This window comes from Saccopteryx leptura, chromosome 2 (genome assembly GCF_036850995.1).
Source record: "Saccopteryx leptura isolate mSacLep1 chromosome 2, mSacLep1_pri_phased_curated, whole genome shotgun sequence".
Lineage (NCBI taxonomy): Eukaryota > Metazoa > Chordata > Mammalia > Chiroptera > Emballonuridae > Saccopteryx > Saccopteryx leptura.
Window position 1 is genome coordinate 40,233,895 of NC_089504.1, and position 71,862 is coordinate 40,305,756.

Here is a 71,862-nt window from a genome sequence, read left to right on the forward strand (position 1 = left end):
CAGAATACATACAGGAGCAGATTGATGTTCTCTGTCTCGCTCCCTTTCTCTCTCTTAAAAAAAAAAAAAAAAAAAAAAAAAATCTTAGCAGGTTTCCCAGTCTCTAGCCCCTTTAGCCCTTTCTGCCACCTCACCATCCCCAAAATGAGGAAGCAGATTGTAGTTTTGAAAGGGGACGGGAAAACGCTTACAAGCAGGTACTGTCTAAGGCAGAAAACATGGCCTTGTGAGTTTCTCCTTTAGAAGGGAGTGTCAAGAGGCTACACGGCTTTCTAGAAACGGCCACAGAGGGGCTAGTTGCCGGAAGTCTCTCCCAACTCAGAGACCGAGCGGCGGTGACAGGGGAACGGCTCACGGCTCTCGGGTAGAGATGTTGAGATAAACTCCCAGGAACCACACTTGGACCTCGCCCCACCGAGGGACCAGTTGGGGCGGGCGCTAACGATCCAGGCATTGGGCAAGACTAGAAGCCAGTGTTCTGAGAGGCACTGATGACGTGTCGGGTTCCTTGCCAGGTTATTTGGCTACGTCATTCTATAGCGCCGGAAGTGGCTCGGCACGGAGGAGTAAAGTGAACTTGTGCGGCTCCGTTGTTTTTAGGTAAGGCAGTTTGGGCCAGCCTCCTGTGCTGGCGGTGTCGAAAGCCGTGGGAGCGGGCGTTAGGCCGGGAGAGATTAGAGAGTGGGCGACGCCTAACCCATGGAGGGGGCTCAGCTGGTCAGGAATGACATAGTCTCCTTCAGAAACGCTCCCTTAAAGGAACTTGAGGTCCTTTCCCAGCGTCCTCAACAGGCCTCATAGGAAGGCAGGAAGAAGGAATCCTGCCCTCCTGCAGACCAATGATAGTGTTCAACAAAGCAGGGAAAACATTTCCATTTGGAATTAATGTTACCCGGGTTTGGAGCCTTTTATGAATTTGACTTGTATTGGGGATCGGTAGGACACTTGGGGCAGGGTATTTCATATTGGGGAGACAATACAGATTTGTGCCTTTTCACTTTGCACAGTCTAAGGTTGTATGGTCTTTAGCTCCTGCTTTTCATCTTACCTTTACTGTTAACAAAAGTGATAATAGTTGTGAAGGTTTACTGCTTGCCAGACACTGATCTCATTTAGCCCTTGTAGTGTAGAGCAGTTGTTGTTACTGTTTTATAGCCGAAGAAGTAAAGGCTTAGGTTAAATATCTATAATTGGCCTCAGGTCACACAGTGACTAGGTGGTGGAGTCACTATTTGAACTTGAGCAGTTAGACTTCAGAGTCTTGGATGTTATCCGCTATTCTACATATATTGATTTTGTTCAACTGTTAATTGAGTTTCTGTAAACCTCACTTGAGTGTTGTTATCTACTGTTTTGTGGAGAAAAATTGAAGTTGTCAGATATGTTTGTCTTCAGATTTTTGCTTCTGCTTTCCCTTTCACAAAGTTGTCTAGATTTTCAGCTGTCTTTATCTTTCCTTAAGTCTCAGGATGAATTATGTCCTCCGATCAAAGAAAATCCCTTAATCTGTATTGCTGACCTTTCTTAACTCTCACTTATGAGACCTAGTTTTTTTTTTCCTGCCCCTGTCCCAGTCATGTTTTAACAAGGTCAGGTTTCTCAGGTCTCTGGCCATTCCTCACCCCAACTCGCACCCTGCCATGCAGAAAGGAAGAAAAAGTTCTTGGTGATCATCTTCCTTTAGCTGTTATCCAGTAATTATTTCCCCCTTGTTACCCAAACTTTTAAAGAGTATTCTAAATTCTGTCTCCATTTTCTCACCTCTTGTTCCCTTTTGCAGCCTAGCTTTCAGACCTTAAATTTTACTCTAAGGTTAGCAGTGATTGATTCTCAAACCAGACAGACGTTTTAAAATCATTATTGGATCCCTTTGCTGCTTTTGAAACTTAATACCTTTCACTCCCTTCTTTTTTGCTTTCTAGGATAATATAACTCAGCTGATTTATTCAGTGAACATTTTTGTGAACATTTATTGTAATACTGAGGTAAGACAAAGTGCCTTTTTGTGTGTGTGTGGCAGAGACAGCGAGACAAAGAGAGGAACAGATAGGGACAGACAGACAGAAAGGGAGAAAGATGAGAAGCATCAATTCTTCGCAGCACCTTAGTTGTTCATTGACTGCTTTCTCATATGTGCCTTGACTGGGGGGCTCCAGCCAAGTGACCTTGCTCAAGCCAGTGACCTTGGTCATCAAGCTAGCGACCTATGGGCTCAAGCCAGGACCATGGGGTCAAGTCTATGATCCCATACTCAAGCCAGCAACCCCATACTCAAGCTGGCCACCTCAGGGTTTCGTGTCCCAGTTTGACGCTCCACTGTGCCACCGCCTGGTCAGGCCAAAGTGCCTTTCATTTTTACAGAGACAGAGAGAGAGAGAGAGAGAGAGGGATAGACAGGGACAGACAGACAGGAACGGAGAGATGAGAAGCATCAATCATTACTTTTTCGTTGCGACACCTTAGTTGTTCATTGATTGCTTTCTCATATATGCCTTGACCGTGGGCCTTCAGCAGACCGAGTAACCCCTTGCTTGAGCCAGCGACCTTGGGTCCAAGCTGGTGAGCTTTTGCTTAAACCAGATGAGCCCATGCTCAAGCTGGCGACCTCAGGGTCTCGAACCTGGGTCCTTGGCATCCCAGTCCAATGCTCTATCCACTGCGCCACCGCCTGGTCAAGTTCAAAGTCCTTTTTTTAAAAGGAGCTTTATTCTAGGTGTTTCTCTGTGTTCCTCTCTCAATAGTCATTTCTCCTGTGGATAGTCTTTTTCCTCCTCTTCTAAAATGTTGGGTGTTTCCAATGCTTGTGACTTTGGCCCACTGTTCTTTTTATTCTGTACACACTGAGTGAGCATGCCAACTGGCTTGGTTTTAGCTCCCTACTCCCTACATCAGGGGTCAGGAACCTATAGCTTGCGAGCCAGATGTGGCTCTTTTTTATTTTTATTTATATTTATTTATTCATTTTAGAGGAGGGGGGGGAGAAGGAACAGGAAGCTTCAACTCCCATATGTGCCTTGACCAGGCAAGTCCAGGGTTTTGAACCGGTGACCTCAGCATTCCAGGTTGATGCTTTATCCACTGCGCCACCACAGGTCAGGCTAGATGTGGCTCTTTTGATGGCTGCATCTGGCTCACAGACAAATCTTTAATAAAAAATAACGTTAAAAATATAAAACATTCTCATGTATTACAATCCATTCATTTCCTACTGCTCATGTTCATGGTTACAGGTGGCTGGAGCCAATCACAGCTGTCCTCCAAGACAACACCAAATTTTTATTGGATAATGTGTAATGTACACGGGTCGTTGTATGGCTCTCATGGAATTATACAATACATTTTAAAATACATGGCGTTCATGGCTCTCTCAGCCAAAAAGTTTCCCGACCTCTGCCCTACATGCTCTCAAATAGAAGTTGTCATTTTAGACCTCTTTTCTGAGTTTCACCCTCATCTCTGACTACCCTGCTGGACAGCTCTGCCTGCAAGTCCCCCAGGCAGTTCAAATTCAGAGCCCCCAAAACTGAACTCATCTGCCTTAAACTTACTCCATCACATCCATCACTAAATTCTGATGACTTTAACCCCTAAATGTTTCTCAATTCTGTATTCTCTACTTTGTACCTACTATCGCTGTACTTTAGGCTTTATCATTTCTCACCTGAAATGTAATGGGCTTCTACTGGTTTCCCACCCCTAGTTCTGTTCCCCACATGTCTATTCTCCACATTACCTACCTCCTTCCCCAAATGATCTTTGAAAATAAATCTGTCAAAGTCCTGCTTAATATTCTTTAAAGAGCTCTCTCTTCTTTCATCTGATCTTTTTTCTCATTCTTTCAGCAAATATTTATTGTTTACTGAGTTGTAAAATCCATTGGAACTTCTAAAATTTGAGCTTCTCAGCAGTCAGCCAGGACTTTGCTTCATTTAGAGCTCTTGCGTCTCCAGCCTCTTTTCTGCCTCATACTTTTGGTTGCAGCAACACTGAACTACTACTTCTTATACACAGTGCTGTTTCTTTGTGCGCTTTCCCTTCCTGTTTCCTTTGACTGGACTCTTCTCCCTGATTTCTTTCTCCATTTTCAGCCCCTTATGTAATTAGGCTGCTCCCTTTCATTGAATTAACCTGGTTCATATCAATACATAGAACTTATTTTAGGCCCATGTCCTTAGGAAACTTTTCTTGACAACTCCTTTTTCCAACTCTGGGTACTCCACCTTTGTGCTCCCATAATGCCTTTTTGACAGCAGTTATGATGTATTAAACTTGCATCATTCAATGCAAGTGAAATGTATTATATCTTTTTTCCTAGCACTAGAATTGCATAAGGAACATAGTGAACATATGGTGTAGTGACTAAGAACTTGTTCTTTGGAATTAATTCAAATCCTAGCTCTGGCACACATTGGCTGTATGATTTGAGCACATTACTTATCTAAGCCTTAAATTTTCTCTTTCTTAGAATGAAAGTTGTAAAGATTAAATGAGATGATATAAGTAAGACATTTAGCAAGTGCCTAGTACATAGTATGCACTTGATAAAGTTGTGCTGAACACCAGGGGATATGGAAATGTAAGACTATGCCTAAGCCAGAGCACTTCTTCCAAACCCAGAGAGCCTTCTTCGGAGTTTCCTGAATGGATGGGCAGTGGTCTATCTGGGTACAAGGAGATTTTATTTTCATCTGGAAAGTAGAATTGCATTCACATTTAATTTTTAGAGAATTGTGAAGGTAAATCGACCACACCCAGTAACAAGATGTAGAGAAAACAACTCAGTGAAGGCCTCTGGGAAGAGGTCAGACTTGAAAGTTGTAAAGGATTTAGGTTTTTAGGAGGGAGGAAAGGGTATAACCAATACCAGGAGGTCATACTAAGAATTACTTATTTGGGAGACATGACTTAGTACATTGTATATGAGGGATGTATGTTTGTGCAAGGATGCTCTTATGTGACTCTGGGGGAAGGGAGTAGAGAGAGGATGAGTAAGTGGGACTAGTTCTATGAAAAGAAGTGGGAGGAGAAATAAGTAACCTCTGGGGTTAGAATATGAATGAAGGTCTTAACTTCAGGCCTGAAGAATTCGGGATTGATCAGGGCTGGGCAAGTTTCCAGATCTGTGCTGGACATTATGGTAGCCATCAGCCACATTTAGCTAGCTATTTAACTTTAAATGAGTTAAAAAAAATTAAGATACTCATTTTCTCTGTTGTACTAGCTATATTTCAGATGCTTGATTTTCACATGGTGAAAATTATTAGAGGAGGTTTAGAACACTTCCACCATTGCAGAAAATTCTACTGGGCAGTGCTGTTCCAGGTTAGTAGATTGCTGGCCCTGTGAGGTTTATCAGATCACTTGGGTTCCTAAAGAAATAATCAGGCACAGTGGATAAAGCATCGACCTGGAAATGCTGAGGTCGCCAGTTCGAAACCCTGGGCTTGCCTGGTCAAGGCACATATGGGAGTTGATGCTTCCAGCTCCTCCCCCCCCTTCTCTCTCTCTGTCTCTCCTCTCTCTGTCTCTCCCTCTCCTCTCTAAAATGAATAAATAAATAAAAAAGAAAACAGAATTAAAAAAAAAAAAAAAAAAAAAAGAAATAATCAGAATTTCCTTCTGACCAATCTCCACAACTCTGGAATGGAAAGTATGGAGCCAAAAAACAGAATTAGGATTTATTCACATTGATGGGAGGATGGGATTGCCCAAAGAGAAAAGCAAAGCACCCTGCATAAGTGGGGTGCCAGAGAAGGGGAAAGAGAAAGGAAGGAAGAGATAGGGTTATCATCTGGCCATTTGCCTGCAAATATTTATTGTATTCTTGCTGCACGCTAATACTGTATTAAGTGCTGAGATGTATTGGTAAGCAAAAATGGACTTGACTTCTGCTGTCATTGAGCTTGCAGTTTTACTGGATGGACTATATTGAAGATTCAGGAACGCCCATCCTTAAGCACTACCCATATTCTAAAATGCTCAGTCTTAGAAGTTGGAACTAGTTGCTGAAACAGGTCAAGATATTACTTAAGGATAGTCATGTAAGTATTGTGCAGTCAGTTTTAGCTTCTCAAGGAGTAGTAACTTGGAACGTTGTAACTTCAGAACTTTGGGGGAATGAAGCATGTGAATATGTGTTTTTGCAGGGCAAGAGGAATAGTTCCCATTATCCTGCAACAACCAGCCATGCTCTCAGCTGTCCACTGGATTCCTTCCTGTCCCTGCTGTCAAACTGCTCTCTCCAGGTGTCTTTTATTACTACAAGGAGTAGTCAGTCATCACATGACTTATTTTCCAATGCATAATGAAAACTACTTCTTAGTGCATCACCTGCTCATTCATCATTTACCAGCAAGATCAAACAGATGCCTCTCTGAACACATAGCAGTTAAAGTGGGACCCACCTGTAGCACTGTCATCAGATTTAGATTTTAGGTTTACGGCTGACTCTTCATGCTTTGACATTAGCACCTTTACAGAGACCTGCTGAACTGCCTTTTGGACCTCACTCTGGCCCACGTTATGTTAACAGCCTCCTGACTAGTTTTGGACTCTAGATTTCTCCACTACAGCCTGCCTACACACAACTGTTGTTTCCCCTTACAGTGTAACTCAGAACCTGGCAATTGCCTCCTATTGATGATCAGATTTCAACTTTTCAGCTTAGTGTTCTTTCAACACCTCTGTCCTTTTTTGTTACTCTTTGGGGCAGCTCCTCTGGGTTGGCCAACTAAGGTCTGCTTTCCACCCCTCACCAGTGGCTTGTCATTGCTGAAGTCTGTGCTGTCACTTTTGCTTTTAAAAAAATATTTTTATTCATTTTTAGAGAGGTGGGGGTCGGGGGGGGGGGAGAGAGAGAGAGAGAGAGAGAGAGAGAAGGGAAGGAGGAGCAAGAAGCATCAACTTCCACATGTGCCTTGACCAGGCAAACCCAGAGTTTTTTAACTGGCGACCTCAGCTTTCCAGGTTGACGCTCTATTTGTTGCACCACCACAGGTCAGGCTGTCACTTTCACTTTTTAAAATGGAATGTCCCCTCCCACTCCTTTTCTTTCTCATCAGTCCCATTGACTTCTGGCCTTTTCAACTGGGAGGTTTCAGAAGCCTTTCCTGCCTGGGTAATGCTGTATTTAGTTACTTCCTTCTTATAATGCTTATCACTATATATATAAGCATAAGCATATATATATGCTTTTATTTATATATATAAGCATTTATAAATATAAATATTTATATATATATATAGACAGAGACAGGAGGAACATTGATCTGTTCCTGTATGTGTCCTGACCAGGGATCAAACTGGCAACCTTTGTGCTTCGAGACAGTGCTCTAATCAACTGAGCTATCATGGCCAGGGCTTATCACATTATATATATATTTTTTTTTTTTGACAGAGAGAGAGAGTCAGAGAGAGGGATAGACAGAGACAGACAGGAACGGAGAGATGAGAAGCATCAATCACTAGTTCTTCGTTGCGCATTGCAACACCCCAGTTGTTCATTGATTGCTTTCTCATATGTGCCTTGACCGCGGGCCTTCAGCAGACCAAGTAACCCCTTGCTTGAATCAGCGAGCTTGAGTCCAAGCTGGTGAGCTTTTGCTCAAACTAGATGAGCCTGCGCTCAAGCTGGCAACCTTGGGATCTCGAACCTGGGTCCTCCACATCCCAGTCCGACACTCTATCCACTGCGCCACTGCCTGGTCAGGCATCACATTATATTTTAATAATCGGCATTGTACTCCAGGCCATAGGAGGATAGTGACAATGTTTAATCATTCTTTGATCCTCAGCATGTAGCCTAATGTCCATCACAAAGTATATCAATACACATAACAAATATTTGATTGCTTGGCATAGTTCAGGCACAGAGGTGAATACTTTACCCACATTATCTTATTTACTCCTCACACCAGCCTTATCAGCCCTATCATTACCACATATTATTGGTGAGGAGATTGAGACTAGGGAAGTGAAGAAATGTGCTTCAAGATGAACAGCTGGTAAATGGCATGTGTGGTGTGCTGGGATGTGGCCCCAGAGGACTTGAGCTAGTTCTTCCAGCCATTGCTTCTGTTTTGTCTCTCAGAGTAATGATGCGGGTGTGCTGGTTGGTGAGACAGGACAACCGTCGCCAGCGAATCAAACTTCCACATCTGGAAGCAGTCATGGTTGGGCGCAGCCCGGAGACCAAGATCACTGATAAAAGATGTTCTCGACAGCAAGGTAACTGGTTAAAAGAATGTGGAGAGCATCATGTTTGGTTCCTTAGGGTAGTGATAACCCATTTTCTGGGTCCTAATGGTGGAAAACCTTTTGTCTGCCATAAATGAAACTCAGGAACTGAGCTCTTTTAGCCAATACCAGGACCCCATTCACTCCTGATTTCCACTCTCTGAAAGTGATTACTAGTCAGTGTTGGGAACAGGTGGGTCCTTCTTGAATCCTGCACCTTGCTTCGCCTAGGGAGAGTCTTTGTTGGCATTGAGACAGTTGAATTCTGTGATCTCCAGGCTGAATCCGTGTCTGAGAAGTGATGGGATGGTTCCATCCTTTACATATTGCCTCATACAGAGGGTGGTATCTTTATAAGACTATAGTTCTAGCTCTTGAAATGTCATCCTTGGGATTTAATAAAAAGGAAATCCTTAAGAAAAAGCCTTACTATGTACCTCACTTTCTGCCTCTAAACTTCTGGACATGCTCGCTGCTACCCAGGCTTCCCACCTGCAGTGTGTTCCCATGGCCGGGCTTCCTAAAATTTAGTCTGCAGTACTGAAATTTGGTTTTGCCACATGAGTTCATCTAAATGGGGGTGAGGGTGTGGGAAGTCATGCGTGACCTATGTAGGCCCAAGATATGGAAGCAGATACTGCTTCTCGCTCTGTTCTCCTTGTCACAGTAGCAACTTGTATGTCAGCCTGTCTTCCCTGGAGAGCATCTAGGCTGTCTCTCTTCTCTGCTCTCTGTCTTACCCTAGAAACTTTGTTCACTTACCTGAACAAGAATGGTTAATATGATACTTCTTCCCACACATGCTCAGACTGTTCTGTCTAAATATTCCTCTTTCTAGAATATTCTCTGCATTTCTCCTACCCAAGGCCAGCTGAACTTCTGTTTTCTAGGAATGTATCATTTGCCCCTTTCTCTGTTAGAGGCAACTGACAGTTTTATATAATAGTGGAAGCCTGATTTAATCCTGAGCCAGGAGCTTATGAGAGAAATGGGTTCCCTTCCCTGACTGCAGCGTCTGTGATCCCAGTGGGCCAGGGGCTCTGGAATAGGGAGACTTGTGGGGATTCAGTGAAGCTGCCTCACGGTAATATTATCAGTAACTAAGAGAATATGTACACTGTTGGACATTTTCTGGAAAGATTTGGAGCCCCAGCCATCTGCATAATGGACAGTTTTGCTCATAGGCCTTCGAGGAAACCTTCTCAAATCGCCTCTTAGAACAAGGTTTCGCTGTCCTGTAGGATAGGAAAGAGTGCCTGGTTCTTCATGGTGTTTGAGTTTAACTTTTTTTCAATCTCTTTCAGTGCAGTTGAAAGCAGAGTGTAACAAAGAATATGTCAAGGTAAAGCAGGTATGTCTGTTTGTAACTTGGATTTCCATTTTATACTTGATGATTTTTTTTTTTTTTACAGTGACAGACAGAGAGTCAGAGAGAGGGATAGATAGGGACAGACAGACAGGAACAGAGAGAGATGAGAAGCATCAATCATTAGTTTTTCGTTGCAACACCTTAGTTTTTCATTGATTGCTTTCTCATATGTGCCTTGACCGTGGGCCTTCAGCAGACTGAGTAACCCCTTGCTTGAGCCAGCAACCTTGGGTCCACGCTGGTGAGCTTTGCTCAAACCAGATGAGCCCGCGCTCAAGCTGGCAACTTCGGGGTCTCAAACCTGGGTCCTCAGCATTCCCAGTCCGACGCTCTATCCACTGCACGACCGCCCAGTCAGGCTTGATGATTTTCTTATGCGGTTGAGTGTCTGTGCCAGCCAGCAGCTCTTCTCTGTCATGTGTGGAAGTGATGGGTGGAGCAGAATAAGTGACCATTAAGCACGGTGCCTGGCACATAGCAAGTTGTTAACATAGCAGTGGCTATATCAGTAATGGTGTTATTGTTCTTTTTATAATTATTTTCTGATTATTTCATAGGTAGGAGTCAATCCCACCAGCATTGACTCAGTCATAATTGGGAAGGACCAAGAGGTGAAACTGCAGCCTGGCCAGGTTCTCCACATGGTGAATGAACTTTATCCATATATTGTAGAGTTTGAGGAAGAGGCAACGAGCCCTGGCCTGGAAACACAGAGGAAGAGAAAGAGGTCAGGCAACAGTGATTCTGTAGAAAGGGATGCCGCCCAGGAAGCTGAGCCCAGTACGGGACTGGAACCAGGGAGTGACTCTAGCCAGTACTTTGTGCCCTCAAACAAGGGGGCAGATGCATCAACTAAAAAGGTGAGGGTAGTGTGCTTGAATAGATAATGTGGAGACTAAATGAGATGTAATGACTGCTTAATTGTTTTGTACACTGTAAAGTTCAGGCACATGCGAGGGGTCATTTATTAACTGGGATAAGGGTTATTAACTATGATGAAAGACTCACCTGTTTGTGTCATAGTCACTTGGATGAATGTCCCTTTATGTACTTTTCTCTTGAATTCCTGAGGTAAGTCACTTGAAGGGAGGATGAAAATGGCAGTGTACTTAACATTGAACTATTAAAATGGGTCATTTATATACCTAGAAGGTTAGCATTGGAACACTTTTCATAGATCGTATGATTCCCATCCTGATGTCAGAGTGGAAACCTAGTCAGGCTGAGATGGAGTGGGAGAGGACAGAGAAGATGCTGTCCACACTCTGGCATTTCCAGCTTCTGTCTAGACACGCAGCTCTGAAATATAGGAAGAAAATGGGGATGGCTTATGTTAAAAAGGCAAAAGATTGAGATAAAGATGATATAGTTTAATTTTTTTTTATTTATAGTTTGTCCTACTGACATTTTATTTTTTTAGATTTTATTTACTGATTTTTAGAGAGAGGAGAGAGAGAGAGAGAGAGAGAAAGAGAAAGTGGGGGAAAAGTGGGAAGCATCAACTTACTTGGTTCCTGTATGTGCCTTGACTGGGCAAGCCCAGGGCTTGGAACCCAAGATCTCACCATTCCAGGTTGGCGCCCCATCCACTGAGCCACCACAGGTCAGGCTGAGGATATAATTTAATTCATAAAAATTAACCTTATTTCCAAGTTTGCTTAGACTTTGCTGACATATAGTGTTAGCTATTGCCAAATTTAACTGTTAGTATTTGTGGATTTACATTGCCCTTTTTTGTTTAAGGAATCATTGGGCCATTGGAGTCAAGGCTTGAAGATCTCTATGCAGGACCCCAAAATGCAGGTCAGAATAAAATTTTGGCATTGAAATATATTTCATGTTTTAAATGACTGTTCCACAGAGGTCACAGCATAACTACAAATAAAACCAAAGGAGATCAGTCCTACTGAATGAGACTTGTTTAGCTTAGTTGGGCTATTTTGTGAGAACAAGTAACTTTTCTTCTTGTCAGTAAGCGATCACCTGGAATTCTTTGGAGAGTAGCTAAGTTCTTCAAGTGCATATCTGCTCTACCTTTTTCCTTTTAAACTTCTGGATACTGTTAAGGAAAATTAAGTTAACTTTACTGTGATTCCTTTCAAGGAAGTGTCAGGTAATGTATTGTGACTGTATTTAGTAGGCTGCTCTGGGATTAATAGCCAGGCATCACCCGGGAAGGAGTCTTTGAGGTCTTAAATTATATCCTGGGGTGACAAGGAGCCATATCTGATAGGGCTTCTTGGAACACACGTGCATATGTCACGTGGTCTGCTGTGGTAGAATGGAGGAGGGAGCATTTGACTTGATGCCTGCAGGAATTTTACGTCAGAGCCTCAGGAACTGTTTGTACTGTTTACCTTCTCTGTGTTCTGTGTAGTGTGGTGATTAAAATGCAGACTAGAGTAAATTAGATCTGGGTTGCTATCCTAGATTTCCTACTTAGTAACTGTGACTTTGCACAAGACACTCAGCTTATGTGAGTCTCTGTGCTTTTATCTGTCAAAATTGGGATACTAAAACCTTTTGTAGAAGATTGTGGGGGGATTAACTGAATTAATGAATGTGACAGCAGCCGGCACACAGAAGATGCACGGAAGATGTCTGTTTCCTTCCCTTGTGCCCCTCTACTAGGTTTACAAAGATGAGCAGGTGGTGGTGATTAAGGACAAATACCCCAAGGCACGTCACCACTGGCTGGTCTTACCATGGGCCTCCATTTCCAGTCTGAAGGCTGTGACCAGAGATCACCTTGAGCTCCTCAAACACATGCATGCTGTGGGGGAAAAGGTGATTGCAGATGTTGCTGCGTCCAGCAAAGTCCGATTCCGATTGGGCTACCATGCAATTCCTAGCATGAGGTAAGCTTGTGGGTAGTGCTGGTGCATCCTGATTATTTCTCGGTGGACAGATGGATTCACCCTGGGTCTGCTGAGTGTGCTGAGGCCCAGGGGAGTAGGGTGGGATGTTTCCAAGGCAGGCAGGCTGAAACTTACTGACTTGCCTATAAGCCTGAGCTCCTATTTTGCTTGTAATTTGACCACATTCCTTTTTGTTGTTGTTCCTCTCAAAGTATAAATCTCTGAGGACTTAACCTATGAACTGGACGAAGCAGCTTTATTACTCTCCAATGAAGAATTATGGACAGTAACTTTTCAGAAGCCTCTATAACCCTAAGTGATTAAGGACCGTTGCTCTGAAGGAGACAGATACCACTGACTTCTGTCATGACAGCTTAGTACATCTAAGATTTAAAATAAAATGAGAAAAAAATGCAGAGCCTGTTTTCTTTTGGCTCATACCCAGAAGGATTTAGAAAGGAATGATTGATTCTTTTCAAAGAATGCAAGCAAGGCAGCTCTCCACAGTGCTTTATAGCTAAGCAATATGATAAGCAGACTAATTGGATTTCAGAGTTTTTATCTTGGGCTTTCTTTTTGTGTGTGATAAAATACACATAATATAGGGAGATGAGAGATGGGGGATTGTGGATGCGCGGATTGCCTGCTCACCACTGTGAAGGGGCATTTTGCTGTTTGCATGCCTGAGAGGCGGTTTCCCCGCCTGTGTGCTTGTCTGACGTTGTGAGACTTTATTAAATGGAATGGCCCAATCTTTTCCAGCTCTGCAGTTTTTTTACCATCTGCCCGAATCTAATGTGGACCTGCCTGGCCTTGGCCACTGGCATTACCAATTTTAATTAAGTGAATTTAAATATTAAAAGTAAGCTGTTGTAACATTAGAATTTGGTTGTCTTTTTCTCTGTTACAAAACACAGAGTTTTCTTGGACTACTTGTCTGTTCCTCATAAGATACTGTAACAAGTTTTCTGCCTAGAAAATAAAGATTCTGTGTTCTATCAAAATAATTTTCTGTGTTTTATGTTGCCTTAGTTAGATCTTTGATCACTAAAGAAAGCTGAATCTTGATAACAAACACTAACCTGCATTTGGGATGCCCTGACATTCAGCAAAAGGCAGCAGCAACAGAGGCTATAAAGGTTGTGGCACCTGTGAGTGAAATTCATCCTGCTTTTGCAAAAATGACCCCCTCTTTGCCAGACTTGCTGTCCTGATGCAACAGTCTGCTCCTGATCAGGGACATTAAAATGGGTAAACAATGGCTGTCAATGAAATGAATAGTCAGGCTATGGCAAACCCAAGATTGCCGCTTGGTTCTTACAGGCTCACTGGCCAACCCCATTTCTCAGTATTTGCATTCCATCGCCCACCCTAGTGCATTTAAGCTGGATTTCATTCAGCTGCCACTCAGACTAGGTTATAAAAAATATTAATAAGTAAATACACATAACATAAAATATACCATTTTAACCATTTTCAAGTGTACAGTTCAATGACATTAAGCATATTTACATTATGCAACCATCACCACTATTTCTAGAACTTTTTTTTTTATCTTATAACACTACTTTCCTCCTAACTCCAGCCCCTCAAAACCACCATTCTACTTTTTGTCTCTGAATTTGACTACTGCTGTAGATATGGCATATAATTAGAATTATGTGGTATCTGTCTTTTTGTGATTGGCTTATTTCACTTAAGATAATTCTTCAAGGTTCATACGTGTTGTACCATGTATCAGAATATCTTTTGGTTATTTTTTCTAAGCACCTGATATCGTTCACATTTTATTTAGGGGAGTATTATGACTTCGATTACTGGCTATTTTAACCTAGTGAAATTTTGTGCCACTTTTTTCCACATCAATAATAAAATTGCTTTTAAATTGAGGCATAACGTACATAGAGTAAAATGCATAATAAAATTTATAGTTTGATCAGTTTTAACAGATGTAAATACCATGTAACTCACTCTGATCAGGACTCAGAACATTTCTATCATCTCATCTCAGAAAGCTCCTGTGCTTTCCAGTTAATCCTCTCCCAGCATTAAGATTTCTTTCAGCATAGATTGGTTTTGTCTGTTTTTGTATAAGAGGAATCATATAATGTGTGCTCTTTTTCATTCTGGATTTCTTTGGTCAGCATAATGATGTTGAGATTCATGCATACTGTTGTGTATGTCATGGGCATACTTTATTGTTTTGCTCATGGATAAATACCTAGAGTTGGAATTGCTACATTATAAAGTGAATGTATATTATACCTCATTAAAAAATATACTTTTTATTGTTAAAACCTTCTTTAAAAATTTAGGGCAGAAAGTCATCCTATGACTAACAGAGCCCTTGACTACATAATTCTTTCCACATAGTAACCAAGGTGCCTTTCTTGTATCTATGATAAATGCTGTTGTGCTAAGGAGGATGCTGAAAGCAAGAGGGTGGCAGGTGGGTGGAAAACAAAAAACAGTGGATAAAGTTGCCACTTACATAATTCTTTTATGATCACTCCTTATGATACAATTTTGAATAAATAAAAGTTATAGAAAGGAAAAGGTAACATAGTTTTTCTATTGTAAAATTATTTTCAATTTAGAAAATATAAAAAGGAAAGTGTGAAGCAGAAAAAAAATCCCCCATCACATCACCACTAATTAAACTTGAGACCTCATTTGAGTTTCACCTACTTTTCTTATTCATGTAATCTTTTTCTGCTCCAGGATCTAACCAAGGATCCTGCATTGCATTTATGTATTGTCTCTCCTTAGTCTTCCCTAATCTGGAACAGTTCCTCTTCCTTTCCTGGTTTTCATGACCTTGACACTTTTGATGTATACTGGCTAGTTATGTTACAGAATGTTGTCTGATGTTTTTTTCCTGATTAAATTGAGGCTATGCTTTTTTCTTTCTTTTGCCAAAATGCCACAGAAGTGATGTGTCCATCTTAGTGCATCGTATCAAAGAGTACAGGATTTGAGGTGATTTATTAATCATGATGTTAACCTTCATCACTTTGTTAAGGTGCTGTCTGCCAGGTTTCTCTACTCAAAGTTACTATTTTTTCCTTTGTAATTGATGAATATCTTGAATATTTGAGACTACTATCCTGTTTCTCCTCAAACTTTTGCCCAGTAATTTTGGCATCACTATTGGTGGATCTTACCCACAATGGTTTTTGCTGTGGTGTTTACTCGATAGTGACTTTATGTTTCCCTCATTCCTTCTAATTTATTAATTAGCATTCTTCTATGTGGAAGAACTCCCCCTGCCCCCTGATTATATATTTATTCAAGTATTTATCAGTATGAACTCACAGGTATTTATTTTATTTTTTAGGTTGTAATTCAGCCTATTGTTATTTATTTTGTTGATCCAACATTCCAGCTTTGGTCATTGGAAACTCCTTTAGGTCAGCTCCTGTAGCCCTTGACATGCTCCCAACATTTTTTGAGCACTTCCGTATTTTCTGGAATAAGATATTCCATGCTCATATTTTTTCTGTTCTAGCCCTGGAATAAACCACTTCTGCCAAGAGCCCTAGTTCCTTTTTTTTTTCTTCTGATTTTTTTAAAAAATTTATTTATTTATTTATTTATTTATTTATTTTTTATGGAGACAGAGAGTGAGTCAGAGAGAGGGATAGACAGGGACAGACAGACAGGAAGGGAGAGAGATGAGACGCATCAATCATCAGTTCTTCATTGCGCGTTGCATCACCTTAGTTGTTCATTGATTGCTTTCTCATATGTGCCTTGACCGCGGGCCTTCAGGAGACCGAGTAACCCCTTGCTAGAGTCAGCGACCTTGGGTTCAAGCTGGTGGGCTTTTGCTCAAACCAGATGAGCCCGTGCTCAAGCTGGAGACCTCGGGGTCTCGAACCTGAGTCCTCTGCATCCCAGTCCGATGCTCTATCCACTGCGCCCTCGCCTGGTCAGGCGAGCCCTAGTTCCTTTTATTGGTGAATAATATTTATAAACTAAGACTTGGGCTCTAGTTTTCTGTAATGTTTATTCTAGAGTGTCTTTACTCCTAGATCCTCTGAGCAGATAGAGCTAGGAAATAAATATTATACATGAATCCTAACCCACACTGATAACAAACATCTCTCTATTTAATTACCTGTATGTGTATATGGAAAACTATGAATTCATACTGATACCTCTGATTCCAGTCCAACTCCACAAAGTTCGTTCTTCCCCTTTCTTTAATTTTAACTTCTTTTTCCAACAGTGCAACATTTGACTCATTAGCTATGATAAATTTACTTATTGTTCAATCCTAGTACAGTTGACTCTTGAACAACATGGTTTGAACTGTGCGGTCCACTTATATGTGGATCTTTAGAAATATATACGTACTGTAAATGTATTTTCCTTCTTTCTTTTTTTTTTTTAAAGATTTGATTTACTGATTTTATGGGGTGGAGGAAGTGAGAAGTGTTGACTCATAGTTGCTTCACTTTAGTTGTTCATTGCTTGTTTGTCATATGTGCCTTGACCGTGCAATGCTAGGGTTTTGAACTCGTGAACTCAGCGTTCCAGGTGACGCTCTATCCACTGCACCATCACTGGCCAGGCTTCTTATGATTTTCTAAATAACATTTCTTTTCATTCATTTTTTTATTGTTGACTTTAATGTAAGAATACTATGTCTAATATACAAAATATGTGTTAATTGACTATGTTAATGGTAAGGCTTCTAGTTAGCAGTAGGCTATTAGTAAAGTTTTTGGAAAGTCAAAAGTTACATGCAGATTTTGACCACGTTGGGGATCAGCACTCCTACATCCCATATTGTTTGAGGGTCAGTTATGTACATATAAAATAGTTACAGAATTGCTGATCTGTGAGAAATACTTTTACTCACTAGAGCGCAGTATTTATAAGCAGTTCTTTTTATCTTTACAGTATCCAGTGAAAATACTGCTTTCCAATGTCAATTAGGTTAGTTATTTTCTTCCTGACCCCCTTCAGTATGGTTCTTTTATTCATGTAATACAGTTAGGTTTGTTATTGCTTATGTTCCACTTCAGATTCCCGCACATACTGGTTGGTTTTGGTTATTTATTGGGTGATTGTGAAGTATCATATTATTGATTCTAAGAGTCAAATCTATACAAAAAGGCATTCTACTTGGCTTTACAAGGTTAAAAGGGAACTCTTTTTTTTTTTTTTTTTTTTTTATATAATTTTATTTTTTTAATGGGGTGACATCAATAAATCAGGGTACATATATTCAAAGATAACAAGTCCAGGTTATCTTGTCGTTCAATTATGTTGCATACCCACCACCCAAAGTCAGATTGTCCTCTGTCACCTTCTATCTTGTTTTCTTTGTGCCCCTCCCCACCCCCTATCCCTCTCCCATTCCCCCCTCCCCCCCGTAACCACCACACTCTTATAAATGTCTCTTAGTTTCACTATTATGTCCCACCTACGTATGGAATAATACAGTTCCTATTTTTTTCTGATTTACTTATTTCGCTTCGTATCATGTTATCAAGATCCCACCATTTTGCTGTAAATGTTCCGATGTCATCATTTCTTATGGCTGAGTAGTATTCCATAGTGTATATGTGCCACATCTTCTTTATCCAGTCATCTATTGATGGGCTTTTTGGTTGTTTCCATGTCCTGGCCACTGTGAACAATGCTGCAATAAACATGGGGCTGCATGTGTCTTTACGTATCAATGTTTCTGAGTTTTTGGGATATATACCCAGTAGAGGGATTGCTGGGTCATAAGGTAGTTCTATTTTCAGTTTTTTGAGGAACCACCATACTTTCTTCCATAATGGTTGTACTACTTTACATTCCCACCAACAGTGTATGAGGGTTCCTTTTTCTCCACAGCCTCTCCAACATTTGCTGTTACCTGACTTGCTAATAACAGCTAATCGAACAGGTGTGAGGTGGTATCTCATTGCCGTTTTGATTTGCATTTCTCTAATAACTAAAGAAGATGAGCATCTTTTCATATATCTGTTGGCCATTTGTATTTCTTCCTGGGAGAAGTGTCTATTCATATCCTCTTCCCATTTTTTTATTGGATTGTTTGTTTGTTTGTTGTTGAGTTTTATGAGTTCTTTGTATATTTTGGATATTAGGCCCTTATCTGAGCTGTCGTTTGAAAAAATCATTTCCCATTTAGTTGGCTTTCTGTTTATTTTGTTATCAGTTTCTCTTGCTGAGCAAAAACTTCTTAGTCTGATGTAGTCCCATTCATTAATTTTTGCCTTCACTTCTCTTGTCATTGGAGTCAAATTCATAAAATGCTCTTTAAAACCCAGGTCCCTGAGTTGAGTACCTATGTCTTCTTCTATGTACTTAATTGTTTCAGGTCTTATGTTTAGATCTTTGATCCATTTTGAGTTAATTTTTGTACAGGGGGAGAGACTGTAGTCCAGTTTCATTCTTTTGCATGTGGCTTTCCAGTTTTCCCAGCACCATTTATTGAAGAGGCTTTCTTTTCTCCATTGTGTGTTGTTGGCCCCTTTATCAAAAATTATTTGACTATGTATATGTGGTTTTATTTCTGGACTTTCTATTCTGTTCCATTGGTCTGAGTGTCTATTTTTCTGCCAATACCATGCTGTTTTGATTGTCGTGGCCCTTCAAACTTCGTGAGTTTGAAGTCAGGTATTGAAATGCCCCCAGCTTCATTCTTTTTCTTTAGGATTGCTTTGGCTATTCGGGGTTTTTTATAGTTCCATATAAATCTGATGATTTTTTGCTCTATTTCTTTAAAAAATGTCATTGGAAGTTTGATGGGAATTGCATTAAATTTGTATATTGCTTTGGGTAATATAGCCATCTTGATTATATTTATTCTTCCTAGCCAAGAACAAGGTATATTCTTCCATCTAATTATATCTTTTTCGATTTCCCTTAACAATGGTTTATAGTTTTCATTATATAAGTCCTTTACATTCTTTGTTATGTTTATTCCTAAGTATTTTATTTTTTTTGTTGCAATCGTGAAGGGGATTATTCTTTTGAGTTCCTTCTCAGTTGTTTCATTGTTGGCATATAGAAAGGCTATTGACTTCTGTATGTTAATTTTGTATCCTGCGACCTTACTGTATTGGCTTATTGTTTCTAGTAGTCTTTTTGTGGATTCTTTGGGGTTTTCGATGTATAGTATCATATCATCTGCAAAAAGTGATACCTTTACTTCTTCTTTTCCGATATGGATGCCTTTTATTTCTTTGTCTTGTCTGATTGCTCTGGCTAGAACCTCTAGTACCACATTAAATAAGAGTGGAGAGAGTGGACAACCCTGTCTTGTTCCTGATTTAAGGGGGAAAGCCTTCAGTTTAGTGCCATTTAATATGATGTTAGCTGATGGTTTATCATATATGGCCTTTATCATGTTGAGATATTTTCCTTCTATACCCATTTTGTTGAGAGTCTTAAACATAAAATTGTGTTGTATTTTATCGAAAGCCTTTTCTGCGTCTATTGATAAGATCATGTGGTTTTTGTTCTTTGTTTTGTTGATATGGTGTATTACATTAACCGTTTTACGTATGTTGAACCATCCTTGAGATTCTGGGATGAATCCCACTTGATCATGATGTATTATTTTTTTAATATGTTGTTGTATTCGATTTGCTAGTATTTTGTTTAGTATTTTAGCATCTGTATTCATTAGAGATATTGGTCTGTAGTTTTCTTTTTTTGTGCCATCCTTGCCTGGTTTTGGTATGAGGGTTATGTTGGCTTCGTAAAATGTGTTTGGAAGTATTGCTTCTTCTTCAATTTTTTGGAAGACTTTGAGTAGAATAGGAACCAAGTCTTCTTTGAATGTTTGATAAAATTCGCTGGTATAGCCGTCAGGGCCTGGACTTTTATTTTTGGGGAGGTTTTTAATGTTTTTTTCTATTTCTTCTCTACTGATAGGTCTGTTTAGGCTTTCTGCTTCTTCATGACTCAGTCTAGGAAGGTTGTATTTTTCTAGGAATTTATCCATTTCTTCTAGGTTGTTGAATTTAGTAGCATAAAGTTTTTCATAGTATTCTACAATAATTCTTTGTATATCTACGGTGTCCGTGGTGATTTCTCCTCTTTCATTTTGGATTTTGTTTATATGAGTTCTTTCTCTTTTTTCCTTGGTAAGTCTTGCCAAGGGTTTGTCAATTTTGTTGATCTTTTCAAAGAACCAGCTCCTTGTTCTATTAATTTTTTCTATCGTTTTTCTGTTCTCTAATTCATTTATTTCTGCTCTGATTTTTATTATCTCCTTTCTTCGGCTGGTTTTGGGTTGTCTTTGTTCTTCTTTTTCTAGTTCCTTAAGGTGGGAAGTTAAGTGGTTCACTTGGGCTCTCTCTTGTTTGTTCATATATGCCTGAAGTGATATGAACTTCCCTCTTATCACTGCTTTTGCTGCATCCCATAGATTCTGATATGTCGTATTGTCATTTTCATTAGTCTGTATATATCTTTTGATCTCTGCACTTATTTCTTCTTTGACCCATTCATTTTTTAAAAGTATGTTGTTTAGTTTCCACATTTTTGTGGGATTTTTTTCCTCTTTTTTGCAGTTGAATTCTAGTTTCAAGGCTTTATGATCAGAAAATATGCTTGGTACAACTTCAATTTTTCTGAATTTGCTGATGTTGTTTTTGTGGCCCAACATATGGTCAATTCTTGAGAATGATCCATGTACACTGGAGAAAAATGTATACTCAGTCACTTTGGGATGAAATGTCCTGTAGATGTCTATCATATCCAGGTGCTCTAGTGTTTTGTTTAAGGCCACTATGTCTTTGTTGATTCTCTGTTTGGATGACCGATCTAGAGCCGTCAGCGGTGTATTGAGGTCTCCAAGTATGATTGTATTTTTGTCAGTTTTTGTTTTAAGATCAATAAGTAGCTGTCTTATATATTTTGGTGCTCCTTGGTTTGGTGCATATATATTAAGAATTGTTATGTCTTCTTGATTCAGTGTCCCCTTAGCCATTATGAAATGGCCATTTTTGTCTCTGAGTACTTTTCCTGTCTTGTAGTCAGCATTATCCGATATGAGTATTGCTACACCTGCTTTTTTTTGGATGTTATTTGCTTGGAGTATTGTTTTCCAGCCTTTCACTTTGAATTTGTTTTTATCCTTGTTACTTAGATGAGTTTCCTGTAGGCAGCATACAGTTGGATTTTCTTTTTTAATCCATTCTGCTACTCTGTGCCTTTTTATTGGTGAGTTTAATCCGTTTACATTTAGTGTAATTATTGATACTTGTGAGTTCCCTATTGCCATTTTATATCTTGCTTTCTGTTAGTTTTGTGTCTTGTTTGATCCTTCTCTTTTGTTTTTCTATCTTTTGTTTTTATTTGGTTGTATTCCATACATCTTTCCTCTGTTGCTATCTTTTTTATCTCATGTGCTTCTGTGGTGGTTTTTTCAATGGTGGTTACCTTTGAGTAATGAAAAGGGTCCCTACCCTGTTCATTGTAGCGAACTATTTTGTGAGTACTTTTGCACTCCATCGTCCTTTGCTATTGTTAATCTCCATCTTCTCCCCCTCTTTCTTTTTGTTGTTGTCACAGTTTAAATTTGGTTTTATTGTGTTCTTCTTGGAGCTTTTACTTGTGGCTCTGTTTTTTTTTGTTCTTTGTATCTGATTGGAGAACCCCCTTTAGTAATTCCTGGAGTGGGGGTTTTCTGATGATAAATTCCCTCATCTTTTCTGTATCTGTGAATGTTTTTATTTCTCCTTCATATTTGAAGGATAGCTTTGATGGGTATAGTATTCGTGGCTGAAAGTTCCTCTCTTTCAGGACTTTAAATATTGGGGTCCACTCTCTTTTAGCTTGTAGAGTTTCTGCTGAGAAATCTGATGATAATCTAATGGGCCTTCCTTTATATGTTGTATTCTTCTTTTCCCTGGCTGCCTTGAGAATTTTTTCTTTGCTGTTGGTTTGTGTCAATTTCATTATGATATGCCTTGGAGTAGGTTTGTTGGGGTTAAGAAAACTCGGAGTTCTGTTTGCTTCTTGAACTTGAGGCTTTAGTTCTTTCCACAGGCTTGGGAAGTTCTCATCTATTATTTGTTTGAGTATGTTCTCCATTCCATTTTCTCTCTCTTCTCCCTCTGATATACCTATTATTCTTATGTTATTCTTTTTGATGGAGTCAGATAATTCTTGTAGGGCTATCTCATTTTTTTTAATTTTTGAGTCTCTTTCTTCTTCTCTCTGTTGTGCCTCAAGTTGCTTGTCTTCTATTTCACTAATCCTCTCTTCTATCTGACCTGTTCTATTAGCTAAGCTTGTTACTTCGTTTTTCAGCTCGTGAATTGAGTTTTTCATCTCTGTTTGATTTGTTTTTATAGTTTCAATTTCCTTGGACATATATTCTTTGTGTTCATTGAGTTGTTTTCTGAGCTCCCTAAATTGCCTTTCTGTGTTTTCTTGTATATCTCGGAGGATTTTTAGGATTTCTATCTTGAATTCTCTGTCATTTAGCTCCAAGGTTTCCAATATATTAAATTTTTTCTCCATAGATTTTTCCTCATCTAGCTGTGTTACCTCTCTTTCTTTTGTATCCGTGATATTCGATTTTCTCTTCCTTAATGGCATCTGAGGGTGGTTTTGTTGATAGTATTAATGAGATTTAATAAAGAATAAAAAGTTTAAAAAAATAATAAAAAAAAATCGAAAAGAGTTGTTTTTTTTAAAAAAAATTAATAATGAAATAAAGAAAAATAAAATAAAATAAAAATTAAAAAAAAAAAAAAAAAAAAAAAAGGAAATTATTCCCCCCCTCCTTTTTTCCTCTCCTCTCCTCTCCCCTCTTTCTTGATAAAATCTTGTGGTGGACTGTGAATTATAACAAACAATGCCTGTGATGGAGGGCCTGAATTGGGGAAAAGTAATAAAAGGGCAAAAAAAAAAAATAAAAAAGAAAGAAAAAAGAAAAAAAAGAGCGTATGGACCCACAAAAAGCAAATTAGGAAAAAATTTGGGTCAAGAATAAAATGATTTGCTTTTAGGTGTTGGTTGTCTAAGAGTTATGATGAGAGGATTAAGAGGAAAACGGAAAAATGGGGGGACAAATTAAAAAATTACTATTGTATTTAGTGGAACAAGAACTAGATAATATGGAGAGCCAGGGATGGGAGCACTGCTAGTGAGTTAAAAAGGTGAAGTAAAAACCCCCCAAAATGCCACAAACATAAGTTTGAGTCCCAGATAAGATAATTTGTTTGTTATTGAGGTTTGAATGAGAGGAGATGTAAAGGAAAAAGGAAGAAACTAATATAGAGGGAGAAAAGAAAGAGAGAGAGAGAAAACAAAAAAAAGAGGGAACCACTAAAAGAAGAAAAAAGAAAGGAGAGAGAGAGAGAGAGAGTTAAGGGTTTTGGAGTGCAACCCTCATAGAGAGAAAGGAAGAGAAGAGAAAAGATAATGGGAGATATAACACTTATGGGTAGTGTTGTTCAAGGAGAGGAGAGAGTAAGACCGGTAGAGAGTTAATCGGCCAAATTGGAGGAGGAAAAAAAAAGTATCAAGAATGAAGATAAGAGAAACAAACGAACAAATATAATAAAATGGGATAGGTTATAAAGTCTGCAGATTATTCTTGATTTTGAGAGGTTATCTTCTTGCTTTTTCTTTTCTCTCCCTCTTCCTGGTCGGTGACTCTGTACCCCGGGTTTTGCCCCTTTGCCACGCTCAGGTGGAGGTTTGCAGTTGATAAGTCTCTATGGCAATGTCATGTATTGTGCTTTAGTCTCGTTGGCAGTCGAGGCTATTAGCATTTATAGGCTCCGACAGTGAGAGAGTCCGTGTTCCTGGAGCCTTTCTCCTAGTCTTTCCTTCCTCAATTAGTAGCCTGATAATCCAGCTATGGGGTTGCTGCTGCCTCTGCCTGGATAGTAAGAGGCTCAAAGAGCTGGCAACTCCCCACTCTATTTCCACTCAGCACAGGGCTCTGGGTAAGGCTCAGTCAGTCAGAGCTGCTAGCATAATCAGGCGGGCTTTCCACCCACTCACAGACCTCTGGCTCTGCCACTCTGTCCGGTAACACAAGCGGGTGCCCACTTCCGGGGCGCTTGGAGAAAACTCTCACTCACTGGCTGCGCGCGCAGACCAGGATATCCGGCCAGCAGTCTCACGCTCTGAGTGAAACCCCCGACCGCAGGGAAAAGTTGCAGCGTTGGAATTGAGTCTCGCTCCGTCCCCGTGCGCGGCTTTTGCAAGGCGCTGGGGCGGCCCGAGATTCCGCTTTGGCCCACACAAAGGCCCCTGACTCTGCTCCTCTGTGCGATGACACGGGCGCGCACTGCCGAGGCACTCGGAGGAATCGCTCACTCCTTATCTGCGCGCGCAAACCAGGATATGAGGCCGGCCGCTTTCCCTCTGAGTGAAACACCCTCGGCAAGGAAAATCTCCACCATTGGAATTAGTTCTCACTCCCTCCCATGCGTGGCTTTCCCAGGGCGCTGGGGCTGCCCAGAGACTCTGCCCTCGGCCCACAGAAAGGCCTCTGACCCTGCCTCTCCGTGGGGCAACACGGGCACTGACTCCCGGGGCCTAGGAAGAAATCTCTCGCCCACTAACTGCGCACCAACCAGGAGACCGGGTAAAATGGCCGCGCCGCTTGTCTTTCTTTGTTTGGGTTTGGCGCGAGTGTTAGCTTGTATTGCCCGGGTTGCCACAGGATCAGATTTTCCTCGGCTTGGATCTCCATGCCACAGCCTGGTTCGGCCGTTTGTATTCACCCCCTTTGCCCGCCTCAGTTTCTATATTCACAGTTACCAGAGAAAGCCGCCCTGTTTAGGTTAGTGAGGAAGGCGGAGCATTTCTTACTCCCTATTTCCTTCGGGGTTTGGTTATATATTTAGCCAATTTTTCACTCAATCATACCTTTGGGTGTATTGCGAAGCATCTGGAAGCTCCAAGTATAGGTTTTTCTGTTTCTGGTTGAAGATCTTGTTGAGTTTTGGGGGAGATTATCGGTATCGCTTCCTACCCCGCCATTACTCTGACGTCATCTCAGGGAACTCTTGATTTTCTTCCTTATACCTGCTTTTCCCATAAGCTTCCATCTCAGAAGGTGGCACCTCCCCAAACCATATCCTATCTATTGGTAAGTCCTGTTGGTTTTATCCCAAAATATAGTAAAAATTGAATTGTTTCTTGTCATCTCAACCACTATAGTCTAAGACATGATTATTTTTGGCTTGGACTGCTAGGTCTCTCTCTATCCATCCTGATCTACTCTATGGTCCTTTCTCCACATAGCAGCCAGGGTCATCTTTTAAAAGTATAACTCAGATAGTAGTACTCCCCTCACATAGTAGCACTCCCCTGCTTAAAGTCCTTCAGTGGCTCCATAGTGTAATCAGAATATAGTACAAACCTCTTGCTGACCCACAAGACCCTTATGATCTGTCTCCTACCTAATCTCTGCTCCATGGCTCCAGACATTCGGCCATATTACTTTTCTGTTCTTGGTTACACTTAACTCTTCTCATCTCAGGGCCTTTTGTGCTTGACCTCCCCACTCCGAGAAACACTCTCTCTCCAGATCTTTGTCTGACTGCTTTCTCCACTGAGATCACTGAGTGGGAGAGTCCTCCTTGAACACTCTAACTCAGGGGTCCCCAAACTATGGCCCGTGGGTCGCATGTGGCCCCCTGAGGCCATTTATCCGGCCCTTGCCGTACTTCTGGAAGAGGCACCTCTTTAATTGGTGGTCAGTGAGAGGAGCACATCGACCATCTCATTAGCCAAAAGCAGGCCCACAGTTCCCATTGAAATACTGGTCAGTTTGTTGATTTAAATTTACTTGTTCTTTATTTTAAATATTGTATTTGTTCCCGTTTTTTTTTTACTTTAAAATAAGATATGTGCAGTGTGCATAGGGATTTGTTCATAGTTTTTTTTTATAGTCTGGCCCTCCAATGGTCTGAGGGACAGTGAACTGGCCCCCTGTGTAAAAAGTTTGGGGATCCCTGCTCTAACTTAAGAGGCAACCTTTACCCCAGCATTCTCTATCACATTTCCCTGTTTTGTTCTTTTCTTTTTTAAATGTTTTATTTTATTGATTTTAGCAAGAGAGAAAGGGAGAGAGAGAGAGAGAGAGAGAGAGAGAGAGAGAGAGGAACATCGATCTGTTCCTGTATGTGCATTGACTGGGGATTGAACCAGCAACCTCTGTGCTTTGGGACAATGCTATAACCAACTGAACTATCTGGCCAGGGCTGTTTTATTATTATCTTAGCAATGTTAATAATTTGAATTTTCCTTGTTTATTGGTTTACTTATATTTCATTTGTCTCTTATGAGAATATAATTTTTATGAGGACAGAGACCTTTCCCATTTTGTTTATTACTAAATTTCCAGTGCCAGAACAGTGCTTGGCACTAGTGGGTATTTAATGAGCATTAAATTGTTTTTTTCAAGGAGATGAGGGGAGATAGACATACTCCTGCATGCTCCCCAGCTGGGATCCGTCTGGGGCTGATGCTTCAATCAACTGAGCTATCCTTAGTGCCTGAGAATGACATGCTCAGATCAACTGAGCCATCCCTAGAGCCCTGGGCTGATGCTCAGACAAATAGAGCCAATTGAGCCACTGGCTGCAGGAGGGAAAGAGAGAGAGAAGAGGAAGGGGCAGGGAGGGGGAGAGAAGTAGATGGTCATTTCTCTTATGTGCCCTGACCTGGAATTGAATCCAGGACGTCCATACGCCAGGTCGACGCTCTATCCACTGAGTCAACTGGCCAGGACCACATTAAATATTCTTAAGTGAATGAATGATTTGAATTAAATGGAAACACTGTCAATATTTTACACACCCATACTTGTACTGTTTGTCCTTTTAATTTAACCATAGTCTTTAATGAATTTAATTGTCAGGTTTTTTTCCTCTCAACTAGCCATGTACACCTTCATGTGATCAGCCAGGATTTTGATTCTCCTTGCCTTAAGAACAAAAAACATTGGAATTCTTTTAATACAGAATACTTCCTAGAATCTCAAGGTAAACAGTATTCATTGGTTTTTGTATTTGTTTTATTTTCTCAGTTGTTTTTATACTTGATTCAGTTGTTTCTCTAAATATTAACCTGGTCTCAAAAACACATGTATAACTTTGTGTTCCCTATAAAGAGAGCCCCAATAAAAGAAACTGGATTATTTGTATTGTAGTAGGATTGTCACTTTGCTGTGTGCAGCCTTCTTGGGGGACCTAGAAAGTTGTTATGTCAGGGTCCAAAAGGTATTTTATTATAATGCCCGGGGACTTAAAAAAGTAGTTATGAGAATTATTGGAGTTAACATGTGAAAGCTGTAAACAGTTCTATGTCTCTTCTGCCACCAGCAGGGCAGGAGCTTGGGGCTGCTTTGTGTCAGGAGTGGTTAACAGGGGAAGGCTGTGTATGCAGAAGGAAGCATTTCCCAGTGTATGTTCTTTGGAACTTCAGTATTCTGGGAATTTAAAAATGACAGCTGCCATTGACCGAGGCCCAGTCAAGGTAAAGCACTGTGATAAGCCTTTGACATAGTAACATGGATGGCTTAGAGTGCATCTCAAAGGAATGTAATCATCTCCAAAATAGGTTGCTCACATTTAGCAAGTCCATTTTCCCAGGAATGAATCTAACCTCAAATTTACTAGCTTTAGGATACCCGGCATATTATTATTTGTATTGGCTTTCCAGAGTAACAGGGCTCTGAACATTTTTTCCTTGCTTGCAGCTGTGATCGAGATGGTACAAGAGGCTGGCAGGGTGACTGTCCGAGGTGGGCTGCCGGAGCTCTTGAAGCTGCCCCTGCGTTGTCATGAGTGCCAGCAGCTGCTGCCTTCCATTCCTCAGCTGAAAGAGCATCTCAGGAAGCACTGGCCACAGTGACTCTGTGGAGCCTGAACTTTGCAGCAAGTATGACTGATTGTTAGAGCAAATTCCTGGCACCTGTTCTGGATTGCTTGTGAACTTTACTTATTTCTTGAATTAAAATTATGCAGATTTTTTTTTTGTGTGTGTGTGTGTATGTTTTTTTAAACAAAGCTTGTTCTATTGTTCTATTCCTGAGTGGCTACTATAATGTGAGGTGACTTGAAATAGTTCAGGAATTAGGAATTTGGATTAGTCATGGATGTGTTCTGTGGTTGATGAGGATGTCTGGGATAGGCCTGACCATCATCTCCAGGACCCACATCAGCTCTGACTAATGGGAGCAAAGCCATGTTCAGACTGAACTGAGCAGGCTATGGAAGCAGAGGGTGGACTGTATTTCTGTTCTTTACATTTATCCTCCCTCTGGGAGGCATGGGGTACCTTTTCTTCAGAGCAGCCCGAAGGGTGAAGACACTGTTTGGTCTTGTTCTCTGATCTTTTTTTCTATTTTTATTTCATTTTTTCATTGATTTGAGAGAGGAAAGGAGAGAGCATGAGAGAGAGAGAGAGAGAGAGAGAGAGAGAAAAGCCTGTTCTTCTACTTAGTTCCATTTAGTTGTGTATTCCCTGGTTGTTTCTCACGTGCCCTGACTGAGGATTGAACTGGTACCTCGGCTTGCTGGGACAATGTCTGTCCACTGAACTACCTAGTCAGGGCTTGATCTTTTATAATTGGGTACTGTTTACATTCAATATTATTTGTATTAGTTTCAGGTGTACAGCATAGTGATTAGACAATCATATATGTATTTTACAAATGTTCCTTCTGATGTTTCTAGTACCCAACTGGCACCATGCATAGTAATTGCATTATTATTGATTATCTTTCCTACGCTGTATTTGTTCTCTAAACTGAATCTGTTCTGTATATTCTTTCATTTTCCCTCCTTCATGGGGAGACTTAGTTTCTTCTGTCCCTTTCAGATTTTTCTGTCCAAAACTACTCAAATACTCCCTTCTCAGGAAGTCTGTCTCATAAGTTCTCCATTACTCTGAGCAAATAGGCTAGGTGAGGGCGTGGAGGGATAGGGCATCCTTCTAATATGTTATGAAACCTCTAACCATTCTTAGAGGTTTCTAGATGGTGAGGAAATACTCAATCACATGTTTATGACAGTTCAGCTGCCAAGTCTTCTTGCTGGCCTGCTTGGGCCTGTTGTCGAAAAATAACGTGCATTTGTTTGGGGCATCTCTTTTAGGTATTTGAAAACAATTGGGAGTTTACATGTCACAAAGTCATTTCTGATACATGAAAAGGTAGTTTTTGAATGAAAAAGTTGCACAGAAACCCATAGCTTCATTTTTTTCTCAGAATGAATTTAGATAGAACAGTTGGATCAAATCAGTTTTTGGATAACATCAGAACTAAAGGTAAAGGAAAGTCTAAAGTGTTGTTTTTGATCAAATTGTTGATCTATTTGGGGATGTAACTCTTTTTGTTCTTGAGTTAAAAAAAAAAGAAGCACATCCTAACAATAACTTCTTTCTGGAGAGAGACAATCTCAATGCATGGAGACCACATTTGACTTCACTGTCTTTCACAAATAAACAAGATGCTGTGGTGGTTTCTTTCCTTCTTTTTTTTATTTTTAATTTATTTATTTTAGTGAAGAGAGAGAGAGAGAGGGAGAGAGAGAGAGGTGGGGAGGAGCAGGAAGCATCAGCTCCCATATGTGCCTTGACCAGGCAGGCCCAGGTTTTGAACCGGCGACCTCAGCCATTCCAGGCCGACACTTTACCCAGTGAGCCACCACAGGTCAGGTGCTATGGTGGTTTCTTGGTGAGTGTGGATATAGTCATAATTAGTAGTAATGATTATAGCAGCTAACACTTGTTTAATCCTGTGTGTCTGACATATTAATTCCACTTCCATGAATTCAAATGCACTAATTCAAATAGCACTTTATTCAAATGATCTCATTTACTTTTCTCTGTATCCAACTTGATGGGGTAGGTACTATTTTTATGCCCATGTAGAGGATGAGGATTTAATAATCTATAAAGGCTCTTAGGCTTCAAAGTCGGTCTTGATTCTGGTACATCAAATCCATTTTCCTATTAGTTGAAGTGTATAAATGCAGTACTAATCAGTAGGGGCCACAGACCCCCCCCCCCCCCCCCCAGGCCTTGGGCCTCTGGCCAGTGCTGGCCAAAAGCTTTCCATGGCATTTCACTGATTTCTCTGAGGATAGTCCATTTCTTTCAAATCCCTTTTGTCCATCATTCAACACCCAACATTTTTTAAAATCTCTGTCCACTGTTTCCTTCTGCGCTCCAGGACCATAGTTCTTACCTTGTTAGCCCAGCTACCATAGTTTCTGCTGTCTGGCTGTACCCTGCCTGATCATTTGCACCCTCTCCTACAATGGTTGCCTGCTTACCCTATATAGCCTGTGGGGCTCTACCCCAACCCAGCTGCAGAGGGCATGTGGCTTCATAGCTTCTCCTTTCCTGTTACTGAAACTTCAAAATCCTGGGCTTATTGGTTAAGAACAGACTCTGGATTCAGATCTGGGTCCCAGTTCTGGCTCTGGTACTCAGCTGAGGGATCTTGTGCAAGTTAGTTATTTTCTATGAATGTCAGGGTTGTAAGGAATGAAGTGAAACTGTTCATCTAAAAGACTAAGCGTAGTATCTGGCACAGAGGACTAACTAAATGGTAACTGGAAGCCTCTGCTTTAATTTTAGTGGGGGTTGGTAAGGAGGAATTGGTCTATCTCCCACTCCATATCTGATGCCCTAGAAATTCTGTTTCTAAAGGTATACTCCATGGACTCCTGAGATCAGAATTACTAGTTTCCTTTTAAAAACATTAAACGCCTGGGCTCTACCACAAAACTATTGAATCACAATCCCTTGAGCCTAGGAATCTGTATTATAAACCATGTTCAGGATGGTTTTTATTCATACTTAAGTTTGAGAACAGATATAAATGAACTCTTGGTTTCAAAGCACCTTGTAGGCCCTGGCCGGTTGGCTCAGCGGTAGAGCGTCGGCCTGGCGTGCGGGGGACCCGGGTTCGATTCCCGGCCAGGGCACATAGGAGAAGTGCCCATTTGCTTCTCCACCCCCCCTCCTTCCTCTCTGTCTCTCTCTTCCCCTCCCGCAGCCAAGGCTCCATTGGAGCAAAGATGGCCCGGGCGCTGGGGATGGCTCCTTGGCCTCTGCCCCAGGCGCTAGAGTGGCTCTGGTCGTGGCAGAGCATCGCCCCCTGGTGGGCAGAGCATCGCCCCTGGTGGGCGTGCCGGATGGATCCCGGTCGGGCACATGCGGGAGTCTGTCTGACTGTCTCTCCCCGTTTCCAGCTTCAGAAAAATACAAAAAAAAAAAAAAAAAAAAAAAAAAGCACCTTGTATTTCTGAAGCTTCCAGATTAGGCCCTGCCCTGCCAGGTTGTATACACTGTATTCTGGTTGGCTTTCTGGGCCAGCTGTTGCCCTTCCTTTCCCTGCAGGGTCTATGTGTATTTCAGGATCCACGGAGATCTTGGGCATTAGACAAGGAAGAGTAACTGGCAGTAGGGACCAGCTCACCCTTTCTGCGGAGGTTGGAGAAGACCCTCTCTGGTCCTGGGTTCTTAGGGGTCAGGCCTGGAGCTGATGACTGCCTCTCATCAATGGCTCCCATTCCATCTTCATGCCTAGAGGCCAGTCCTAGAGGTTTGACTTGGGACCTATGGTAAGCACAGCTGGCCTTAGGCTCAGAGCATATGTATTTTTCCTCTTGGTTTGTCTGAGATATCCAGGTACAAATGGTCCTTTCAAGGACCAGACCTGAAAGGGATGGTTATTAAGAGCCTCTGCAGGTTCAGGAACATTTCCTGGAGCCTGGCATCTGGCAATGTTACAAATACTGGCTATCAGAGATTCAGGGCTCATCTGTGTCAGAATGGGCTTAGCTATTTCTCTCTGTTCCTGAAGTCCCAACTTGGAGACTTCTAGAGCTCTTAAGATTCTTCCATAGACTAGATTTATTTTTAATTTTTTCAAAATTTTGACAATATGATTTTTAAACATATGATGAAAGCTATGAAATCTCCCCAGAATAATATATATATACATGTTTTATATACATTAATAGGGAGTTTATGAAGCCCCTGAAGTGCTTCCATAAATTCCCTAGGGGTCTGTGGACCTCAACTTAAGAACTTCTGCTCTGGAGACAAGGGTCATCACTATGAGGCTGGGATTTCAGGAAGTGTCTGGGATTATTAAGGAGACTAGAGGACAGACTTGATCTTCAGGATGCTCCCTGGGATGCTCTCCTTCCATCTCAGAGCTCCTCCCTCTGCCCTTGGGCACATGCACATGGTGGGGGCCTCTGGCTGGAGATGCAGTTCAGCCACCACACTCAGGGAAATAGGGGAACCTCAGCAGGTCTGAGGGCTTTGGGAACCCTGGCTAACAGACTCATCATAAGCTATCTAACAGGCCTTGAATCTGTATTGCTAAAATGAATGCCTTGAGGAGAACAGTACCAATCCAATCATCTATCTGCACAAGTGGATGATCGGCATGGTGACTATATACCAGGACAGTGGGAGTGGAAGTATTTTTTGGGTATAGTATATTAACAGTATGAACTGTTCTGAAGACCTAGTACAGCTTTTAGAAGCTTGTACTATTAACAAAGACAGAGATTATAACTGAGGCCCCAGACAATGTAGCCGAGAATTACAGAACATTTAACTAAACTTCAGATAAAGTGTCCAGGGAATGTTTTCAAAATAGCTGTTGCAAAAGCATTCAGTTTAATTTTCTACCTAATCAATCATGCTATATTGTTTAGCATATCAATATTAAAACCAAAGTGAGAATATTTGATAAGAAACTGCAACCAGCCTGACCAGGCGGTGGCGCAGTGGATAGAGTGTTGGAATGGGATGCCAAAGACCCACGTTCGAGACCCCGAGGTCGCCAGCTTGAGCGTCGGTTCACCTGGTTTGAGCAAAAGCTTACCAGCTTGGACCCAAGGTCGCTGGCTCGAGCAAGGGGTTACTCGGTCTGCTGAAGGCCCGTGGTCAAGGCACATATGAGAAAGCAATCAATGAACAACTAAGGTGTCGCAACGAAGAACTAATGATTGATGTTTCTCATCTCTCTTCGTTCCTGCCTGTCTATCCCTCTCTCTGACTCAATCTGTCCCTGTAAAAAAAAAAAAAAAAAAAAAAAAAAAAAGAAACTGCAACCAAAGAGAGACTGTACTGTAGACAGTGCAATAATATGTGAGATGTAATGAAAGAAAATTTGGAAGAACGAGGTGACCACCCCATTCTTTGTTTAGCCAGGCTACTGAGTGACCTTGAATACTAGCACTTTTAGAGGAGCAAATGTAAATTATGACTTTGAAGGGCTCAAAAAAGGTTGTGAGATATTGAGGTATGTAGGCCCCATGCCACCCTCTCTCCCAGGGGGGCTATGATTGACATTCCTAGAATAAAATCAACTTCCTTTGCTTATTCAGATTTGTCATTGTGTTACAATTAGTTGGAGTCTTCTTAAATTACAAGGCATACTGGCATGAAAACACAACAAACATCTAAATCACATTTGTGATGCCAGCTTGTGGTATTTCCTCCATTAGGGTCCTATCCTCTTTTATCTTGGCCCTGTCGTAGCCAGGTAGGGCAGAACTTTTGTTAAAGTAAAGCAGTTGAATATGGATAGTTACTTCAACTCTAGCTAAGAAGGCAAATTTATTGAGTTCTGTTGCTGTAAAAGAAGGTAGATACAATGTGGCAGAGCTGAGCTGGAACCTGAATCTGAGCAAGGGAACGCTTTCTGTGAGGGCGTGGAGAATAGACCTTGACGAGCTCTAAGAGATCTTGTCCGAGCTGGAGAAAAGGGTTCTCAGAGTCCGTTAGACTTGCTGATTTGGAGTACTCTTAATATTTATATTTTAACCTGTTACACTACTATTTTTTTTAAGCAAACAAATAAACTATTACCAGGGAATGAGTTTTGGGGTAGGGTTCTCTTGCTTCTGGCTCAGGAAGATGCCAGTAGGTGAGCATCATATAGGCAATTGTCAAATGACTTATAAAATCGGTCAGCTAGCCACATGCCTGAGAGTTCCCCTGTCGCAGCTGCTCTCTACCCAAACCTCAGGGAAGAGAATGCTCAGGGCAGGGAAGTGGAAAAGGGGTTTAGATCTCCAAGATTCTGGGCCACTGACTACTCAACTCCTTTTGCCTGTTCTATTCTGCATATTTATTTTGAGACCATGTATTTTAACTTTCTCAATTTTTATTAGGCAGTTGGGCATAGAGGCTTAAGACTCTCATTCAACAATTAAAACTAGGCGTTGCCCTTTATTGAAGTCCTCTCCCTGACTCTTCTAGATGATCTCATGCACTGACACCTTATTTAAGAAGAAGAATTAATCACTGCTAAGTCTCACTTCTATTTTTTTTATGTAAACATAGAGTAGGGGGAGAAAAGGATTTAGGCTTGTATTTGAGGCTCAGCTTTGTTCCATGTTAGCTGTGTGACACTGGGGTCATTTAACCTCTCTGGTCTCAGTTTCATCGTAAATGGAGCTAAAATATGTACCTCCCAAATAGACGATTAAATAAGGATAAACTAAATAGGGTCAGGTACTGTGTGGTCCAGCACTCATCAGTTCTAGTCTCCTGCCAAACTTGAACTCCAGTGAGAATTCTCTCAAGCAAGCCTCTTTTCCCTTCCAGTCTTGGCACTTCATATTTAAAACTAGGGCCTTGGACTAGATTATACTTTAAGTCCCTTCCTCTAAGATCTGAGTCTTCAGATTTTATCTGGTTAGCTCCTATTGCTCTGTCCTCAAGGTCTCCTTTTTTCCCCTAAGATCAAAATTGCTTATCACTCATGTGGACTGCATACATCATTGCAACATGCTGGTAGCTCTCTTGGCCCCATGCTGTTGTCATGGGATCTAAGACTAAAAAGAACAGTCCTGAACTTCTGGCAGGTACAAGATGAAAAATTGATGTAACCCACTGCCCCCACCCCCAATCTGTATTGTCTGCCTTGATTGGAGGAAAAACTGTCACATATTCAAATTGAATAATTGGTTACTGGCCAAGGACATTTTTGCAGAAACTTCTCTAGAAAGTACAGGATATACTCTCATAACTCCGGTTGGAGTTGCCAGGGTTTGGGGGCACCTCCATGTCCTGGCTCACCAGCAGACCACCAGGCTTTGCTGTTATTTCTTTGGCTGCATCCTGGAGATAAGAGACCAGGGCCAGGGCCAGGGTAGAGGAAGGGGCTTCGAGGGATGTCTGAAAAGCCAGTTGAAGGTTGGATTCTTTTCTGCTACTGATAGCATTTCCACTATCATAAATATTCTTAGAGAATTGCCCAGTGACTAGGGAATGGAAACTGTTACTTTTGTTTCCAAGAATCTATAAAGGGGGAAACATCCATGACAGAGCAAGGGGGAGGAAATAGGTCAAATACTAAAATGTGGGCCCTCCAACTGGTCATGCATTAGGGAAGAGACCCAAGGTATCTGAATCCCCTGCCTGTGCACCTGATAGCCAGTATGTCCCCCGAATGAGAACGAGAAGAGTCCCCCCACCGCAGGTGGAAGCTTTTTAGGCTACTTTCACCCTGGAGGCTGAGGCCCAGGTAGGGCACAAATAGACAACCATACAGGTCAGGGACCCTGTTTCTCACCAGATCATGAGGTTCTCCAGAACAGATACTGTTTCTTTTGTTCTCCATCATGTACCCAATGAAATTCAGTGTATCTGGAACATAATAAGATCCCAGTAAGATTTTGTTGAGTGAATGAAACCTTGTGCCATACTTTAAAAGCATAAAGAAAGCATAACTTTCTGGTGCAGCTGGATTTAATGGTCAAGTGTGTTGTCTGCTGAGACTGTGTCTGGCTTTTGGAAACATTTTGATAAACATCCTGCTACCATTGTTTACAGGCAAATTTTCTTTTATAGATCAGAATTAGTGGAACATAAACATGTTAATATTTTCCCACATAATGCTCTAGTTTATCAGTCTTTGCTAACAAACCAGGTGATTTGAGGTATTGGGGTTTTCCATATCTTTTCTGTGATCTTTTTGTTTACTACTCTTTGGCCACCAGATGGCAGCCTTTTAACAATAAATTTTTATTCTGATTTTTATACTCTGAAGCTTTTTTGGGAAAGTTTTATGTAACTCTTATGTTTCAAAATAATATGTACAATTTTTTTAAATAAGGCTGATGAATGTTTAACTGATATCCTAATTAAGATAGAAGTTTGATAGAAAACCAGGATGTAGGTATAGATACAATTGATAAGGGGTGGTTGTTTGGCTTAGAGATTAAATAGACTCTAAAATTGGTGAGAGCCAGAGTTGAGGCCTGGTACTGGTATTTATCAGATGAAGATCTTGAGTCCTGTCAAATGCATGATAGACTGAAAATATGTTAGCTCATTTCCTTCTTTCTTAATTTGACTCCAAGTTTAGTAACTCTTGTTCCCGTCACAAGAATACCCAGGACTAGCACTGAGAGCAAACTTCTCCTGGGCATATCCTTGAAAAGTAGCATCATTTTTACGTTGACATATTTGTTAAGTCTCTGATGGTTTGATATGAAAGGCAGCGCTGTCAAAGCAAGACCAAAGATACACAGACAACGTAGAGGGCAGTGTGCACGTTTGTCGCAGGCCAGCTCTCCTCAAAGCCTCCTTCTGACATAAGAGCCTAACCTCACGTTTGTCTTCCAGCTAAGACTTCTGTCTTCTAAGCAGGCAAAATAAATGCCCCCAAACTCAAATCGTAACAGAATATTAGAGCTGGAAAGAACTTTACAAACTAGGACTTCTGAGAGTTTGGTGAAAGCTATAGGCCTTCTCCCCATACATGTTCATAAAAATCAGCTGTCCATGGATTTCCTGGGGCGGAGGTTCTCAGCTGGAGTGTGTGTGTACGTTCTTCAGGCCTCAGTTATTTTGAACCATGTGGTAAGGTTTTTCCTCTAACCATACCAGAAAGGCACTCTACTACCAATGGAAGGGCATCTAATGCCCCTGGTGCTTTGTGGGCAGACACATGTTTAATCTTTTGCCTTGAGAATCTGTTCAAACTTTTTAATATAGTCGCCTCTGATGTTCCATTGAGCCAAAATCCAAGGATTTACAGGTTCAGATGGCCCTGAGAATGACACAAATGAAAGAAATTCATGTTGTGGGTCTGATTCTGCTATCACTAGATCTAGAAAAGTAGATTTTCTCTCTTTGCCGCCAGCCTCAATCTGTCTCTTTCACAAAGACATCAACATTTTCTTCAAATTTATTGTTCATAGCAACTTCCTATTTATATTTGCAAATGTCTTTCAGCAGCCACTGAGGTCCCCTTGTGGCATGTTATAATAAATTTCAATCTTGAACCATCCTTGAGTTCTAGGAATGAACCTTCTGGGTTCCTGAGGGCTGCTATTTAATGCTGACTTTAATACTCCAGGAAACATTTTTGATGGGATGAGAGTATACATAAGGTGTATAGATTAGTTCATGTGTGCTTTCTGACCTGGAACCCATATTTCTCACAAAGTATCAGGAGAGGCAGGAGAGGAGGGGGAGCAAATGGGACTTGAGATCAGGAGAATGGGAGCGTTCTGGATATCCTTTGTGGTAGAGAATGCAAGTAATGGGAGAGGTGTAAAGGCAAAAAAAAAAAAAAAAAAAAAAAAAAAAGGAAGAAAAAGTCAGAGAAGTCAGAGGAGCTAAACCAATCTATGTATTGAAGAGGAAAGGAGGAGAAAGATGAAAAAGATACATGAAGCCCTGGCTGGGTAGCCCACTTGCTCAAAGCATTGTCCCAAGATGCCAAGGTTGCAGGTTTGATCCCTAGTCAGGGCACGTGCAAGAATCAACCAATGAATGCATAAATAAGTAGGACAACAAATTGATATTTCTCTCTCTTTTTTTCTCCCTTCCCCTCTCTCTCTAAAATCAATAAATAAAATTAAAAATTTTTGGAAGGAATAAAGATACATGATGTGAACATTTGGGGAAAACTTTGAGGTATTTGGGAAGTGGGAGCTTTGGAGTGTGCAGGGGAGCTGGGGAAGGGAGGAAGGAAACTGGGAGAAGGGCTGCTCTCCCTAGATGTGACCTGAATCCCAACTTTAATAATTTTTTTTTCTTTTTTTTGTATTTTTCTGAAGCTGGAAAAGGGGAGAGACAGACAGACTCTCGCATGCACCCGACCGGGCACGCCCACCAGGGGGCGACGCTCTGCCCACCAGGGGGCGATGCTCCGCCCCTCTGGGGCATCGCTCTGCTGCGACCAGAGCCACTCTAGCGCCTGGGGCAGAGAGGCCACAGAGCCATCCCCAGAGCCCGGTCCATCTTTGCTCCAATGGAGCCTTGGCTGCGGGAGGGGAAGAGAGAGACAGAGAGGAAGGAGGGGGGGGGGGTGGAGAAGCAAATGGGCGCTTCTCCTATGTGCCCTGGGGGGGAATTGAACCCGGGTCCCCCGCACGCCAGGCCGACGCTCTACCGCTGAGCCAACCAGCCAGGGCCTACTTTAATAATTTTTGAGAGGTTCAAGCAAAGATTATATACTTCATTATTATTTTTTGTTTTTGTTTTGGAAAATTTGATTTCTGTTGTTCATATTCAATTTGTCATGCATTTTGTGTGTTTTTTAAAAAAAGATTTTATTTATTCATTATAGAGAGGAAAGAGAGAGAGAGAGAGAGAGAGAGAGAGCGAGCGAAGGGGGGGAGGAGCAGGAAGCATCAACTCCCATATGTGCCTTGACCAGGCAAGCCCAGGGTTTTGAACCGGCAACCTCAGCGTTTCCAGGTTGATGCTTTTTCCACTGCGCCACCACAGGTCAGGCCCATTCTGTGTTTTTTCTTAGATGTTTTCTTATATTAATGTATGTGCGTGCATATATATATATATATATATATAGAGAGAGAGAGAGAGAGAGAGAGAGAGAAAGAGAGAGAGAGAGAGAGGGACAGACGGGCAGAAGACAGGAAGGGAGAGAGATGAAAAGCATCAACTCATAATTGCGGCACCTTAGTTGTTCAATGATGCTTTCTCAAATGTGCCTTGATGGGGGTGGGGGAAGAGCTCCAGCTGATCCAGGGACCCCTTACTCAATCCAATGATTTTGGGCTTCAAGCCAGTGACCTTTGGGCTCAAGCCAGCGACCATGAGGTCATGTCTATGATCCTGTGCTCAAGCTGGTGAGCCTGCGCTCAAGCCAGTGACTTTGGGGTTTTGAACCTGAGTCCTGAGCATCTCAGGTCGATGCTCTATCCACTGTGCCACCACTTGGTCAGGCTGTGTATATTATTAAGTGATATTTTTCAGAAAAGCAGTTCTTGGGTTTTAGTTACCTTCATGATTATCTCACTTTACTATTTTTTCTAAATTTTTTGAGTCAGATACCAAGATATTTTACTGTTCAAAGATCCTTTCTTTTTATTAATAACAAATTTTAAAATAATGAAAATACTTAAGACCATGAATTAAATTGCTGGGTTATACCTGAGACTTAGAAAGACTGCCTTGGCTGTTGATAACAACGAAATACTCATTCTAATTTCTAGACCAGAACCATCAGGTTTCCTTGTGTCTGTCAGAGAAGGTATATGTTCAGGATGCTAAAGTGGAAGTGGTGTGTTTATCCCTACATTAAGGATTTATTCCACCTGACCCGTGGTGGCACCGTGGATAAAGCGACAACCTGGAACACTGAGGTCGCCGGTTCAAAACCCTGCACTTGTCTGGTCAAGGCGCATGTAGGAGTTGATGCTTCCTGCTCCTCCCCTCCTTCTCTCTCTCACTCTCTTTCTTCTCTAAAATGAATAATAATAATAATAATAAAAGGCTTTATTCCTTGTACATTTCCCAAATGCTTTTTCTTCCTTTTTCTTGTAAATGAATCATTGTATTAGGTGCTCTCATCTGACTTCTTAGCTGCACTGCGGCAATGAAACAGGATGACCTAGGCAAGGATCTGCTGTTAGTCTTTTATAATTTAGTATGATTTTAAACCTCAATATTATCTCTCCCAGATACTTGCATTTCAATTCTATTTGTACAACAATAAATGTTGCCCCCAGTGAAAGGACTTTTCTTTTAATGAAGTACAACTTATCACCCTCCCCTCATAGGTCATGTTTTTAATGTTGTAAAGTCATCATCAAACCCAAGGTCACTGAGATTTTCTCCCAGGTTATGTTCTAGAAGTTGTATGATTTTGTATTTTACATTTATGTATGTCTGTGATCCATTTTGATTTAATTTTTATGAAAGAAGTAAAGTCTGTGTCTAGATACATTTTTTTTTGCATGTGAATGTTCCGTTAAAAGATTTTAAAGCATTACCTGATGGTGAAAATTTTAAAATATGAAGTAAGCGTCTCTTTCTTCCCTTCCTAATGTACTGCTTCCCTGATAATGAGAATCTGTATTTAAGGAGAAAAATTTCAGAGGAAAAGAATACAGTTGCTAGCAGAAAGCCATGTTAAATTAGGGAGACTGGAGTGTAAGACCTTCACTCTTCCTCCAGCTGTTTGGTTTTTTCCCTCCAACAGCTGGAGTGAGGTGGGATTATGGGAGCTGTTGCCTTCCCTGGGCTGGCTGTGCTTTTTCTAACGCTAGTGTAACCAACACCAGAGTCCGCTCACCTCCTGCCTGAGCCTGTCTGCCAATTCACAGGCACCGTGGAATGGAGGCAGTGTCCAGAAAATGGTGCCTTTGCCTTTGTATCAAGTCCCAAACTCCCTTTAAGATTTGGGGGGAAATGAGCAAGGGCAGCCACCCTCAATGTTAAATGTGAAAAGGCATGATTGAAATGTCACAATTTGGAAAGAACTTGTCACAGTGTGTGATCTGCCCAGAGGCACTCTCCAAAACACCGCAAAATCCTCCAGGAATCTTTTCATCTTTTTAAAACTCCAGTTTGCATTTCCAGGAGCCAGGCTGATCTGCTGAGCACAGTGTTCTGTAAAGGCAGAGTTTGTTTTTCAGTTACTGGTGGTGGGAGGAACACCAGAGTGGTGTCTGCTTTTTGAGAAAGCTATGAGAACTCATTCGTGAAAGGCATGTGGGCACAGAGAGCATTAGGCTGCCCACATGTGTGAGCAGTGAGGGCAGGGAGGTGTTTGGAGATGTAATTCCCATGCTAGGTTTTCCATGAGAAAGGGAAACTTGTCTCTTCACAATAAGGTTCCCCCCTTCCACTGGCACCTAGGATGTATGGTCTGTTGGGTGCATAGGCAGCAACTCAACAGTACCAAGGTCCCCCTTGTACCAGGCACCAATCCTGGCAACAATGCCATAAGGTAGGTGGCTTCAGTCTCACTTTGCTTGAAGAACTTAGAACTCTGAGTGGTCATGTCACAGACCGAGGCTGGAGGCTGGTGGTAGAGGATAGGGCAATCAGGAGATAGAGCTCTTCCCTCACGCCCAGGTGTCTCCTTCTGTATCCACACATAACATCTCCCTTAAACTGGTGACTGGGCCTTGAATTTGAGTCAAAGGATGTTAGACTCAACATAGGAATGCTGGGGCGTGTTATTTATACTACCCTACTTCTATCCTCAATCCCCTTCAGAAAAGCACCTGTGTTTCTCCAATGTATTCTTTTCCAGGACCTCTGCACTAAGTTGGGGCATGCAGAAGCTGCAGGAGCCACTGCCACAATCCGCCATGAGAGCACCCCTGAGGCTCTGTGGGTTCCTTGGCTTGTTGGTGGCTCTGGAGGCTGCCAGTCCGGGCTCAGGCTTGAGACAGAGGAGGTGGGGAACAGGGGAGAGGATGACTCCGAAGGAGACCTGGGTTCCAGAAGGCTGGGGCTGGAGGAGGATAAGCCCCCAGTCCTCCCCCAGGTGCCTGTAGTAGGCTCCCTCGATGGGTAGCGGGCTCATCAGAACCTCACTGGGGCTGTGTGAAGAGGAGGGGATCAAGCTGGGGTGTGGGGGGTCCTGGTGTAGAGACCTTCCTAGGACTTGGGGTCATGGAGGCTATAGTCCCTGCAGGTGCTGCTCATCATGGAACCCGGGCCTGGCACGATCTGGACAGCAGAGACCACAGCTGCTGGCTGCTACTTGGCCTGGGCAAGTGCATTGTGATGGACAGCGAGGTGAATGCAGCTCCCCTGGTGACTTGCTGGGGGTGTGCTTGAATGCCCAGAGGCTGGGCTGTGAGTAACAGGACCCATAATGTCCTCAGGCCCCAGAGGTCTTCGTCTGAAAGTGATTTTTCAGTTACCTCCTAGTAACTGAAAATCATAGACATGCCAGTGCCTGTTTTATCCTTAATGACCAATCTTGTTTTTCTTAGTCTCTCATAATAACCAAAGTGACCCACATCCTAGATGACAGCCACACTAGAAGCTCTAAGGTCACTGGGTTCAATCAGCATAGTATTATTGGTAGAAAAAGAGACACGCCCATGGAACAGAATCAAGAGCCCAGAAACAAAACCACATGTATAAGGCAAGTAAATAATTTTTGAGAAAGCAGCCAGAAACACACAATGGAAAAAAGAAAGCTGCTTCAGCCTGACCTGTGGTGGAGCAGTGGATAAAGCATTGACCTGGAAATGCTGAGGTCGCCGGTTCGAAACCCTGGGCTTGCCTGGTCAAGGCACATGTGGGAGTTGATGCTTCCGGCTCCCCCCCCCCTCTCCTCTCTAAAAATGAATAAATAAAATTAAAAAAATTAAAAAAAAATTAAAAAAAAAAAAGAAAGCTGCTTCAATAAATGGTGCTGGGAAAATTAGAAAGCTACATGCAAAGAATGAAACTAGACTGCAGTTTGTCCTCATGTACAAAAATTAATTCAAAATTGATCAAAGACCTAAATATAAGATCCAAAACAATAAATTGCATAAAAGAAAACAGGTACTAAACTTACGAACCTTGGTTGTAGAGAACATTTTATGAATTTGACCCCAAAGGTAAGGGAAGTAAAGGCAAAAATAAATGAATGGGACTATATTAAAGTAAAAAGCTTCTGTGCAGCAAAAGAAACCGACAACAAAACAAAAAGGCAACTGACTGAATGGGCGATGATATTTGCAAATGACAGGTCCAACAATGGGTTAACATTTAAAATATATAAAGAACTCATACCAAACAAAAATATATAAAGCTCAATACCAAACAAACAATCCAATTAAAAATGTAGAGAGGATCTGAACAGACATTTCTCCTAAGAAGACATACAAATGGCCAACAGATATATGAAAAGATGTTCAACTTTACTGGCTATTAGGGAAATGCAAATCAAAACTATAATGAGATATTATCTTACACCTGTTAGAATGGCTGTTATCAACAAGATAAGTAATACCAAGTGTTAGTGAGGTTGTAGAGAAAAAGGAACCCTCACTCCCTGTTGCTGAGGCTGTAAACTGGTACAGCCCTATGGAAAAACAGTCTGGCGTTTGCTCAAAAAAATTAAGAATAGGGTTACCATATGACCCAGCAATCCTACTGGATATCTACCCCAAAGCTCAAAAAATATTTATTCACAAAAATATATAAACCTCTAAGTTCATTGCAGCATTATTCATAGTGGCCAAAACATGGAGACAACAAAGTGTTCTTTGATAGATGATTGGATAAAGAAGATGTGCTGCCTAACCAGGCAGTGGCACAGTGGATAGAGCATCAGACTGGGATGCAGAGGATCCAGGTTTGGAACCCCAAGGTCACCAGCTTGAGCGTGGGCTCATCCAGCTTGAGCCCGGGCTTACCAGCTTCAGTACGGTGTTGCTGGCTTGAGCATGGGATCATAGACATGACCCCATGGTTGCTGGCTTGAACCCAAAGGTCACTGGCTTGGAGCCCAAGGACACTGGCTTGAAGCCCAAGGATGCTGGCTTGAGCCCAAGGTCACTGGCTTGAGCAAGGAGTCACTCATTCTGCTGTAGCCCCCCAGTTAAAGTATATATGAGAAAGCAATCAATGAACAACTACAGAGACAAAGGAGCCCCAATGAAGATTTGAAGCTTCTCATCTCTCTCCCTTCTTGTCTGTCTGTCTGTCCCTATCCCTCTTTCTGTCTCTCTATCACCAAAAAAAGGGAAGAAGATGTTGTACATATGTATCATACTATAGAATACTACTCAGCCATAAGAAAGGATGAAAAGATGAAATACTTCCATTTGTGAAAACATGGATTGGTCTTGAGAATATGCCAAGTGAAATAAGTGAGAAAAAGATAAGAACTATATGATTTTGCTCATATGTGGGAATAAAACTGAAACTAATAGACATCAGTGTGGTGGGTACCAGAGGGAAGGTGGCCTGGGTGGCTGTGGTGGAGGTAAAAGGGGCTCAATATATGGTGATGGAAGATGGTTTGACTTTTGGTGATGGGCACACAATGCAGTGTACAGATCCTGTATCATAGAAATATACACCTGAAATCTATATGATCCTATTAACCAGTGTCACCCCAATTAACTTAATAAAAAGTAAAGTGGACACAGGGGTGGGGGGTGAGGGAGTTATATTCAGTAGGACACTTGAATTCAGGTAAACACAATAAATTAAAAATTGATAAAAAAAAAAAAAGTAAAGTAGAACATAATCTGACAGGTGAAGATTTTAGGTGGATTTACTTCCCAAATGTCTAGAGCAACAGCCAACTTCAAGATTAAACTCCCAGTCATTTTTGCCAGGTACAGATTAACATTCTAACTCATCTGTTGTGCCTATATGGAAAGTAAATATTTTGTATAATTACAAACACCTGTCATTAGCACAGTATTCTCACTCCGGGTCCTGTCCTGTTTTTCATGTGTTCTGTCTTTATTTTATTAGTTTTTTATGTGATAACTTTTTAAAAAATTTTATTTAATTAATTGTGTTTACATAGATTCTAGGGTCACCCCGAATGCATCTCCTCTCCCCCATATTCCCCTCCACATTTCCCTTGCCCTCCTCCGCACAGCGCCCTCCCCCCTTCCCTTCAGGTTCATTCCATCCTATCATCCCCTTTCCCTCTGTCCTCTTTTCCTCCGGTCCCTTTGATCCCTCCTCTGTCTCAATTCCATTCCTCAGTTCTCACAGTTCCTTGGGTTCCTCAAATGAGTGAGGTCATATGTCATTTTTCTTTCTCTGCCTGGCTTATTTCACTCAACATAATAGTTTCCAGGTCCATCCATGTTGTCGCAAAAGGTAATATTTCCTTAATAACCAAAATTTATAAAGAACTTGTAAAACTCAACACCAGGAAGACAAACAATCCAATAAAAAAATGGTCAAAAGAGCCTGACCAGGCGGTGGCGCAATGGATAGAGCATCGGACTGGGATGCTGAGGACCCAGGTTCGAGACTCTGAGGTCGCCAGCTTGAGCACAGGCTCATCTGGCTTGAGCAAAAAGCTCACTAGCTTGGACCCAAGGTCGCTGGCTCGAGCAAGGGGTCACTCAATCTGCTGGAGGCCCATGGTCAAGGCACATATGAGAAAGCAATCAATGAACAACTAAGGTGTCGCAACGAAAAACTGATGGTTGATGCTTCTCATCTCTCTCTGTTCCTGTCTGTCTGTCCCCGTCTATCCCTCTTTCTGACTCTCTCTCTGTCCCTGTAAAAAAAAAAGGACAAAAGAAATGAATAGACACCTTTCCAAAGAGGACATACAGATGGCCAATAGACAGATGAAAAAATGTTCAACATCACTAATCATTAGAGAAATGCAAATTAAAACCACAATAAGATATCACCTCACACCAGTCAGAATGGTGCTCATTAATAAAACAACACATGATAGGTGCTGGCGAGGATGTGTTCTGTCTTTATAAAACCTATGAAGTTTTATTTGTTTCAAGGTCAATAAGTAGCTGTCTTATATATTTGGGTGCTCCTTGGTTTGGTGCATATATATTAATATTAAGAATTGTTATGTCTTCTTGATTCAGTGTCCCCTTAGCCATTATGAAATGGCCATTTTTGTCTCTGAGTACTTTTGCTGTCTTGTAGTCAGCATTATCAGATATGAGTATTGCTATGCCTGCTTTTTTTGGATGTTATTTGCTTGGAGTATTGTTTTCCAGCCTTTCACTTTAAATTTGTTTTTATCCTTGTTACTTAGATGAGTTTCTTGTAGGCAGCATACAGTTGGATTTTCTTTTTTAATCCATTCTGCTACTCTGTGCCTTTTTATTGGTGAGTTTAATCTGTTTACATTTAGTGTAATTATTGATACTTGTGAGTTCCCTATTGCCATTTTATAGATTGCTTTCTGTTAGTTTTGTGTCTTGTTTGATCCTTCTCTTTCGTTTTTCTATCTTTTGTTTTTATTTGGTTGTATTCCATACATTTTCCCTCTGTTGCTATCTTTTTAAAATCATGTGCTTCTGTGGTGGTTTTTTTCAATGGTGGTTACCTTTAAGTAATGAAAAGCGTTCCTACCTTGTTCATTGTAGTGCACTATTTTGTGAGTACTTTTGCACTCCATCGTCCTTTGCTACTGTTAATCTCCATCCTCTCCCACCCCTTCTTTTTGTTGTTGTCACAGTTTAAATTTGGTTTTATTGTGTTCTTCTTGGAGCTTTTACTTGTGGCTCTGTTTTTTTTTTGTTCTTTGTATCTGATTGGAGAACCCCCTTTAGTAATTCCTGGAGTGGGGGTTTTCTGATGATAAATTCTCTCATCTTTTCTGTATCTGTGAATGTTTTTATTTCTCCTTCATATTTGAAAGATAGCTTTGATGGGTATAGTATTCATGGCTGAAAGTTCCTCTCTTTCAGGACTTTAAATATTGGGGTCCACTCTCTTCTAGCTTGTAGAGTTTCTGTTGAGGAATCGGATGATAATCTAATGGGCCTTCCTTTATATGTTGTATTCTTCTTTTCCCTGGCTGCCTTGAGAATTTTTTCTTTGCCGTTGGTTTGTGCCAATTTCATTATGATGTGCCTTGGAATAGGTTTGTTGGGGTTAAGAAAACTCGGAGTTCTGTTTGCTTCTTGAATTTGAGGCTTTAGTTCTTTCCACAGACTTGGGAATTTCTCATCTATTATTTGTTTGAATATGTTCTCCATTCCATTTTCTCTCTCTTCTCCCTCTGATATACCTATTATTCTTATGTTATTCTTTTTGATGGAGTCAGATAATTCTTGTAGGGCTATCTCATTTTTTAAAATTTTTGAGTCTCTTTCTTCTTCTCTCTGTTGTGCCTCAAGTTGCTTGTCTTCTATTTCACTAATCCTTTCTTCTATCTGGCCTGTTCTATTAGCTAAGCTTGTTACCTCGTTTTTCAGCTCGTGAATTGAGTTTTTCATCTCTGTATGATTTGTTTTTATAGTTTCAATTTCCTTGGAAATATATTCTTTGTGTTCATTGAGGTGTTTTCTGAGCTCCCTAAATTGCCTTTTTGTGTTTTCTTGTATATCTCTGAGTATTTTTAGGATTTCTATTTTAAATTCTCTGTCGTTTAACTCCAAGGTTTCCAATATATTAAATTTTTTCTCCGTAGATTTTTCCTCATCTATCTGTGTTACCTCTCTTTCTTTTGTATCCATGATATTCGATTTTCTCTTCCTTAATGGCATCTGAGGGTGGTTTTGTTGATAGTATTAATGAGATTTAATAAAGAATAAAAAGTTAAAAAAATAAAAATAAAAAATCAAAAAGAGCTTTTTTTTAAAAAATTAATAATTAAATAAAAAAATAAAATAAAAATTAAAAAAAGGAAATTATTCCCCCTCCTCCTTTTTTCCTCTCCTCTCCTCTCCCCTCTTTCTTGAGAAAATCTTGTGGTGAACTGTGAATTATATTGTACTAAATAGAACAAACAATACCTGTAATGGAAGGCCTGAATTGGGTAGAAGTAATAAAGGGGCAAAAAAGAAAAAACAAGCAAACAAAAAAACAAAAACAAAAAAAGGGGGGTATGGACCCACAAAAAGAAAATAAGGTAAAAATTTGGGTCAAGAATAAGATGATTTGCTTTTAGGTGTTGGTTGACTAAGAGTTATGATGAGAGGAATAAGAGGGAAACAGGAAAATGGGGTGACAAATTAAAAAGTTACTATTGTATTTAGTGGAACAAGAACTAGATAAAATGGAGAGCCAGGGATGGGAGCACTGCTAGTGAGTTAAAAAGGTGAAGTAAACCCCCCCCCCCCTAAAATGCCACAAACATAAGTTTGAGTCCCAGATAAGAGAATTTGTTCGTTATTGAGGTTTGAATGAGAGGAGACGTAAAGGAGAAAGGAAGAAACTAATATAGAGGGAGAAAAGAAAGAGAGAGAGAGAGAAAAAGAGGGAACCACTAAAAGAAGAAAAAAAAAAGAGGAGAGAGAGAGAGTTAAGGGTTTTGGAGTGCAACCCTCATAGAGAGAAAGGAAGAGGAAAGAAAAGATAATGGGAGATGTAACACTTATGGGTAGTATAGTTCAAGGAGAGGAGAGAGTAAGACTGGCAGGGAGTTAAATGACCAAATTGGAGGAGGAAAAAAAAAATCAAGAATGAAGATAAGAGAAACAAACGAACAAATATAATAAAATGGGATAGGTTATAAAGTCTGCGGATTATTCTTGATTTTGAGAGATTATCTTCTTGCTTTTTCTTTTCTCTCCCTTCCTGGTCGGTGACTCTGTATCCCGGGTTCTGCCCCTTTGGCACGCTCAGGTAGAGGTTTGCAGTTCTTGTAATTTTTTTTTTCTGTATTTTTCTGAAGCCGGAAACGGGGAGAGACAGTCAGACAGACTCCTGCATGTGCCCGACCGGGATCTACCTGGCACGCCCACCAGGGGGCGACGCTCTGCCCACCAGGGGGCGATGCTCTGCCCCTCTGGGGCGTCGCTCTGTCGCGACCAGAGCCACTCTAGCGCCTGGGGCAGAGGCCGAGGAGCCATCCCCAGCGCCCGGGCCATCTTTGCTCCAGTGGAGCCTTGGCTGCGGGAGGGGAAGAGAGAGATAGAGAGGAAGGAGAGGGGGAGGGGTGGAGAAGCAGATGGGCGCCTCTTCTGTGTGCCCTGGCCGGGAATCGAACCCGGGATTTCTGCACGCCAGGCCGACGCTCTACCACTGAGCCAACCGGCCAGGGCGAGGGTTGCAGTTGATAAGTCTCTATGGCGATGTCATGTATTATGCTTCAGTCTCATTGGCAGTCGAGGTTCATTAGCATTTATAGGCTCCACCAGTGAGAGAGTCCGTGTTCCTGGAGCTTTCTCCTAGTCTTTCCTTCCTCAATTAGTAGCCTGATAATCTAGCTATGGGGTTGCTGCTGCCTCTGCCTGGATAGTAAGAGGCTCAAAGAGGTGGCAACTCCCCACTCTATTCCCACTCAGCACAGGGCTCTGGGTAAGGCTCAGTTAGTCAGAGCTGCTAGCATAATCAGGCGGGGCTTCCGCCCACTCAAAGACCTCTGGCTCTGTCACTCTGTCCAGTAACACAGGCGGGCGCCCACTCCTGGGGTGCTTGGAGGAAACTCTCACTATCTGCGCGCGCAGACCAGGATATCAGGCTGGCAGTCTCACCCTCTGAGTGAAACCCCCGCCTGCATGGAAAAGTTCCAGCGTTGGAATTGGCTCTCGCTCCCTCCCCGTGTGAGGCTTTTTTAGGGCGCTGGGGCGGTCTGGAGATTCCGCTTTTGGCCCACACAAAGGCCCCTGACTCTGCCTCTCTGTGGGATAACACGGGCGCCCACTCCTGGAGTGCTTCGAGGAAACTCTCGCTCACTATCTGCGTGTGCAGACCTGGATATCAGGCCGGCCGCCTCACCCTCTGAGTGAAACCCCCGCCTGCACGGAAAAGTTCCAGCATTGGAATTGGCTCTCGCTCCCTCCCTGTGCGCGGCTTTTTCAGGGTGCTGGGGCAGCCCGGAGATTCCGCACACAAAGGCCCCTGACTGCCTCTCTGTGGGGTAACACGAGCGCCCACTGCTGAAGCACTTGGAGGAATCTCTCGCCCACTATTTGTGTGCGCCAACCCAGAGATCGGGGAAAATGGCTGCCCCGCTTGTTTTTCTTTGTCTGGGTTTGGCGCAAGTGTTAGCTTGTATTGACTGGGTTGCCACAGGCACAGTTTTTCCTTGGCTTGGATCTCCATGCCACAGCCTGGTTCGGCCGTTTGTGCCGCGGCCTGGATCTATTCACCCCCTTTGCCTGCCTTAGTTTCTATACTCTCAGTTCCCAGTGAAAGCAGCCCTATTTAGGTTAGTGGGGAAGGCGGAGCATTTCTTACTCCCTATTTCCTTTGGGGTTTGATTATATATTTAGCCAATTTTTCGCTCGACCATACCTTCAGGTGTATTGCGAAACATCTGGAGGCTCCAAGGATAGGTTTTCCTGTTTCTGGTTGAAGATCTTGTTGAGTTTTGGGGGGAGATTTATCAGTATAACTTCCTACCGCGCCATTACTCTGACGTCATCTCCCAAAACCTATGAAGTTTTAAACCAATGTGACTAATAGCAAAGATGGTCAATAGGGCGTTCTCTCTTCTGTGGCCCATTCTCGATGGGGCTGTTCTGTATATATCACATAATTGTGTTTTGCACATTATCTACTCCTTTATTAAAACCCAAAGAGGAGTTATCAAAAAGAAGCAAAGGACCTTAAAGATGAATGATGTAGGCGGGTTCATTGCTTCCAATCACATTTGTAGGAAAGCCTAACAGAACTTCATATTACATATAATTAACAGTGTTCTGAATTACTTTTTAGTGGCTTATCACTGTATTCACATGGTTTCTGTTTCTTGAGAGAAAAAACTTAATTTTTCTCTTTTTAACAATTACCTAATTGCACAGTTATTTTCAACCATACAAAAGCCACATTAAGAATGAGCCAAGGAAAATAATTATGACTTGCAGACAGGGAGGAGGTAAATGATCTGATATGTAGTTCTTGTACTTAAGGTATTTAATTAGACATAGACAAAAACAGGATTTTTCTGAGGTAGAAAATTGCAATTTAATCCACAGGGTATTAAGCTATACACAGTCCTATTGACAGAATTTGTTTAATGTTTTTCTGATTCATTTGTGTTTAACAAAAGGATTATTTTAGCTCTTCCATCTCAATTCATTGTTGTAGGATTCTTCAATCTTAATTTTTATTGGCTGTGAAATAAGTAAAATAATTATTGCAAGAGATTTTAGTACATATCAAAACTGGACATCTGCAGGAGCAAAAAACACATAAGGACATATAGGAATTGGACAATACAAGTAGTAAACTCATGTCCGTGGAACATTTGAAATACTTGATTCCAGCCCTGGTCAATGGCGCAGTGGATAGAGCGTTGTCCCAGAGTGCCGAGGTTGCCAGCTCCATCCCAGGGTTGCTGGCTCAACCCCAAGGTCAACAGTTCAAGCCCCAATCAGGGCATGGATGAGAAACAATCAGTGGTGCACCACTACATGAGACAAGTTGATGCCTCTCTCTCTCTTTCTCAAGTTCTTTCCTCATGCTTCTCTTTCTCTCTGTCTCTCTCTCTCTCCCAGCCTTCCTCTTTCTCAAAAATCAATGGGGAAAAAACTAGTTGATTCCACGTTAGACCAGAAAAAAAAAATTGATACATCTTTGTATTATTTCACTTTTTGCAGCAATCATGTATTACTTTTATTTTTATTTATTTATTTTTTTGAGAGAGAGACAGAGAGACAGAGGGGAAGGGAGAGAGAGGGTAAGAGGCATCAACTCATAGTTGCTTTCACTTTAGTTGTGTGTTGATTGCTTCTCATACGTGCCTTGACTGGGGCCAAGCCAGTGTCCCCTTGCTCAAGCCAGTGACCTTTGGGCTCAAGCTGGTGAGCTTTGGGATCATGTGGACAATCCCCCACTTAAGCCAGTGACCCAGTGCTGATGAGTCCATGCTCAGAGCCAACGACTTTGGGGCTTTGAACCAGCAACCTCAGTGTTCTGGGCTGACACTTTATTTGCTGTGCCACCACTGTGCTATTGTATAATATTGCAAAAAACCCCAAAATAAATTAAAAATTTTTAAATGTGTTTTTTCTATTCCTAATGTCTAGAACAATGTTTGATGCATATTAGGCACTCAATAAATATTGGTTGCATAAATAAATGAATTTTAACATTCATTGAGTACGTTGTATGTGCTAGGCATATACAATACTGAACAGCAGGTATTGCCCCATAGCTGTCTAAAATTAATAATAAAGTGGGAAATAAAAGTGGTCTAAAGCCATTGGAGTTAAATGGGTTTTGGCATATCACAGAGCAAATCATGTGTTCTCAAATATAACTAACGTAACAAGTCTGTAGTCACTCCTTTAGCCCATGGCAGAGGCTATAACTAATTTTCAACTGCATCTTAAGGGATTCTGCTGGTTTATGTCATATTTTCGATATTCAGGTACCCAGTTTTTACACTTCAGGCAATAACTTAGAGAGTGAGGGAGGGGTGAGAAGGGCATATGGAGTAGGGACAGCTTTCTGACCCTGCACATGTTAACTGTACCAGGCAACGCAGATGTCCTTTCCAGCTTCATCAGGAATAAGTCTTCCATCTCTAAGCACACTGGCTCTGTTGTCTCTTTACTTATGATTATTTTTTTACTTGTTATCTGGAAATAGGCTCTTTCTTTCTTTATAAATATTCTCTCTTCAAAATGTCAGCTTAGTTGAAGGGTTTTAGTTTCTGCTGTAATTGTTGCCCTTAATTATAATTGTAATAGGCACACCCTCCGTAATGTGCACTCATATTCTAAGCCATTTTCTTTCTTTTCTTTCTTTCTTTTTTTTTTTTTTACAGAGACAGAGAGAGAGTCAGAGAGACAGATAGACAGAGACAGACAGGAATGGAGAGAGATGAGAAGCATCAATCATCAGTTTTCTGTTGCGACACCTTAGTTGTTCATTGATTGCTTTCTCATATGTGTCTTGTCCGCGGGCCTTCAGCAGACCGAGTAACCCCTTGCTCAAGCCAGTGACCTTGGGTCCAAGCTGGTGAGCTTTGCTCAAACCAGATAACCCTGCACTCAAGCTGGTGACCCCGGGGTCTCGAACTTGGGTCCTTGCATCCCAGTTTGACGCTCTACTGCGTCTGGTCAGGCAAAGCCATTTTCAATCAAGGAAAATCAGGAGCTTTTAATTGGATTAAGATTTTCACTTGTTTCTTATTATGCATTTTCTTACAGTTTGGAAATGTTTGCTGCCCACAGGCAAAATTAACATCAGTATTAAGGGTAGTACATTTTCTACCCAATAATTTGTTGTGCATCTTTATTAATAGTAGACAGAATAATGGGGCATCTATGTGTTTTTTTCTATTATTTGCAATTACTTAGAATTTAGTATGTGCTGGGCCCTGAACAAAGCTCTTTAAATAAGTTATTTCTTTTAATCTTCACAACAATCTTATAGACTAGCTATGATAAAAAGAAACAGCAAGATTAAGTGAAGATAAACAATGAAACTAGTAACAGGAAATTTCTCTGACTCAAAGCTCATGCTGTTAACCACTGAGATACATTTCTCCTATTGTGTGGTCATATTCTGGAACTTGCCTTCTTCTAGAAAGCCTTTATCTTATAAGACTCAAGTAAAAATCAAGAATTCTAATTACTGACTCCAGCCTCCAGCTTTTCCATAGTTTCATTTCTCCTATATCTATTTTTACCATGGATAGATTTTCAATCTGTTGGTCCTTCGACTTTAAAATACAGTTTCTCATCTTGACCTCAAGTCCACAATTTTCATTACTATAATTTTGTAGAATTTCTTTCTTTTCTTTTTCCTCCTCCTTTCTTCTCCCTACCTCATTTTACCTAGCCAAGCTCAAATGCTCCTGTGAACAAGAGGCAAACTGGCGTGTGCTTCCATCTCTATTTTCTTTTTCATTTTTTGTATTTTTTCTGAAGTGAGAAGTGGGGAGGCAGAGAGACAGACTCGCGTACACGCCCAACCGGGATCTACCTGCCAGGCCCACTAGGGGGCGATGCTCTGCCCATCTGGGGCATTGCTCCTTTGCAACTAGAGCCACTCTAGCGCCTGAAGTGGAGGCCATGCAGCCATCCTCAGCGCCCGGGCCAACTTTGCTCCAACGGAGCCTTGGCTGCAGGAGGGGAAGAGAGAGAGATAGAGAGAAAGGAGAGGAGGAAGGGTGGAGAAGCAGACGGGCTCTTCTCCTGTGTGCCCTGGCCAGGAATTGAACCCAGGACTTTCACATTCCAGGCTGATGCTCTACCACTGAGCCAACTGGCCAGGGCCTCTATTTTCTTAACTACAGAGTCTTTGTCTCTTTCCTACTCATCACCTTTCCATTTTTGTGCTGCTTAGTATCACCCCCTCCAAGTCTTGCTTTGTATGAGATGTTGGGATTGGAAGGATTGCTACTGGTAGTTAAGACTTGTTCTTTGTGCTTCACTTTTTGATCCTTTGAACTTTGTGTGTGTGTATAATCAATTTCTCTTTATCACTACATTAAAAAAAATTTTGTAAGTTCTCTGTAGATGTAAAAATACCATTGTCTCCAGTATATATGAATTCACCTCTTTATTTCCTCTTTTATTTATCTTTTTTGAATGCCTGACTGGTTTCTTCAGGAAGGATGAAGCTCTTCTCTGAATTAGTGAGCCACAGAATCTCCAAATCATGTAGCATGTGAATGAGAATGTGGTGTCCCTGGAAACAATTTGCTGCCCTAAACAAGTTCTGGCTGAACTTGTCCTGGATGCAGATAATGAGGTAGTGCTGGTGGTGCTTGTGTGTGGCTCAGTGATGAAAAGTAGACACACCTCTTCAAAGGGCTCTACCTCACTGGGCTCTTGAGACAACTTTGCTGCTGTCCACTGTCACTTTCTCTGTGCTCATGGTCTGTCTGATCACTGTTCTTCTTCAATATTTTATTGGCTCTTCTACAGTCACTTTTCCAGGTGAGCTTCTTATTCAACTTGTCAAATTAAAAAAAATAATCTCATTAGGATTTTGACTTTGTTTTAAATTTATCAATTAATGAGAGGGATATTCACCATATTAATCATGTTGGAACATCAAAACAGATGCTAATGACAGGAGCTTGGGTTCTAGCGGATGATATGAGTGTGTGTGTGTGTGTGTGTGTGCGCGCGCGTGTGCCTGTGTGTGTAGAATGGTGGAAGACTTTCCTTTAGAGTGTTATTTCAATATGAATTTTAGAAGGAAAAGAAAATGCACTCAGTCAGCCATCTCGAAATAGAGGCTCTGATAACTTTTATGAGACAAAAACATTTAAAAAGGAATCAAGGCCAAATAAGCCAATACAGATTGGTTTACATTAAAGTGTTAATATATTATAAAGTCACTGAATACACACAGAAAGGTTGCTATAGTAACAGTAATTTTCATGAAATAATTTTAGATCCTAGATTCTTGAGTGATAGCATGCTTTTTTATTTGCTTTAAGGCCTCCCCACCCCCTAGGGCAGTGGTTCTCAAACTTTTTGAAGTCAAGGCGCATTTAAAATCCTACAAATAATTGTAGGTGCACTATATACAAATTTCTGAGAAATATGTTATAATAATTAAGTCAAATATTAAAGAAAAAATATAAATTCCAAGTGTGCTTTTATGGTAATTAAACAAAATAAATATGACAAAATTAAATTTATTCTGATATTAAAAAACATTTTCATGTTACATTTTTTGAGTTATGCTTTTTAGAATTCATAAAAAAGAGGGGTTAAAAATGACAGAAAAGTTATCTTATTATATATATAGATAAATTCTTAGTAAGATTTAGTAAATTCAGCAGGTCCTGGCATGAATGTGTTAAAGTTTTTTCATTCTTGTGTTTATGAGAAACATGAGCCTGATGTGTCCTAGCGATTTCTTCAATGTTTGGGCATATATTTGAAAGGCAAACTCTCATTTCCTTGTCAATACATTGAAGAATTCCTCTCTTTTTACTCTTAATTGTGTTGAGTGCAGAAAACCCCCACCATACATATCATCTTGACACCAAACAAAGGATAGAAGAAACTTGCCTCCAGTCTTTCCAGGGAACATGGGGGGTAGTGTAAACAATCCAGCACCACAGCTTAACAGTCTTTTGCAACCTAATCAGGCAAGTGAGGTAGGGGTTGGGCAGACTGTCAGCTTACAGCCAATTCCCCACACCTCTGTCCTCCAAAAATCTAAACTCCAAAAACTGTTGGTTTTTTGGTCCCCAACAGGCACATATTTCTCTGGAATACCATAGGGCAGTGGTCCCCAAACCCTGGGCTGCGGACCAGTACTGGGCTGTGGGCCATTTGGTACCGGTCCGCAGAGAAAGAATAAATAACTTACATTATTTCCGTTTTATTTATATTTAAGTCTGAACGATGTTTTATTTTTTAAAAATGACCAGATTCCCTCTGTTACATCCGTCTAAGACTCACTCTTGACGCTTGTCTAGGTCACGTGATACATTTATCCGTCTCACCCTAAAGGCTGGTCCGTGAAAATATTTTCTGACATTAAACTGGTCAGTGGCCCAAAAAAGGTTGGGGACCACTGCCATAGGGCACACCAGTGCACCCTGGTGCACACTTTGAGAATCACTGCCTTGGAGGATAAAAAAGAGAAAGGGACTTATACTTGACACAATTCTTTCATTTAGAGCAACAGAAACTAATTTTGACTCATTTAAGCAAAAATATGTGTATTGGTAGGATCCAAGGATAGTTCACAGGGTCGAAGGAAATGAGGGAGAGGGTGATTCAGAGGGTTCAGCAATATAGAGCAACTCTGAGAATCTGGGAAGCAGTATCCATGAAACAGCCTCTTTAGGGCAACAAGAAGTATCAGTGAAGTGCTTATTTTCAGTTTTGTGTCTCTATGTTCAAAGTTCAAATTCTAGGAAGTTTCCTTTTTTTCTTTCTTTTCTTTTTAGCACACACTCAGGAGAGAGAGAGAGAGAGAGGCCAGAAGGGAGATAGATGAAAAGTATCAAGTCATAGATGTGACACACCTTTCATTAATTGCTTTCTCATATGTACCTTGACCAGTAGGCTCCAGCCTAACCGGTGACCCCTTGCTCAAGCCAGCGAACTTGGGCTTTAAGCAAGTGACCCTTGGGCTCAAGCCAGTGATTATGGGATTATGTCTATGTTCCCACACTCAAGCCAGTGACCTCATGCTCAAGCAGGTGACCTCAGGGTTTCAAACCCGGGTCTTTAGTGTTCTAGGTCACTGTTCTATCCATTGTACCACTACCTGGTAAAGCAACACACTTTTTTCTTATAGAGAGATCCTCATAGGGGTTTGCAACCTCTTTCAGATAATAAATCATAAACCATAGGTAATAGACTAGGGGATGACCATATGAGAAATGCCCATTTCAAATGGAGAAACACATTATGCTTGAACAGTTCTGTTCTCTGTGAAATTTTCTTAAAACTTGTCCTCCTCTGGGATTTTCTTCTGCTTTTCATGTATCTCTCTCTTTCAACTGTCATATATTGTTTTTCTTTATTTCTGAATTTTCATTAGTGAATGTCATTCATGAAGGTTTTCTGATTTAGTATATTCTCTTCCAGGGACTTCCATCGTGATACTGCCCCTAGCCTTCCCCCTTCCTAGGCAATGCCTAAAATGCCACACTTTCTAGTTCCCACTTTTTTCTTTCCTTCTGTTCTAATTCCTTAGTGTCCTCCTCTCAAGACCAACTAAGTATGAAAACAAATGTTATTGTATTATTGGTTAACATTGAGTTCATGTTACTATGGAAGATTGTGTTATTGTTTCCAATTTTTCAAACCGCCCCTGTGTTCTTGCCCTTTGCTGTATGACTTTGTGGTTCCTCTCACTGGATACAGGGTATAGTTTTTAGTCCCACCGCTGTTGGGATGGGCCATATCATTTGCTTTGGCCAATGGGATATTACTGGACATAATGACAGCAAAGGCTTCAAATATGCTCATGTGTTTTAGTTTGGCCTTTTGTACTTCTTCATTGCCATGAACACATCCTGGGTTCTTCACTAGTCCCAGAAAAATGATGTCACGTGGAGCAGAGCTACCCCAGCCAACTCTCACACCCAGAATATGAGGCTGAGCTGTCCCAGAAGACCTTAGACTTACGAACACGAGAAAAAAAATACCCACTGTTGCATACCCCATGGTTTTGAAGTAATCTGTTAAGCACTTTTGTGGCTTCATGTATATTTAACTGGTACATTATTGAATGCACTTTCATTCAGAGTATTGTTGAGTCTGTGTTGTAATCCATGTGCATGTTTTACAGAGCTTAATGCAGAGTAGAGAGAAAATGCTGGGAAGAAGGTGTCTCATGGGATCCCCTCAGTGTACACTAGGAGACAAAAACCTGTTAAATGTATGTTGGTTTCCCACACTAACTGGTCAACGTATTTGTTAGAAAAGTGAAGTAGATTCTGAAAACCCTTCATGATGCATTATAGTTATCCTGAATTCTTTGCTAGTTAAGTACATTTTCATCATAAGTCTAGTATAGGTTAGAGACTGTAGCTCTGGTTATTATAAGCTTGCCAGGAGTTTGATGAACTCCTGAAACTCTGCTTAATGTGGTCTCCCACAGATTTCCAGGCAGAAGTCCTCCAAGGGGAAAGTCATCAACACCTTCCTGGAACTTACCATATCTATGAGACTAACTCTGAATTACAAATTCTAAGTTTTTTTCCTCTTCTCTATAAAATCAGTGTTTACTAAGAATCCCCTTACTGTGGCAGCAGGCAGTATGTAGTGGAGTGCTTGTCTGCCGTCCGTGTCTCTCAGGAGGTTATGCTCTGAGAACACAGTGTGAATTGTACTTTTAAAACTGTTTTTTATGCTTAGAAAAACCCTTACTTCTATAAAATAGTCAAACACAAATAAATGACATTGTAAGTAAAAATTCTCAGTAAGCCAACACCTAGAGATAATTACTCCTGATTCCTTCAGGTTTTTTTTCTATGCATATACAAACACATGACTCTTCTTCTTTTTTATACAAAAATGGGATTACATCATAAATGCCACTTTGCAGCTTGCTTTTTTCTACCCAAAAATGTGCTGCAGACCTCTTTCTTTGTTAGTTGTTATTCTAGTTTTATTTTAAAACTCCTTCTAAGAGGATCCTCTTTGAGGCATAATTTTCTTCTCTTTTCTAGGATCATATCCTAAGCCCACATAATTGGTTATTTGCAACTTATGAAAGCAGAAAAAACTTGGAAGAAAATTTTTTTTAAAGGATACTGGAAACCAGAGTTAATGCCAAGAAGACCAAGTGATAGAAACTCACACTATCGGGAGTGGGCCAGCTTTTTGTTTTTCCTTTACATACAATTTTTTATACCTTAGTATAAACCCTTAGTAGAAGCAAGGCATTTGAGGGGAAATGAACTGCTGGAAGCCTGGGTGACCATAGCAGCAAGTAGTGACACATGTCATTCTATTCTGAGGAAGGATTTAGAAAAAAACAAAACATTTCAAAAGACCCAAGGTAGTGAGTGGTCCAGGGCCTTTTAGAGATGAAGGACCAACAATTCCTCAAGAGCTCCTGAGGCAGTTCCAGGAAGAGAGCTGATCTTTCTAATGAAAGTCCTGAGCCACAGAATTGGCTCATTACTGCACACTCTGTTGAAACAGGAACATTGTTATACTGTTGAGGAAAATTTTAATCAAAAATTAAATGTGCCTGACTAGGCAGAGGCGCAGTGGATACAGCATTGGACTGGGATGCGGAGGACCCAGGTTTGAGACCCCGAGGTCGCCAGCTTGAGCGCGGGCTCATCTGGTTTGAGCAAAAGCTCACCAGCTTGGACCCAAGGTCGCTGGCTCGAGCAAGGGGTTACTCAGTCTGCTGAAGGCCCACGGTCAAGGCATATATGAGAAAGCAATCAATGAACAACTAAGGTGTCATGACACGCAACGAAAAACTAATGACTGATGCTTCTCATCTCACCGTTCCTGTCTGTCTATCCCTGTCTATTCCTCTTTCTGACTCTCTCTCTATCTCTGTAAAAAAAAAAAAAAAAAAATTAATGTTTATTTAAAAATTAAATGTTTAAAGGGTGCCACAGACCAGCACGGCTCCTAATAATGGTGCAGAATTAAGGAAACACACTTATCAAAACAAAAACGATGGGACTGGGAGGACTCTTCAACATGCCTGGCAGTATCTGAGTGCCCCATAGCCCCAGTTCGCTTTATTATATAGCCATATGCAAATCAAGGACCTTGATACAAAGTTGCACATCCAAGGCTAAGACAGGAACTCTCCCAAGGCAAAAACAGGATACATTAGTGAAATCTACCAACATCTGAAACAAACAAAAAGTCAGAGGAAGGGCATGTATATTGCTTCCAGCAACCCAAGGAAGCAAGTAGAATGGGTGAAAATACTCAGCATCATAGCCAAATATGGAGATGGAGGGGGGAGAACTTAGCCTTTTGCTAAGCCTCGAATCTACAATGGCTTTTGCCATTTACGGTCCACAACAAAAGGGTAAGCTCCAATTAGATGAAGAAGGTAATTGGGCAGATCCTTCTGTGCTTTTTGAATAAACCCAGTTGTTCATTTTTTCAATAAGGGTAGAGAAGCTGTGTGAGTCCACCCTAGGCTCCCTGGAAGTTAGGTTGGCGATGAGACTGAGTTGTCTCCAGGGAAATGTGAGCAGAAGTGAAGATCTGGCTCATAAACAACATCCTTTTTTCTCTTCTTCCATCTGCTGGTGGGGCATAGATGCTTGGGGCAACCTGAAAAGCCATGTGTTGAAGATGGCAGGGCCCCCATCAACCTGGATCCTGTCCTTTCTTCTTATCCCAAGCTGATTGGACTTTTAAGTAAGCAAGAAAGTAACTGTTATTCAGCTATTCATAAAATGGGGTTTATCTTTACAGCAACAACCATTACTTCTACTGATACTGAGTAACGTAGTCCTTCCTCAGGAAACACAGCAATGTGGAGCTGGTTCAACTGCACTTGTTTGTACATTGTTGTGTGAAGTCTCTTTACCATTACAACATGGTGACAAACGGACCTGGTAATGCCTTTTGGCATTGTGTCTTCCCATCCAATGACTGATGACTAGAATCCTGCAGAAAGCCCAGTTCTCAAGGTTTGGGTATTACAAAGCCACTGGTTTGGCTTTACATGGGGTGTCAGTGGGCCTGGGTTTCCTTCAGTTGTACAACTTTAAACTTTCTTTAAAGCTATTTGGTTCAAATCTTCCTTTATATCTTACAGCAGTTTTGTAATTTTCTCTCAATCTATATTGTCCACTGTTCTTGTTTATTTTAGTGGTTATTGATTATATGTAAAGACATCCTGTTGCTATTAAGAGTGGGATTTATATTTTTATTGTCATATTTTTGGCTTATTGCTAACATATATGAAAATTAGTAATTAATGTATAGGAAAATAGAAATAACTAAAATTAGTTATTTTGTAAGTACTGTTTAGTGAATATTTGGATGGTTTGGCAGCTGATGTCACAAAGTTTTTAGATAAACTATCATGTGATAATTCTTTCTCCTTTCTTATAGTTATGCTGTCTTTTTATTACCTTCTTCTTACCCCCATTTGCCAAAATCCTCAAAAGGCAATGTTAAATAATAGCTATAATATTGGCTATCCTTGTCTGGATCCTAAAACTTGTATTTATATTTATAAGGAGCTTGATTTTTCATTTCTGTTTTTCTAGTCAGGAATGTATAAATTTTGTTAATGAAGATAACTGTTCCTTAAGTTTAATCCATTACAGAGCATGGAAATTATCTGTACCTTGATATGTGTTATTTTTAAATTATGTCAACTTGAGTATGAAAGTAAATCACATAATCCTTTTTTAGACAGAAAGATAATTATAAAAACAGAAATGCAATTTTTCCCTTTGAGAACAGAAGTCAACTTATCAGTAAAGTGATAGTTAGCTAGATTCTGAAGGTTCAAGAAAAGTCTTCAAGACAAATTCATTTGCTTTGATTGAACTGTTCTCTAGCTTCTGGCACCAAGGAGAAGATAAGAATTTTTCTTGTACTAAAAAAATCCCGCTAATTTCTTTCCTGTGCACATAATAAACACTTTTCAAAAATTTACTGCCTCTTATACTTATGAAATATTGTTTAGATAAATTATAATATTTTATTTTTATTTATTAAAAATTTTTAAATGTTATATTATTTTAATAGTGGTTTTATTAAGAAGCATACTGAATGGCTCAAATGTCATTTAGTGTTGTAAATGAGTCACAGTGAACTTCTGAAACCTTCTGTAAAGGTGAATTGTAATCAACATTTATATATATAAAAACATACACCTTATTTCTTCTGTGATAGTAGATTAAGAAAAAAGAATTCTCAGCAGTTTTGCTCCATGGAACTTAAACACAATGCCATATTACAGTGCAAACCAAACTCATTAAGGGTCTGTACAAAATGGATTGAATTAATTTATTTGGCACATACTATATTGAGGATAGGGCACACACTTCTGAGTTACGTGCATGACTCTCTTTCCTCAGCGCTATGCTCTTTCTACTCTTTTCTCTACCACCCCAGCCCCTTTGAGAAGCCCACTCATGGAGAAACCCACTCAGCCTGATCTCTCATTCATTAACTTTCTTGATTTCTTTCTTGCTTTTTTTTAAATTAAGTGAAAGGCGAGGAGGCAGAGAGACAGACTCCCCATGTGCCCCGACTGGGATCCACCCAGCCCGCTGCCCACCGGGCAGTGTTCTGCCCATCTGAGGCTGCCTCTTCATTGTTCAGCAACCAAGCCATTTTTTAGTGCCTGAGGTGGAGGTGGTTCGGAGCCATGGCTGCAGGAGGGGAAGAGAGAGTGAGACAGAGAAGGAGGAGGGGGAGAGGTGGAGAAGCAGATGGTCACTTTTCCTGTGTGCCCTGACCAGAAATCGAACCCAGGACATCCCCATGTCAGACTGACACTCTACCACTGAGCCAGCTGGCCAGGGCCCCTTGATTTCCTTCTTTTTCTTCTCTTCCATTTGCCCTCCCCAGCTCTAAGCTTGAAGGCCACTCACATTTAGCTGTAAGGTTTTAAACTGGGAGAATGAAAGAACTAAAGTTTATGCTATTAGGTTTAAGAGAGTATTTTCAGTGGACCCAGGAAGAGTTAGTTGGTCAGGGCAGGTTTAAAAATTGTCTCTTTTTTTCCACTGGTGTTCTATGAGAATACCTTTTTTTTTTTTTTTTTTTTTTTTTAGCATGACCTGGGCAGTCTGAGGAGCCCCAGTGAGGGAAGGCTGAGAAGTGCTTGACTCACTCTCCCAAATAGCCGGCCTCTCCTCATCATTGAAATCCTTTTCACATATCAGTCCAGTTATTTTCTTTTACATTTGCACAAGGTATCAATGGCATGAGTCACACAGTAAGAAAGTCACCATGAGAATGTGCCAGATTGCAGAAGGATCCCCCTTTCCATGGCGGATTCAAGACTTTAAAATTGCAGTGATTTAGTAAGCTTAAGGGCATGATTTTTGAAGCCCCATATTTTTCTTTTTTGTTAATGTAAACTGCACTTTTGACTATAAAAAATTAACTAAAATTGTCATTTAATTCAGGCATTCTCAAGTTTAAAATGATTGCTTCTACAAAGCTGTATTCTTCACACTGAAAATGAAAGATGCAATTATACCATACATGGATGCAGGAAGGGGATCAAAAGCAAAGGCAGAACATGTTACTGTTAGTGTGTGTGCTCTGTGTGTGTGGTTCGTGTGGCAATAAAAAACTTTTCCAGATAAAACTATTAGCTCACAGTCTATTTGGGAGAATACCGCATAAACAGGTAAATGATAATTCAGTGAGGCTAGTTCCTGGCCACAGTGTATGTGTGAGGAAAGGGCTATGGAGGAACAGCTGAGGTAGAGACGAGTCTGATGGAGCAGGGTGGGGTGGTCAGGGGAGAATTCACAGAGGAAGGGAGAGCAGGTTTTTTGCTAGGGGAAGGAGGCAGAGGAGTTGTGTGTAGAGAAAGACTTGGAGGTATGAGAGGTCTTGAAGTGTGTAGAGAAGAATGAAAGGTTCAGCATGATTTGTGTGTTGGGCTCATCATATAAAGTAGAGGAAACAGAGACCATCTGGGCCCAGGCAGTGAATGACCTTGTATTTCTGCCTAAGGAGCTTGGATTCTTTCCTGCAGGCCAGTGGGTCTTCACCTTTAATAGGCCCAAGAATCACCTGGGGAGCTCATTAAAAATGGATATTCCTAGGTCTCATCTCCAGGGAGATGGATGCAATAGGTTTGGGGATTAGGAAGTGACAACTTAATGAGCCATTGGTCCACCAACCCCATCATTGTCATGTGCTATGAAGGTTTTTAAGAACATGGAGTGACATGACCACATCACTTCCAGAATTAGGAAGCTAATTCTGTCAGTGGTGTGGAAAACAGACTGACTTCACTGGCAGGGAAACCATATAGGAGGTTGCTGCAAGCATCCTGGTGAGAGATGATGGGGACTGAGGCCAAAGTGTTTGTGGGGATAAGACAAGGGCTGAATCTAAGAGATCTATCTGAGTTAGAATTCATAGCTGACCTGAGCAGGAGAAGAGCTCAGAAGGATGAAGGTTGATTCTCTCTAGTTTGGAAGAATGAGGGGTCAATAATGGCTGGCACTTGGACACTATTTGTTGAATGAATGAATGAATGAATGAATGAATGAATATAGCAAAAAAGGAGATGAGTAGATGAAATGAGGCAAGAAAGGAAAATTCCACTTTAGATGTGTACATTTGTGGTCAATACAAGGAATATATTGATACAGTATTTATGAGGAAGGCTCACGCAAGATTAGAGATATGGATTTGGAAGTTAGCAAAGATTTGGTTCTTGAAGCAATAGGAGAACCTGAGACTACTGAGCAATAAGGTGTAAACTTTAAAGAGAAGAAAATCAAGGACGCAAACCTTTCAAGATGTTTATAGATCAGACAGAAGAAAACTAGCCAGTGGAGAAGGAAAAGTGGCCAAAAAGAAGAGGATCAAGAGGAGATAGGTTTTGAAAAGTTTTGAACTAAAGGAGTTTTAGGAAGTATGTGTGCATATGTGTGAGTGTGAATGTGTATGTGTCTGTGTATGTGTTGGAGGGGTTTATTAGGAGTATGTTATCAATCTGAATGCTGAAATATATTCTACCCAGACTTTTTTCTAATATAGTTTGCCAGTAGATTTAGCTCTCTCTTAAGGTTGTTCCTGAATCATGATAGAAAAACAAGGTAAACAGCATAAAGGAAGTTAGTAGTCTTCCTACTTGCTGCAGCTGGTGGGCAGCACTTAGTTCAAGTAAAAGCTGTTTCAACTTATTTAGACATGAGATGGGCTTTGACATATTAACTCCCATCCTCATAACATTTGTATTTTTTATAGAAGTTAGGTTGGAATTAGCCTTGTTTTGATTTCTACCCCAGGCAAACTTTTCAGATGGTTATCGGACATTTGTAGTCATATTTTTTTTTCTGTAAATTCTGTTCAAGTTTGTTGCCCCTTTGTATTTTGGGTCTTAGCAGTCTTTTGGATTGATAATTGTATGTTCCTTATATATTAAGGGCATTAATAACCCTTTGTAATACTTGTCGTCATCATTTTTCTAAACAATCATTGATGCAGTGGTGGAAGGGAAGTGTTAACAATCTTTAGAGGAGGCTTAACATAAAAATTTGAGGCTCACCAGTTAGGCTTCTTGGCCTTTAGCCTTTGCCCTTTTGTCTACATTTCTGGGAGATTGTCCAGCCAGACCCAAGGAGGACCCCCTTATAGGATCAGTGCCTCTTGAAAACAAGAGGCACCTGAAAGTAAACTGAGGATGAACTGGTGGGTGTGTCAGCTGTGTGACTTAGCTTCCTTCCTTCTTCCACAGAACTCAGGCAGACATACCTGGAACCGTTGTGGCCCCTGGGATGGAGTTTCTTTGTAGCTGAACATTGGGAGAGTTGTTCTGATTGCCTGTCTAAAAGGAAGACATGCACGTATTCATGTTTGTTGGAGAAAATTGAATCCAATTGTACAATTGTGTAAGTATAGACCACCTCTTATGATGACTTCCTCCAAAGTGTTAAATTTAGCATCAGATGACTATTTTAAAAAAAATCTGAGCTCCATTGGGAGTGGGGAAGTGAGAGCTACTATTGTATAATTTTTCAAATCTCATTTTCTAATAGTTTATTTTTGGTATTTTATTTTTGTTGTATATTGACTTTGCTTATTGGTAAACATGATAAATTCACTTGTTTATAGATTGTCTTCTCTGAAAGAAGTTTTCTTAGTATTGTTTTTCTTCTCTAAATAAATGGAAGATTTCATTAATGAAAACAACTGGATCTGAAATTCCTTCGTGGAAATATTTTATTTTTTACTTTAAATAATTTTCTATTTTTCAATTACAGTTAACATACACTATTATATTAGTCTCAGGTGTACAACCCAGTGATTAGCATTTTATAACTTACTAAGTGACCATCCCAGTAAATCTAGTCCCCATCTGACACCATACACAGTTATTACAATATTAATGACTACTTTCCTATGCTGTACTTCACATTGCTGTGACTATTCTGTAACAACCAATTTGTATTTCTTAATCCCTTCATCTTTTTTACCCATCCCTTCAACACTCCTCTCATCTGGCTGCCACCTGCTCTCTGTATCTATGATTCTATTTCTGTTCTGCTTCTTCATTTTTTTTTAGATTCAATTGTTGATAGATATGTATTTATTGCCATTTTCTTATTTCATATTTTTTATCTTTTTTTTCTTCTTCTTAAAGAAGACCCTTTAACATTTCATGTAATACTTGTTTGGTGTTAATAAACTCCTTTAGCTTTTTTTTCTCTGGGAAGCTGTTGATCTGTCCTTTAATTCTAAATGATAGCTTTGCTGGGTAGAATAATCTTGGTTGTAGGTCCATGCTTTTCATCACTTTGAATATTTCTTGTCAGTTCCTTCCAGCCTGCAAAGTTTCTGTTGAGAAATCAGTTGGAAGTCTTATGGGAGCTCCTTTGTAGGTAACTAACTGCTTTTCTCTTGCTGGTTTTAAGATTCTCTGTCTTTAACCTTTTGCATATTAATTATGATGTGTGTTAGTGTGGGCCTCTTTGGGTTCATCTTGTTTAGGACTCTCTGTGCTTCTTGAACTCGTATGTCTATTTCTTTTACCAAGTCAAGAAAGTTTTCTAGCATTATTTTTTCAATAGCTTTCAACATCTTGCTTTCTCTTTTCCTTCTGGCACCTCCATGATGTGAATGTTGGTATGCCTGAAGTTGTCTTAAAGGCTCCTTCTACTGTCCTTATTATTTTTATTTTTTGGATTCTTTTTTCTTTTTGATGTTCTGATTGGGTGTTTTTTGCTTCCTTATCTTCCAAATCACTGATTTGATGCTCCACTCTATCTGCTCCACTACTGGTTCCCTGTAATCTGTAATGTAGTCTTCATTTCAGTTAATGTTGTCATCATTTCTGACTGGTTCTTTTTATGGTTTTTAGTTCTGTTTTTATGTTTCCTATCTCTTTGTTAAAGTTCTCACTGAGTTCATCGATTCTTTCCCTAAGTTCATTAAACATCTTTATAACCAATGTTTTGAACTCTGCATCTAGTACATGACTTGTCTCCATTTTGTTTAGTTCTTTTTCTGGAGTTTTGTTCTGTTCTTTCATTTAGGACATGTTTTTTTGTCTCCTCATTTTGGCAACCTCTCTGTGTTTGTTTCCATGTATTAGGTAGAACTGCTATGTCTCCTAGGCTTGGTAGAGTGACCTTATATAATAGGTATTATGTAGGTTCCAATGGCACTGTCACCCTGGTTATCTAAACTGGGAACTCCAGCTGTGCCCTCCCACCCCCTGTGTGGGCTGTGTATCTCCTCCTGTTGTAGTTCAGCCTTAATTGCTGTTGGCATCTCAAAGGGAGGGGTTTATTCCCAGGCCAATTGGCTGCAAGGACTGGTTGTGACCACCATGAAGGATCAGCTGTGCAGGGACCCATCCCATAAAGCAGGACTTATTTCAGTGGAGCTCTGGTTCCTGCTAAGTCTGCCCCTTGGCAGTGTGTCGCCTATGGAGGTGTTTGGGTAGTGTTTTTTTTTTTTTCTGTATTTTTCTGAAGCCGGAAACGGGGAGAGACAGTCAGACAGACTCTCGCATGCGCCCCACCGGGATCCACCCGGCACACCCACCAGGGGGCGACGCTCTGCCCACCAGGGGGCGATGCTCTGCCCCTCTGGGGCGTCGCTGTGTCACGATCAGAGCCACTCTAGCGCCTGGGGCAGAGGCCGAGGAGCCATCCCCAGCACCCGGGACATCTTTGCTCCAGTGGAGCCTCGGCTGCGGGAGGGTAAGAGAGAGACAGAGAGGAAGGAGAGGGGGAGGGGTGGAGAAGCAGATGGGCGCCTCTCCTGTGTGCCCTGGCCGGGAATCAAACCCGGGACTTCTGCACGCCAGGCCGACGCTCTACCACTGAGCCAACCGGCCAGGGCTGGGTAGTGTTTTGATGTGGTCTGAAGATGTCCACCAGGTATGCTGGCTTTGGGATGTTCCAGGAGTGCATGCCAGGGTCAGCCACCACTTGTGTTCTTCCTGGGGCCACCTGGCATGAGCTACAAAACAATCTGCAGACGGCTGCTACTTGTGCTGGAGTTGGAGGTGCCCAGGAGAAGCCAAGCTGCAAACTATGCTGGCTGCTGCTAGTGCCAGGCCTGGGAACACTTAGTGAGAGGTACAGGGTATGCTGAGGCCAGGTGCTGCTTATTTGAGATATTTTTTTAAAAGTCTGAAGTATGATCCAAGACAGGCCATTTTTTATGGAAAAGCCACTGGAAACAGCTTGGGTGGATCCACAAGTTGTGTTGGACTCACAGTGTTAACCAGGTTGATGGAGACTCACATATGGCACCTGCCTGTGCTTGCTCTGTGTGGGAATGGCTCAGAAAAGGAACAATGGTCTCTGATAGCACTGTGTCTTGGAGAAAGCTGCTTCCTCAGCTTTTGCCTTGATGCAGAACACTTCTCTCTGTATGTCCCTGGTTCCTTTCAAGCTGCTGCCCAGTGCCAGAATTTAGAACAAGTGAGTCTGAGTAAGCCCATGTGAAAGGCCCTTTAGGATTCCAGCAGTCCTCCATGTCATTCAGCCATAATCCTGCTGGTGTTTTGTTTTGTTTTGGTTTTTTGTTATTATTATTATTTTTTTTAGCAAGAGAGAGAGAGGGACAGACAGGGACAGACAGACAGGAAGGGAGAGAGATGAGAAGTATTAACTCATAGTTGCATCACCTTAGTTGTTCATTGATTGCTTTCTTATATGTGCCTTGACCAGGAGGCTCCAGATGAGCCAGTGACCCCTTGCTTAAGCCAGCAATCTTGGGCTCAAGCCAGCGACCATAGAGTCATGTCTATGATCCCACACTCAGGCTGGCAATCCCGGGCTTAAGCTGGTGAGCCCACGCTCAAGCTGGCGACCTTGGGGTTTTGAACCAGGGTCCTCCACATTCAAGGCCAATGCTCTATCCACTGTGCCACCTCCTGGTCAGGCTTTCTTTCTTTCTTTCTTTCTTTCTTTCTTTCTTTCTTTCTTTCTTTCTTTCTTTCTTTCTTTCTTTCTTTCTTTCTTTCTTTCTTTCTTTCTTTCTTTCTTTCTCTCTTTCTCTCTCTCTCTCTCTCTCTCTCTCTCTTTCTCTTTCTTTCTTTCTTTCTTTCTTTCTTTCTTTCTTTCTTTCTTTCTTTCTTTCTTTTTTTTTAGCATCCACACGAGGGAGAGAGAGGGGGAGAGAGAGAGAGAGAGAGAGAGAGAGAGAGGTTGAGAGAGAGAGAGAGAGACTGAGAGAATGCCTGCTGGTTTTTACAGCCAGAAGTTATGGGGATTTCTCTTCCTGGCACAAGGACCCTGGGATGGGGGGCCTGGTGTGGGGCTGGGGCCCATTGCTCCTTGCGGGTGTGTGTGTGGGGGGTTCTGCAGCCAAGATCGCTTTCCTGATATTTATCTGTCACACATGGGTGTGGGACCAGTCCATTTAAGTCTTTGCCCCTCCTACCAGCCTCAGTGTGGCTTCTTTATATCTTGAGTTGTAGGACTTCTGTTCAGCTAGACTTCAGGTGGGTCTGAAGAATGGTTGTTCTGTAGTTTAGTTGTAATTCTGATGTGGTTGTGGGAGGATGTGAGCCCTGCATTTACCTATACCACCACCTTGACTGGTAGCCCTGTGGAAAGATTTTAAAATGATAGGTTCAATGTCTCTAATAGCTAAAGCTTTATTCAGATTTTATGTCTCTCCTTGTATCAGTTTTGCTAAGTTATTTTTCTAGGAGTTTGTCCATTTCATCTAAACTTCCAACTTTACTGGCACAAAATTGTTCTAATATCCAGCCTGGCCTGTGGTGGTGCAGTGGATAAAGCGTCAACTTGGAACACTGAAGTTTCTGGTTTAAAAGCCTGGGGCTTGCCTGGTCCATGTACATATGGGAGTTGATGCTGCCTGCTTCTTCCTACCCCCCTTCCCTCTCTCTTTCTCTCTCTCTCCTCTCTAAAATAAATAAATGAAATCTAACAAAACCCTGTATTATTAAAAAATTGCTCTAATATCCTATTAGAATCTCCTTAATATTTGCAGGCTCTGTAGTAAGGTCTCCATTTTTTTTCCCTGTTTATTGGTAATCTGTGCCTTCTCTCTTTTTTCTTGATTGATCTTAATAAAAGACTATCAATTTTATTAGTCTTTAAAAGAATTCACTGAATGTCATCTTCTCTTTCCTAGGCCTGACCTCCTCAGGAGTCTTGGCTATTTCCCAGCTGTCTTGGCAGGCCCAGCTCCTGTCCCGTCCACCCCCAACTCCATGAGAGTACTGGCTTCTCTGCCTCTTAGCATCCATTCTTTGTCTGGCTTCTCAGCACCCCATCCCTTCACTCCCTATGACTCCTACCACTGTAAGACTCATCACTGCCTTGAAGAATAAAGAGGTGAACAGAATATTGAACTTATTTTAGTGAGCTTCCTTTTCTTTGGTATCTTAGCCCTTCAAATCCTGGTTATTTTGACAGCTGTCTTTCAATAGATGGCTTAAACCCCATACCCTATAGCTATGCTATCACCTTCCAATGCCCCCGTCCCACCCTACCTCTATCCCCACTCCCGCACACCTATTAGTCTACTTTCTGTATTTATTGTTTTGTGTATTCTGGACATAATAAAATACTATGTAGTATTCTGTGATTGTTTTTTTTTCCTTTTTTTTTTTTTTTTTTTTTTTTTTTGCAAGAGAGAGAGACAGGAAGAGAGAGAGATGAGAAGCATCAAATCGTGGTTGTGTGGCACTTGAGTTGTTCACTGATTGCTTTCTTATATGGGCCTGAACTGGAGGGCTCCAGCTTAGCTAGTGACCTCTTGCTCAAGCGAGTGACCTTGGGCTCAAGCCAGTGACGTTGGGCTCAAGTCAGTGACCTTTGGGCTCAAGCCAGTGACCATGGGGTTATATCTATGATCCCACACTCAAGCAGGCACCCCTGTACTCAGGCTGGTGAGCTTGTGTTCAAGCCAGCGACCTTGGAATTTTGAACCTGGATCCTCAGCATCCCAGGTCGCCACTATCCATTGTGCCGCCACCTGGTTGGTCATGATTGGTTTCTTTCAC

At 41.2% G+C, this 71,862-nt stretch overlaps 1 protein-coding gene across 4 annotated transcripts; it reads left to right on the top strand.

Annotated features, from left to right (window-relative positions):
- The first annotated feature begins 514 nt into the window (after positions 1-514).
- APTX (aprataxin) lies at positions 515-28,445 on the top strand. 4 transcript variants are annotated; one of them, XM_066367858.1, is made up of 10 exons: positions 565-600; positions 1,923-1,985; positions 5,222-5,322; positions 8,090-8,226; positions 9,540-9,586; positions 10,162-10,464; positions 11,348-11,407; positions 12,236-12,462; positions 27,349-27,452; positions 28,169-28,445. In XM_066367858.1, the coding sequence occupies exons 4-10, from the start codon at positions 8,094-8,096 to the stop codon at positions 28,321-28,323; spliced, it is 1,029 nt and encodes a 342-aa protein (XP_066223955.1). In that variant the 5' UTR covers positions 565-600; positions 1,923-1,985; positions 5,222-5,322; positions 8,090-8,093; the 3' UTR covers positions 28,324-28,445. The 4 variants fall into 4 exon arrangements, with proteins under 4 accessions (XP_066223952.1, XP_066223954.1, XP_066223955.1 ...); XM_066367857.1 differs by lacking the exon at positions 1,923-1,985 and having other exon boundaries at positions 551-600; XM_066367859.1 differs by lacking the exon at positions 5,222-5,322 and having other exon boundaries at positions 566-600.
- Positions 28,446-71,862: the final 43,417 nt, after the last annotated feature.

Bases quoted from the DNA above. Each gene is read 5' to 3' on its own strand.
- APTX (XM_066367855.1), top strand. From the start codon at position 8,094: ATGATGCGGGTGTGCTGGTTGGTGAGACAGGACAACCGTCGCCAGCGA. The intron at 8,227-9,539 runs GTAACTGGTTAA...AATCTCTTTCAG, and splicing joins AAGATGTTCTCGACAGCAAG to TGCAGTTGAAAGCAGAGTGT. The intron at 12,463-27,348 runs GTAAGCTTGTGG...CCTCTCAACTAG, and splicing joins CATGCAATTCCTAGCATGAG to CCATGTACACCTTCATGTGA.